Source organism: Anguilla rostrata, chromosome 6, assembly GCF_018555375.3.
Source record: "Anguilla rostrata isolate EN2019 chromosome 6, ASM1855537v3, whole genome shotgun sequence".
Taxonomy (NCBI): Eukaryota; Metazoa; Chordata; class Actinopteri; order Anguilliformes; family Anguillidae; genus Anguilla; species Anguilla rostrata.
Window position 1 is genome coordinate 2,244,345 of NC_057938.1, and position 69,891 is coordinate 2,314,235.

At 42.3% G+C, this 69,891-nt stretch overlaps 6 protein-coding genes and 1 long non-coding RNA gene across 7 annotated transcripts in view; all 7 read left to right on the forward strand.

Moving 5' to 3' along the window:
• The window catches only part of LOC135258171 (E3 ubiquitin-protein ligase TRIM35-like), a 5,809-nt gene extending 2,885 nt beyond the window's left edge, over positions 1-2,924 (forward strand). Inside the window, exons 2-6 of the mRNA XM_064341466.1 lie at positions 1-55; positions 141-371; positions 505-527; positions 1,025-1,143; positions 2,166-2,924. The exon at positions 1-55 is cut by the window's left edge and continues 41 nt beyond it. Of these exons, the coding sequence (XP_064197536.1) occupies positions 1-55; positions 141-371; positions 505-527; positions 1,025-1,143; positions 2,166-2,692 (955 nt within the window). The 3' untranslated portion in view covers positions 2,693-2,924. The remainder of the gene's footprint in view (positions 56-140; positions 372-504; positions 528-1,024; positions 1,144-2,165) is intronic.
• A 5,449-nt stretch (positions 2,925-8,373) lies between these two features.
• LOC135257921 (zinc-binding protein A33-like) lies at positions 8,374-9,976 on the forward strand. The gene is made up of 2 exons (XM_064341138.1): positions 8,374-8,566; positions 8,926-9,976. The coding sequence occupies exons 1-2, from the start codon at positions 8,374-8,376 to the stop codon at positions 9,492-9,494; spliced, it is 762 nt and encodes a 253-aa protein (XP_064197208.1). The 3' UTR covers positions 9,495-9,976.
• Positions 9,977-12,091: 2,115 nt separating this feature from the next.
• Positions 12,092-26,833, forward strand: LOC135257922 (E3 ubiquitin-protein ligase TRIM35-like). Its single transcript, XM_064341139.1, has 12 exons — positions 12,092-13,382; positions 15,266-15,361; positions 15,447-15,677; positions 15,811-15,833; positions 16,619-16,737; positions 18,406-18,920; positions 19,200-19,211; positions 24,037-24,132; positions 24,218-24,448; positions 24,583-24,605; positions 25,341-25,459; positions 25,876-26,833. The coding sequence occupies exons 1-12, from the start codon at positions 12,978-12,980 to the stop codon at positions 26,397-26,399; spliced, it is 2,394 nt and encodes a 797-aa protein (XP_064197209.1). The 5' UTR covers positions 12,092-12,977; the 3' UTR covers positions 26,400-26,833.
• Positions 26,834-28,355: 1,522 nt separating this feature from the next.
• Positions 28,356-35,222, forward strand: LOC135258169 (E3 ubiquitin-protein ligase TRIM35-like). The gene is made up of 6 exons (XM_064341464.1): positions 28,356-29,217; positions 31,121-31,216; positions 31,302-31,532; positions 32,726-32,748; positions 33,226-33,344; positions 33,761-35,222. The coding sequence occupies exons 1-6, from the start codon at positions 28,813-28,815 to the stop codon at positions 34,282-34,284; spliced, it is 1,398 nt and encodes a 465-aa protein (XP_064197534.1). The 5' UTR covers positions 28,356-28,812; the 3' UTR covers positions 34,285-35,222.
• Positions 35,223-35,799: 577 nt separating this feature from the next.
• LOC135258176 (E3 ubiquitin-protein ligase TRIM35-like) lies at positions 35,800-40,461 on the forward strand. Its single transcript, XM_064341470.1, has 6 exons — positions 35,800-37,244; positions 38,030-38,125; positions 38,211-38,441; positions 38,805-38,827; positions 39,154-39,272; positions 39,683-40,461. Exons 1-6 carry the CDS (start codon positions 36,840-36,842, stop codon positions 40,201-40,203), a joined length of 1,395 nt encoding a protein of 464 aa, XP_064197540.1. The 5' UTR covers positions 35,800-36,839; the 3' UTR covers positions 40,204-40,461.
• A 15,658-nt stretch (positions 40,462-56,119) lies between these two features.
• Positions 56,120-62,430, forward strand: LOC135258179 (uncharacterized). The gene is made up of 2 exons (XR_010330892.1): positions 56,120-58,651; positions 59,020-62,430. It is a non-coding gene; the product is annotated as an uncharacterized LOC135258179 (long non-coding RNA).
• A 3,410-nt stretch (positions 62,431-65,840) lies between these two features.
• LOC135258178 (E3 ubiquitin-protein ligase TRIM35-like) overlaps positions 65,841-69,891 on the forward strand; it is a 4,221-nt gene continuing 170 nt past the window's right edge. The window contains exons 1-5 of the mRNA XM_064341472.1: positions 65,841-66,330; positions 67,529-67,624; positions 67,710-67,940; positions 68,740-68,896; positions 69,314-69,891. The exon at positions 69,314-69,891 is cut by the window's right edge and continues 170 nt beyond it. Coding sequence (XP_064197542.1) covers positions 65,932-66,330; positions 67,529-67,624; positions 67,710-67,940; positions 68,740-68,896; positions 69,314-69,834 — 1,404 coding nt within the window. The 5' untranslated portion in view covers positions 65,841-65,931 and the 3' untranslated portion in view covers positions 69,835-69,891. The remainder of the gene's footprint in view (positions 66,331-67,528; positions 67,625-67,709; positions 67,941-68,739; positions 68,897-69,313) is intronic.

The following is a 69,891-nucleotide window of genomic DNA, read 5'->3' on the forward strand; positions in this document are numbered from 1 at the left end:
AAAAGCCTTTAATGCAGTGAAACTTGTTTGTGGTCAAACAGCAGAGCACATCAAGGTACTGTACTGAGGCCTTTAAATCACAGTGTTGAAAATGCAGCACTGGATTGTGCTGAAATGATGGTGAATAATGTTTATTCCAGAGCCAGGCCCAGCACACAGAGAGACAGATAAAGATGGAGTTTGAGAAACTTCAGCAGTTCCTAAAAGATGAAGAGGCAGCCAGGATCACTGCACTGAGGGAGGAAGAGGAGCAGAAGAGTCAGATGATGAAGGAGAAGATTGAGAAGATGACCAAAGAGATATCATCCCTTTCAGGACAAATCAGAGCCATAGAACAGGAGCTGGGGGCTGAAGACATCTCATTCCTGCAGGTAAGTCATGTGTCATAATCACACATAAAACATGTTTATCAATACTCAAATGGGAATATATTACATTGATACAGTTTTAATAATCTGAGTATTGGTTATAGTAATAAAAATCAACTCTTATTCATTATTTCAGAGCTACAAAGACGTGGAGAAACGGTATGTAGACTCCAGCCTTTCTCTCTATTCTATCTTTTAATCTCCTCTTCCTTTCTCTCATCAGTTTAAATGTGAGTGGTAGTTTACTGCAGCATTTCATCAATGATGAGTAAAATAGGACCAGATGGAAACATTCAAAATAGAATGCTACATTCATGCCCAAATGAGTTATCAGATCAGATTACACAATGATTTGTAACATTTGTATTGTTAATTATAATGATTAACATCATTATAAGTAATTTTACATCATTTAAATCATGATACAGATAATAGGTAATCAATGATAGAATACAAATTGCCCCCCGCCTGTGAGTGTGTGTCCCTCAGTGGGGTCAGGCTGCTTCATATCTGGCAGCCAGTGGGGCTGTGTGGCAGAACGCTGGGAGGGATGGAGCCATTTTCTTATAGAATGAAGATCTGATGTTGCTGCTGATGATCTTCTATGGTAATGAAGCCACGCCCACAGCACAAGTGACTCCTGAATATCATTATAGAGCCCAGTGCACACTGGCGGATCCAGAGAAGGTCTCAGGAGCGCTGATTGATGTGGCCAAGCACCTGGGCAATCTGAAGTACAGAGTGTGGGAGAAGATGCTGGGGACTGTTCATTACAGTGAGTACTGGAGGCAGGGAGCTCCACATTGTCACTGTACAGGGGGAATCTTCAGCATCCTTTCCACAAGCTGATAAAGCCAGTCATATTGGTCTTGTCTGTGTAAGAGCCCTGTGCAAGCAGTAAATCTGAAAGAAATATGTCAAGGAAGGAGTTTGGCTTAGGTGTGCAGAGCCAAATAAGCATGTTGTGGCAAGATTATTCCCAGTGAGAAATTGTAAAAAGGCTTAATATATCCAGGTGCAGTGTTCAGCACACACTCAGCAATGTCCAGCTAATGGGCAGTAATTTTAACAGGAGAAGACCAGGAAGATCAGGAGGCAGTAGACAAATATCTTGCGGTCTCTAGCAAAAGAAACGTTCTTGTCACAATGTTTACTTGTCCCCACACATCTAAGCCTAACTCTTTCTTTTCCATATTGCTTGAAACGTTGGTGCGTATTTTACTTGCACTACTACGGCAAAGACAGTTAGGTTTAGATGTGCAGGGCTTACTGGCACTACAGGCTAAGGGTGTTAGGCTCTCCCACCCCTCCACCTGCTTCACAATGTTCAGCAGAGTAAATTCTCCCCTTAGAATAACCAGCATGGCGAGGTATATCCATATAGGAAATAGGATTTATTTCTACAGAAAGAGTTCAGTATCTACACACAACAAGATGTATATGCCTGACCTGAAGAAAACAGGGGTAGTCCCTGCTTTTTATTTAAATAAAATTTTAAAAAGTGGTGTCTAAGATTATTTGTAAGCCAACGTTTTAAGTTATTGTTGGTAGAAATAGCAAGCAATCTTTGTACTTTGGTTTGTTATTTATTAAATGTGCAAATATTAAATACATTCTTCTTTTCCTAGCCGAAAACAATGGTGGCCTGATACTTTTGGCCAGTACTGTGTATTTGAGGCTCTAATGGTTCCGTATACTGGTTTTGTAAAACTCAGTTTATATCATTAGGAGCTCATTGTCTCTGATGGTTTCTCTTTGTGCAGATCAGTGCTGAGGTCTCATTCTCTGTCCCTTCAGCTCCTGTGACTCTGGACCCAAACACAGCACATCCCAACCTCTCACTGTCTGAGGATCTGACTAGTGTGAGACACAGTGTTGAGAGACAGCAGATTCCTGATAATCCAGAGAGATTTGATGCAGGGCGGTGTGTGCTGGGCTCTGAGGGATTCAGCTCAGGGAGACACTGCTGGGATGTAGATGTGGGGGGTGAGGCCTGGGCGGTGGGTGTGGCTAAAGAGTCCATCAGCAGGAAAGGGGCTGTGAGGCTGAGCCCAGCAGCAGGAGTATGGAGTATACTGCGGCACTCTCGGCATTATGAAGCCCTGACCTCCCCACCTACAGTCCTCACTGTGCAGAGGGAACCCCAGAGGGTCAGAGTGCAGCTGGACTGGGACAGGGGGGAGGTGTCATTCTCTGACCCCAGTACCAACACTCCTCTCTACACTTTTAAACACTCCTTCACTGAGAGAGTGTTTCCGTTCTTCCGTCCTGGTTCTCTGCAGATCTGTCCACTGAAGGTGAAGGTGTCTGTACGAGTGGAATAGTGCTGTGGTTTGTGGACATGGATCAGGTGAACAGACTGCTTCTTTCACTTTGACAGGAGTATATTTGCAGATAAAAATGTATTTTGCAATATTTTATTTAATCATTTAAACAATAAAGATCCATGTCTGCAGCAGTTCATGATAAATGTATCTTTGTAACCGCATGATATCAATGTTGCAGTTATGCATTGGCTTCTGTGTAATCAGTTGAATTGTAATAAATGCACCAGTGGAATCACTCCAGAGTGCTGCTCTTTTCCTGACCTGTCACAAGTGTGTCTCTCCAGTGCAGTATAGACACAGACAGAGGCAAACACGCCCCTTATAAGCTGGGTTTGGTTTCAGTTCAAACTCACATGAGCTGATCTGAGATCAGCTAAGACATACTGATTAGCTAAGTATCCTGCTTGTGCTATGAACTCTGAGATTGAGTTTGCGATTTTCACCTGAGCCTGATAAAACTGGACCAGTACCTGAGGGTTTGGGATGGTTCAGGTCCTAATTTTGCCTGTTTCTATTGGTCTGGTTGGGGTTTTGCTCTTTGTAGCTGGGCCTTTATATTTTGAGCACAGAGCACTGTGTGAGCTGGATGGCAGTTGTAGGCCAGCGAGTCTAAGCTGAGCTCTGTGAGTGACAGAATGGACGCCTCAGAGCCGGGGAGAAAGAAGTTATAGTCAGGGGAGCATGAAGTGAGGCAGCAGCCATTGAATGGAGAATCCCAGGTCTGGACAAACTTTTACACGGTTTTTAATCGAGCTGCAGACGAAAGCGTGGGATTCGTAAAATGTGAATTCTCTGATGCCCTGCTTAAATATGGGAGCCGTGAAACAGGAGCATCAGCGTTATGACAGTAATAATGCACAAGCCTGCCGCTGTGCACCATCAACTGATCTGATCCAGACATCAATCACACCTTTTCTGAACAGAACATCAGCGATACCCCAAACCACGGCGTGTCTACTGCACTGATGCACTTATTAAAAGTCAGGGTCAAACCAGGTTCAGCTTCCAAAACACTGCAACATGCAGGCTCAGGTCAGACTCAGGCTGAATAGAATGCGGGCTCATGTAGGGTCAGGCTGAAGTTTTTGGGCCCGTTTCAAGCTCTAGTCTGGGAGTGAGAGAAATATCTGTAGTCATACTCACTCTGTCCACAAGAGGGCGCCAAATGCTGTGCTGAGGTGTTGGTTGAACCCCTGGCTCTACCAGGTGTGTGGAGTGAGAGAGCACTAGGGCTCCTGTCTTACCTGCTACTCTCAGCAGTGGGGCGGTTTGGGTTTATGTAATTAAGAGTACTATTGAGACAGACAACATAATAAACTGAAGTACTTACAAACAGAATTAGGCCTAAACTGTCTGCAAATCATCACCTGAAATGTCCATATACGCAGCTGTATGATGGAGCTAAAATCCTACACCAAACTGCTGCAACTTCTGCGGCAAAATTGTCAAGGTCTGCAAAAGAAATCAGCAGAGTCCATTTGCTGGGGTGCAAGAAATAGGGAAAACCGTTTCAACCCAATCGTGCCATCGTGTGAGGAAGGTGTGATTTGTCTTGATTTAAACCAGTTAGGATGTAGCTTTTTCCACCCCAATGCTGAAATTTACATTGACAAGTGAGCCACTTTAAGAAGTGGCTTTCTGTGTATTGTTTCTGGAAAAGTTAGTATTTTCTTCTTTGTATGATTTGTATGGTATTTGCTCGGCCAAAGATACAAAAGTACAAGAGGTGTCAACTGTCCAACGCAGCAGCAAACGTTTCAGTCACGTGCTTTCATCAGTGCTAGACCACCTGTTCTACAGCACAACTCTCTCTCTGCTTTGAGTCAGGATTTATAAAGAGGAATGGATTGCGGATGCAAACTCTGGATCTTTGTTTGAATCATGTTTCTAAGGGAGGGCATGTGCTTGTCATTAGCTGGAGAATGAGATTCCATTTGGATGAACACATCAGAGAGCTGACTGAACCAGTAAGAACCGGGCTGGTGTAAAACTGCTGGCAGACCAGCCAATCAAACCTCAGTGGTACAATGCTACCCCTGCAGGAAGTGCTGTCTCTGACAATCTGGTGTGTCTAACCGGAAGAAGGAAGTATAGTTTCTCACAGGTGGAAGCTTTAGTTAAATGAGGGACCTTTTACTACAATTTCAATCTATATTTTTCAGAAAGACAATATTTTCTGATAACATAGACAGAGAAAAAATACCAAGACGAAGAGATATTTGAGTCTAATTTTAAAGACAGTCCTTAGCTTCAGTTTCTTGTGACAGCAGTAAGTAAAAGTGAAACTAAACTACAGATTTAACAGAAATCATTACTGAGCTCAGAACAGACAGAATGGCGTCTGGATCTTCTCTCCTGGAAGAGGAGCACTCCTGTCCTGTGTGCACTGAAATCTTCAGGGATCCTGTTTTCCTGAGTTGCAGTCACAGCTTCTGTAAGGCCTGTCTGCAGCAGCACTGGGCACAGAAGGGATCTCGGGAGTGCCCAGTGTGCAGGAGAAGATCTTCCAAGCATGAACCTCCCATTAACCTGTCTCTGAGGAATGCCCGTGAGGCGTTCTTAAAGGAGAGAAGTCAGAGAGCTAAAGCCGGATCTGAAGTGCTCTGCAGTCTGCACAGTGAGAAACTCAAACTCTTCTGTTTGGTGGATCAAATACCCGTCTGTGTTATCTGCCAAACTTCAAAAAAACATGAAAACCACAAAATGCGACCAGTTCAGGAGGCTGCGGAACAGTATAAGGTAATTGTCAGATAACATATTTCACATTTTACCTCATTTTTATGGCTTGCAAGAATTTTCAGTTTACACAGTATCAAATTGTGTGCTTTGTTCTTTTCTTTTGTAAATTCATTGGGATTAAAAATGATTGGGATTTAATAAAAGAACTGTATAAAGTGACCATAGTTCTCAGGCATGACTGCAGTTTGAGCTCCATACTATGTGTCACATGACTAACACAGAGACAAGAGGGCGGGGCAAAGCCAGCATCAGATGTCAATCAGTGGAGGAACTTTTTTTTCACTGGGAGGGCACTCATTCTTAAATGGGTATAGATGGCAGTGTTGCACCTGAAGGTCTAAAATATCAATTATGGATGCCATGTACTATCTATTTCTAGAAGGCTGCTCTGTGTTAATCAATTACTGGAAATTTCTGTGTCTGTCTCAGAGCGTTTCTCTTGTTCCCTCCGAACGGCCTCACATGTCAGATGCTCTTTAGAGCTTGCATGTTTATGAAAGCCTTTGTTATATTCAACAGCATGCTTCCAGCTGCAATGTCCCTTTGTTTTAAAGGCTGAATCAGCATTTGCACACAATTTGAATTTCCCACAAGGGAAACATGAACTGCATCTGCTTTTATTGTGTATTCCAGTCAGTCACTCCTGTGATACCAGTCACTTACAAAAGAGCATTTTTCCCACTAAAAATGAGGCTTAGATACTTGTCCTCTTTCACCTGGTCAGGCTTTTCTCTACTAAAATCCACTGGTGGAGTTTGCAGTGGAGGGTCTGGTCCAAATGTGGTGCTGCTGGAACCTGATGTGCTCCTGCTAGCTAGTGAAGCTGGAGGGGAGCTGATGTCATTAGCTGAATTAGCTGGATTGAGTAGCATAGCAAGACCAGCAGTGTCACTGACTTCATTTGAGGTTGTAGATCCAGACGCTGTAGCTTTGGCACGTATCGGTGGTTCTGAGTGTGAATGAGAAGATCCAGTAAATTCTGAACTCTGTCCTGTTCTGGATGGGGCAGGTAGAGCTTTGAGCCATTTTCTAACATCCATTTTGTAAAGTAAACGCTGCCAATGCCCAAATGAACCCTTAAACTGACATGGCCTGTAAAATCTGAGTAGGGGAGCTGGTTGCCAGATCAGGATTTCATGTTTTTTTTTTCTTTTAACTACTAGTTTTGAATGCACGATTTTATGCATTTTTAACAGAACAATTTCATGCATATTTACAGGAATGATGGTTAATCCATTAATCCTTAATCCATTAAGTATTGTTCATTGCCTTTTTTCTTTTTATAATTTTAATTCCTGGATTAATTCTTATTTTTAATTGTTTATGGCTGTTCTTATACTGCACTGTGGTCCCTGGGTTAATGTATTTTCTTCTTTTTCTTACACCCATCTGTAATGAGATGAATAACAATAAACAAAACTTAAACAATATTTTCATTTTAATTATGTCACTGATCTGAAAATGATAGTTACAGCCCTGTCACAGGTTATGGATAAACTGCATTTATAAACAGCTTTTGACAATTAATGCAATATTTTGCGACTACTTTTTTTTTGGCATAATATTGTCTGTAGTAAATTTAACATCAACACGGAACAAAAATGAAGAAATTATTACTTTTGTGTAAAAAAATAATCATTACACTTTCCTGTATGTATTACTTAATGCCTTCATAATTGAGCATTATAATTTATATTACTTGAAAATTTTATCACTAGCTCAAACACATATTTTGTTGTCCATTGTTGTTCTATGTAACATGATCACATCCATGCAGTGAAACCCATAGTTTTTGGCTTGTATGGTTTATGCCCTTGTGCTGTCTCTGTAGGTGGTGTAGTTTACTGTCAGTCTGTTTCCTCAGTAAAGTGTGGACTCTGTCATTTATTTCCAGGAGAAACTCAGGACTGCACTACAGGAGAAGCTAAAAGCCTTTAATGCAGTGAAACTTGTCTGTGATCAAACAGTAAAGCACATCAAGGTACTGTACTGAGGCCTTTAAATCACAGTGTTGAAAATGCAGCACTGGATTGTATGAAATGATGGTGAATAATGTTTATTCCAGAGTCAGGCCCAGCACACAGAGAGACAGATAAAGATGGAGTTTGAGAAACTTCAGCAGTTCCTAAAAGATGAAGAGGCAGCCATGATCACTGCACTGAGGGAGGAAGAGGAGCAGAAGAGTCAGATGATGAAGGAGAAGATTGAGAAGATGACAGAAGAGATATCATCCCTTTCAGAACAAATCGGAGCCATAGAACAGGAGCTGGGAGCTGAAGGCATCTCATTCCTGCAGGTAAGACCTGTTCACTCAGTGTCTGCAGTACTCTATACAAACTGCTGTTAATGCTCACACACATTCGTGTATAGAATATAATATTCTCTAAACCACCTTTAAATTTAAACTTGCTAATATCATCAAAACATTTCAAAGCTTTATCAAGCAGACGAATTGCAGTCTCCTTTATTCTGGCAAAGTTTGATTTAAAGTTTCTCATCATTCTAGATCCACACACTGTACACATATTTAACTATGATAAAACAGCACATTTATTTTTCTGTGTCATGTTTTATATCTAAACCATGTTCAGCAACATACAGTCAGATATTACTGTGGTTCATCTACAGCATTGGCTAAAGCAATAATAATTCACTCTATTTCAGAGCTGCAAGGACACACAAAACAGGTAAGAAACTCCATTCTCTGTCATCAGGTTAAATATCTAAAGTAATTTATTAGCCCTGTAGTGTTCAGTGAGGTACTGTGGAATGTGTTTACAATGTTTCTCTCTCTATAATAATTACTGCATCATTAATAATGACTATATATAGAGGGAGGTTTTTACAATATTAAAGTAATGAAATGAATATTTACCTCTAATATAAATCCCCAGAACGCTGGGAGGGATGGAGCCATTTTCTTATAGAATGAAGATCTGATGTTGCTGCTGATAATCTTCTATCATAATGAAGCCACGCCCACAGAACAAGTGACTCCTGAATATTATTGCAGAGCCCAGTGCACACTGGTGGATCCAGAGAAGGTCTCAGGAGCGTTGATTGATGTGGCCAAGCACCTGGGCAATCTGAAGTACAGAGTGTGGGAGAAGATGCTGGGGACTGTTCAATACAGTGAGTACTGGGGTTAGGGAGCTCCACATTGTCACTGTACAGGGGGAATCTTCAGCATCCACAAGCTGATGAAGCCAGTCAGAGTCATATTGGTCCTGTCTGTGTAAGAGCCCAAGAGTGAAGAGACTGAACACCAGTCCTTAATCTCACTGATGCTCATAATAAAATACTGATTTAAGAGTGATAACATATTTTAGGGGACAGGCTTTGCACACTCGTACAATGATTATACAACATGGAACATATACAAATGTCCTTAGCTTTTAGTTCTAGTGCTGCTCTCTCATGTATCTGAGACTGTAAAGATTGTTTTTGTAAAACCCAGTTTTTATCATAAGGAGCCCATTGTTTTTGATGGTTTTCCTTTGTGCAGATCAGTGCTGACGTCTCATTCTCTGTCCCTTCAGCTCCTGTGACTCTGGACCCAAACATAGCACATCCCATCCTCTCACTGTCTGAGGATCTGACCAGTGTGAGACGCAGTGATGAGAGTCAGCAGGTTCCTGATAATCCAGAGAGATTTGATACGGGGCAGTGTGTGCTGGGCTCTGAGGGATTCAGCTCAGGGAGACACTGCTGGGATGTAGAAGTGGGGGATGAGCACTGGGTGGTGGGTGTGGCTAAAGAGTCCATCAGCAGGAAAGGGGATGTGAATCCGAGCCCAGCAGGAGGAGTGTGGGGTATATGGCAGCTCAGTGGGAAATGCACAGCCCTGACCTCCCCACCTACAGCCCTCACTGTGCAGAGGAAACCCCAGAGGGTCAGAGTGCAGCTGGACTGGGACAGGGGGGAGGTGTCATTTTCTGACCCCAGTAACAACACTCCTCTCTACACTTTTAAACACTCCTTCACTGGGAGAGTGTTTCCATTCTTCTGGCCTGTTTATATGCGGATCTGTCCTCTGAAGGTGTCTGTAAGAGTGAAATAGTGCTGTGGTTTGTGTGCAAGGATCAGGTGAACAGACTGCTTCTTTCACTTTGACAAGATTAATGAGTATATTTGCAGATAATATCTTTTACAATATTTTATTGAGTCATTTACAAAACATAGATCCATTTCTGCAGCAGTTCATGTTGAATGTAACTTTGAAATCTCATGATGTTGCAGTAAAAATCAGGTTAAAAGAACTGCATTTCATCACATCTGAGCAGCATTATTTAAAATATTTGCCGGTCAAACAGCATCAACAAAAGATTATTTTATTTGAAACGTTCTGTAGTGTTTCCATGAAAAGTGTCTAATTTCTTTTCACATAACTTCCTGATGTTATCACTGAGTAATAACTGTGCTATACGGTGGTAGTGTAAGTATGTGGGTTAGTGTGGAATCAGTTGAGGTGTAATAAATCCACCAGTGGAATCACTCCATAGTGCTGCTCTTTTTCTGACCCGTCACCAGTGTGTCTCCCAGGTGTGTGATGAGGTAAGTCTCTCTCTCTCCAGTGCAGTATGAAGACAGACAGAGGCAAACACGCCACTCATACGCTGGGTTTGGGATCAGTTCAAACTCACATGAGCTGATCTGATATACTGATTAGCTAACTACCCTGCAAGTGCTATGAGCTCTGAGAGTGAGTTTGTAATTTTCATCTGAGCCGATAAAACCGTGACAGTACCCGAAGTTGGGCGGTTCGGGTCCTAATTCTGCCTGTTTACTATTGGGTTGGGGGGGTTTTTCTCTTTGTAGCTGGGCCTATAAATTTTGAGCACAGAGCGGTCTTTTGTGTTTAAGCTGGAGGCAGTTGTAGGCCAGAGATCTAAGCTGAGCTCTGTGAGTGACAGAATGGCGCTCAGTAGCCGGGGAGAAAGAAGTTATAGTCAGAGAGGAGAAGAGTGTGCAGCAGCCATCGACGTGAAGAATCCCAGGTCTGGACAAACCCCTTTTTCCGGTTTTGATCGAGCTGCAAGACAAAGCGTGGGGACGTAAATGTTGAATTCTGTGATGCCCTGCTAGAGTGTGGAGCTGTGAAACAGGAGCATCAGCGTTATGACAGTATAATGCACAAGCCTGCCGCTGTGCACCATCAACTGATCTGATCCAGACATCAATCACACCTTTTCTGAACGGAACATCAGCGATACCCCAAACCACGGCGTGTCTACTGTACTGATGCACTTATTAAAAGTCAGGGTCAAACCAGGTTCAGCTTCCAAAATGCTGCAACACGCGGGCTCAGGTCAGACTCAGGCTGAATAGGATGTGGGCTCATGTAGGTTCAGGCTGAAGTTTTTGGGCCCGTTTCAAGCTCTAGTCTGAGAGTGAGGGAAATGTATGTGGTCATACTCACTCTGTCCACAAGAGGGCGACAGAAGCTGTGCTGAGGTGTTGGGTGAAGACCTGGCTCTAACAGGTCTGCATTCAATCGCTCCTTTTTTCCGTCCTTACCACCTTTCCTAGTATGGAAGACCAAACCGGTCAAAAACACTGTAATTTGATGTCTGGAATCACGCATTGTCAGAGTGTTGTCAACAGGCACATTCCAATCGCGTATCTTTACTTCCTTGAACAGCCAATTACAGTTTACTTATTAATTTGATTATACTGGCAAATGTTTCTCCCTATAATTCTAGATTCCTAAAAGCCATACCTTTGTTTGGCTTTTAGGGGGAAAAAATCATCAAAGAATTGTCATTGCATTTACAATCATTGACGCTTATAAAATAATTAAAGCAGAAAGATTAAAGTGTATATTAGTCCTCAAGAAATTCACAATGACGAAATTAAGAAGAACAATCGTGTGGAAGATTATACGCATACAGTTCATTTTGTTGGCTGAACAGATAGGCATCGTATTGTTTCTGGACACCCTAGTACACAACTTTGATTTTAAGAAAGAAATCTCAGTGGTGTTGAAACAATATTGACATTCAGGATTAGCTAGTTTTAGCTGAACTGGAGAAAGTGTGTTTGTGAACGGGCGTGGGGGTGATTATTGCTTTTCATTTTTAAATAGTTAGTGAAGAACAAATGCTGATTGAATCCTGGTTATATCCTGTAATGAACAGTACTGTAACATTGGAAATGAGAATTGCTCAAATTTCTGTTAGCTTTGTTTCCTCTACAGCAACCAGCGGTGTTTCCTTGAATTTCCGCATCTCCCTCCCAAGGGTGTCACGCTGGCATGTGACCGTTTTGGAGCCAAAACTCGCGAGGGAGCGGTCTCGGTGTTAGCCGAATTAGCCTTCGGTTTAATTCTGGGGTGGGAGGGGTGTGGCATTCAGTACGTCCCAGAAGCAGATTGGTCTCGGCTGCGCTGGCTGGTAGAGAGAGCACACGCACCTGGGTTGCGTTAGCTAATCAGCACAGGAGCTTAAAGGTGTGTTTCTCCCCACAGTTTGGTGCCGAGACAGGGAGCACACACCGAGCCAGAGTTTTTGAGTTTTGTTTTGTTTTGTTTTCGTTGTTGTCCTCAGAAAGGAATGGTTGGCAGTTTTATTAAGAGCTGCCCTGCATTGGAATTTTCTGTTTCTGCTTTTCTCTGTGAGTAACAATCTTAGGAATGTTTTTTTTTGGACTTGCTCTTTTAAAGACAAGTCTTCAAGAGGCGTTCTCCCTCTGTCCAACGCAGCAGCAAATGTTTCAGTCACATGCTGTAGATGAGTTGACCAGAGGAGGATGGGTTCCCCCCTTGAGCCTGGTTCCTTTCCAGGTTTCTTCACATCTGCCACAGGGAGTTTTTCCTTGCCACAGTTGCTTTAGGTTTGCTCCTGAGGGAGTTTACGCCTGGGTCTGTACTCTGGTTGCTACTGTGGCATACTGTAGTACTGAAACATATTGTGACAATTGTTTATGAAATTTGCTATATAAATACATTTTGATTGATTATTGAGCTGTTCTAAAGCCCAGCTCTCTCCATTAGCTTGATAAGTGATGATACTATGATATTACAATGAGTAATGCATTGTGGACTCAAACTCTGGATTTGTGTTTCAATAATGTTTGTAGGGGAGGGTGTGTGCTTGAGATTAGCTGGGGAATGAGATTCCATTTGGATTAACACACATGAGAGAGAACTGACAGAACCTGAGGAACAGGGCTGGTGTAAAACTGCTGGCAGATCAGCCAATCAAACCTCAGTGGTATAATGCTGCTCCCTGCAAGAAGTGCTGTTTGATAATCAGGTGTGTCTAACAGGAAGAGCGAAGTACAATTTCTCACTGGTGGACGCTTAAGTTACAACAGGGACGTATTTAATATGATTCTAACGTATGTTTTCCAGAAATGAATGAATTTCAGAAAAAAATGTATTTGGAGGGAAAAACAAGTGAGAAGTGAAACCAAGAAAAACAGAAATTTGAGAGGAGGTTTAAAGAGGCTTTTTTACCTGCCGTTTGAGTAACAGCAGTGAGTGAAACTTAAGCTACTGGATTTAGCAGAAATCCTTACTGAGCTCAGAACAGACACAGACAGAATGGCGTCTGGATCGTCTCCCCTGGAAGAAGAGCTCTCCTGTCCTGTGTGCTCTGAAATCTTCAGGGATCCTGTTGTCCTGAGTTGCAGTCACACCTTCTGTAAGGCCTGTCTGCAGCAGTACTGGGAACAGAAGGGATCTCAAGATTGCCCAGTGTGCAGGAGAAGATCTTGGTCGGAACATCCTTCCTGTAACTTGTCTCTGAGGAATGCCTGTGAGGCGTTCTTAAAGGAGAGAAGTCAGAGAGCTAAAGCAGGATCTGAAGTGCTCTGCAGTCTGCACAGTGAGAAACTCAAACTCTTCTGTTTGGTGGATCAAATACCCGTCTGTGTTATCTGCCAAACTTCAAAAAACCATGAAAACCACAAAATGCGACCAGTTCAGGAGGCTGCAGAAGAGTACAAGGTAACTGTCAGATAACATATTTCACATTTTACTTTCATTTTATGTTTTATGGCTTGTAAGAATTTTCATTTTACACATAGTATCAAACTGTGTATGCTTTATCCTTTTCTTTTGTAAATTCTTTGGGATAAAAACTATTGGGATTTAATAAAAGAATTGTATAAAGTGACCTTATTTTTCAGGCAAGATTGCAGTTTGAGCTCCATAGTATGTGTCACATGACTAACAGAGGCAAGAGGGCGGGGCAAAGCCAGCGTCAGATGTCAATCAGTGGAATCAGAGGAACTCTTTTTTACTGGGAGGGCACTGATTTTTACATGGGTCTAGATGACAGTGTTACACCTGAAGTTCTAAAATATCAGTTATGGATGCCATGTACTATCTATTTCTAGAAGGCTGCTCTGTGTTAATCAATTTCTGGAAATTTTTGTGTCTGTCTCAGAGCGTTTCTCTTGTTCCCTCCGAACTGCCTCACAGGTCAGATGCTCTTTAGAGCTTGCATGTTTATGAAAGCCTTTGTTATATTCAACATCATTCTTCCAGTTGCAGTATCCCTTCACTTTAAATGTTGAATCAGTTTTGGAACACAATAATCTGAATTTCCCTCAAGGGAAACAGAAACTGCATCTGCTTTTACTGTGTATTCCAGTCAGTCTATCCTGTGACCCCAGTAACTTACAAAAAAGCATTTTCCCACTGAAAATGTGGCTTAGATATTTGTCCTCTTTTACCTGGTCAGGTTTTTCTCTACTAAAATCCTCTGGTGGAGTTTGCAGTGGAGGGTCCGGTCCAAATGTAGTGCTGCTGGAACCTGATGTGCTACTGCTAGCTAGTGAAGCTGGAGGGGAGCTGATGTCATTAGCTGAATTAGATGGATTGAGTAGCATAGCAAGACCAGCAGTGTCACTGACTTCATTTGAGGTTGTAGATCCAGACTCTGTAGCTTTGGCACGTATCGGTGGTTCTGAGTGTGAATGAGTAGATCCAGTAAATTCTGAACTCTGTCCTGTTGTGGATGAGGCAGAAAGAGCTTTGAGCCATTTTATAATATCCATTTTGTAAAGTAAACACTGCCAACACTCAAATTAACCCTTAAACTGACAAGGCCTGTGAAATCTGAGTAGGGGAGCGGGTTGCCAGATCACATGATTTCATACATTTTTTAACCCAGGGATTCCATATTTATAGTACAGGTACAAATTATGAATATGCTGCATTTATAACCATGATTTATGATTACATGTCAATTAATTATTATTCATTGCCTTTTTTATTTTTTTAAATAATTTTCATTCCTGGATTAATTCCTATTTTTAATTGTTTATGGCTGTTATACTGCACTGTGGTCCCTGGGGTAATGCATTTTGTCATTTTTCTTACTCCGTCTGTAATGAGATGAATAGCGACAAACAAAACTTCAACAATCTTTTCAAGTTAATTAAGTGACTGAATTTAAAATGATAGCTACAGTCCTGGCACAAATTATGGATAGACTGCATATATAAATTGATTTTGACAATTAATCCAATATTTTGTAAGAGCTTCACTTATTGAATAATACACGTTGTGTGTAATAAATGTAATATCAACATAGATCAAAAATTAAGAAGTGATTAGCATTTATGTAAAACAAATAATCATTACACCTTCCTCTATGTAATACTTAATGTTGGCATAATTGAGCATTGTAATTAGCTGGAAATTTTATAACCAGCTCAAACACGTGTTTAGTTGCCAGTATTTCTTTACATAAAATTATCATATACATGCAGTGAAACCCATAGTTTTTGGCTTGTATACATTGTGCTCTTGTGCTGTCTGTGTAGGCAGGGAAGTTTACTACCAGTCTGTGTCCTCAGTAAAGTGTGGTCATTTATTTCCAGGAGAAACTCAGGACTGCACTGGCTCCACTGCAGGAGAAGCTAAAAGCCTTTAATGCAGTGAAACTAATCTGTGGTCAAACTGCAGAGCACATCAAGGTACTGTACTGAAGCCTTTAAATCACAATGTTGAAAATGCAGCGCTGGATTGTGCTGAAATGATGGTGAATAATATTTATTCCAGAGCCAGGCCCAGCACACAGAGAGACAGATAAAGATGGAGTTTGAGAAACTTCAGCAGTTCCTAAAAGATGAAGAGGCAGCCAGGATCACTGCACTGAGGGAGGAAGAGATGCAGAAGAGTCTGATGATGAAGGAGAAGATTGAGAAGATGACAGAAGAGATATCATCACTTTCAGAACAAATCAGAGCCATAGAACAGGAGCTGGGAGGTGAAGACGTCTCATTCCTGCAGGTAAGTCATGTGTCATAATCACACATAAATCATGTTTATAAATACTCAAATGTGAATATATTGCATTGATACAGTTTTTATAGTCTGAGTATTGGTTATAGTGATTAAAATAAACTTTTATTAATTATTTCAGAGTTACAAAGATGTGGAGGAACGGTATGTGAACTCCAGCCTTTCTCTCTTTTCAATCTTTTAATCTCCTCTTCCTTTCTCTCTGTTCAGTTTAAATGTGAGGGGTAGTTTACAAGTACTGCAGCATTTCACCAATGATGAGTAAAACGGGACTAGATGGAAAAAAAAGTTACATTCATACCTAAATTAGTTATCATATTAGATTACAAAATGATTACATTTATGTTATGTTAATTATAAATACATCATTATAATTATTATAAGGGCAGCACGGTGGTGCAGCAAGTAGCACTGCCGCCTCACAGCAAGAAGGTCATGGGTTTGAATCTCGGCCTTTCTGTTCTCCCAGTGTCCGTGTGGGTTTTGGACTCTAAATTGCCCATAGGTGTGAGTGTGTGAGTGAATGGTGTGTGTGCCCTGTGATTGATTGGCGGCCTGTCCAGGATGTATTCCTGCCTCTCGGCCAATGCACGCTGGGATAGGCTCTAGTACCCCCCCCGCAACCCGGAACAGGACAAGCAAGTATAGATAATGGTCGGATGGGTAATTCTTATAACATTATAATCATTATGCAGATCATAGGTAATCGATGATAGAATATAAATCTCCCCCACCATGCTCCTGTGAGTGTGTGTCCCTCAGTGGGGTCGGGCTGCTTCATATCTGGCAGCCAGTGGGGCTGTGTGGCAGAACGCTGGGAGGGATGGAGCCATTTTCTTATAGAATAAAGATCTGATGTTGCTGCTGATGATCTTCTATCATAATGAAGCCACGCCCACAGCACAAGTGACTCCTGAATATTATTGCAGAGCCCAGTGCACACTGGCGGATCCAGAGAAGGTCTCAGGAGCGCTGATTGATGTGGCCAAGCACCTGGGCAATCTGAAGTACAGAGTGTGGGAGAAGATGCTGGGGACTGTTCAATACAGTGAGTACTGGGGGCGGGGAGCTCCACATTGTCCACATTGTCACTGTACAGGGGGAATCTTCAGCATCCTTTCCACAAGCTGATAAAGCCAGTCAGAGTCATATTGGTCCTGTCTGTGTAAGAGCCCTGGAGTGAAGAGACTGAGCACCAGTCCTTTATCTCACTGATGCTCATAATAAAATACTACTTTTAGAGTGATAATATATTTTAGGGGAAGGACAGCCTTGGCACCCTCTTACAATGATTATACAACATATACAACATGGTCATTATTTTTGTATAAAATGTTAAAATAAACTTTTAAAATCTTTATCTAAACCTCAATTTGTGATGAAGGACCCAAAATGGTTTGTTTAACAAAAAGTCAAATTTCTTTTTGTGTGTGAAAAATATTTGAACCCCTTCAGTCAATAGCTTTTGTTTTTTTAGCTGTGATAACTTGGAGTAATCATCTCCTATAGCCATTAATCAGTCTCTGACATTTGTTTTGATGGATTTTGCTCACTCCTGCTGACAGAACTCATCCAACTGAGTGAGGTTTGAAGGGTGTCTGGCATGAACTGCCCGCTTCAGGTCCTGCCTCAGCATCTCAGTTGGATTTAGGTCAGGACTTTGATTTGGCCAGTCTAAAACACAAATCTTCTCTCAGCTGAGCCATTCTTTGGTAGAAGTGCTTGAATGCTTTGGGTCATTGTCTTGTTGAAGGACTTATTTTCAGCCCAGCTCTAGCTCCTTGTCTGATGGCATGACGTGTTTGTCCAGGTGGTCTCTGGCAAAGTTAAGATGAGCAGTCTGGTTCTTGTTTGACAGCGAAGGCTTCTTCCTAACAGCCCTCCCATGAATGCGATTTTGATTCAGTGTTCTTATCTCTGAGGCAGGCACAGTTACCTGAGATGCAGCAAGTGAGGTCTGCAAATCACCAGAAATTATGATTGGGTTGGCTTTTACCTGATTTATTGTTTTTCTTGTGGCTCTTGGGGATATTTTGGAATATTGTCCACTTCTAGTCCGAGTTGCTCTCATGTTAAATGCTCTCCGTTTGTAAATTATTTGCCTCACATTGGACTGATGGAGCTCAAGTATATTTGAGATGATTTTATAGCCTTCCCTAGACTGTTATGTTCTCACTGCCCTCTTCCTGTTCTCCTCTGAGATCTCCTTTCCTATTGGCATGGTGTGTTCAGATGTATGGGTTACACCAAACTGACCAAATTTATTATCTCTGGTTATCAGAGGCCCACCCAAACTCTTTCCTACAGATCTCTCCTTTGATTGGATAAATTAGTATCCAGTTATTTGCCCATTTGATTTTACTGACCAACTTGATTTATCCAATGCAACTTGGGGTTCATTTATTTTTGCACCTGCATTAATTCATTTTAATTTTGTTTTTCTACTACGCACATGATTTCCACTAATCCAACATATGGAACTGGTAAATATAAACCTGTTATGTCAGATAAAAAGACCGGTTCTGATTAAATAAAAATTTTGTGGTAAACTAATTAAATCTATAATTGCACAAGAGGTTCACATACTTTCAAGCAGCACTGTATACAAATATTATTAGCTTTTAGTTCTGGTCCTTCTCTCACACTTGTATCTGAGGCTATAATGGTTATTTGTGTGAAATCCAGTTATATCATTAGGAGCCCATTGTGTCCTCAGCTCCTGTGACTCTGGACCCAAACACAGCACATCCCATCCTCTCACTGTCTGAGGATCTGACCAGGGTGAGACGCAGTGGTGAGAGTCAAAAGGTTCCTGATAATCCAGAGAGATTTGATACGGGGTGGTGTGTGCTGGGCTCTGAGGGATTCAGCTCAGGGAGACACTGCTGGGATGTAGAAGTGGGGAATGAAGATTACTGGGTGGTGGGTGTGGCTGAGGATTCCCTAAATAGGGAAGGGGCTGTGTATCTGTGCCCAGGAGGAGGAGTGTGGAGTATAGAGCAGGACAGTGGGAAATACGCTGTCCTGACCTTCCCACCTAAAGTCCTCACTGTGCAGAGGAGACTCCAGAGGGTCAGAGTGCAGCTGGACTGGGACAGGGGGGAGGTGTCATTCTCTGACCCCAGTAACAACACTCCTCTCTACACTTTTAAACACTCCTTCACTGAGAAAGTGTTTCCATTCTTCCGTCCTGATTCTCTGCAGATCTGTCCACTGAAGGTGTCTGTAAGTGTGGAATAATACTGTGATTTGTGGGCAAGGATCAGGTGAACAGGCTGCTTCTTTCACTTTGATTAATGAGAGAAAATACCTATTACAATGTTTTCTTTAATTATTTAAAAAAATATAGATCCATGTCTGCAGCAGTTCATGATGAATGTCCCTTTGTAACCTCATGATGTCAATATTGGAATTGGTTTGTGTGTAATCAGTTGAATTGTAATAAATGTACCAGTGGAATCACTCCAGAGTGCTGCTCTTTTCCTCACCCGTCACCAGTGTGTCTCCCAGGTGTGTGATGAGGTAAGTCTCTCTCTCCAGTGCAGTATGAACACAGACAGAGACAAATTCTCCCCTTATACGCTGGGTTTGAGTTCAGTTCAAACTCACATGAGCTGATCTGAGATCAGCTGAGTTATACTGATTAGCTAAGGTTCCTGCTTGTGCTATGAACTCTGAGAGTGAGTTTGTAATTTTCACCTGAGCCTGATAAAATTGGACCAGTACCCGTGGGTTTGGGACGGTTTGGGTCCTAATTCTGCCTGTTTCTATTGGGCTGGTTGGGGTTTTGCTTTTTGTAGCTGGACCTTTATATTTTGAGCACAGAGCGCTGTGTGAGCTGGATGGCAGTTGTAGGCCAGCGAGTCTAAGCTGAGCTCTGTGAGTGACAGAATGGACACCTCAGAGCCGGGGAGAAAGAAGTTATAGTAAGGGGAGAATGAAGTGAGGCAGCAGCCATCGAATGGAGAATCCCAGGTCTGGACAAACTTTTACACAGTTTTTGATCGAGCTGCAGACAAAAGCGTGGGGTTCGTAAAATGTGAATTCTGTGATGCCCTGCTTAAGTATGGGAGCCGTGAAACAGGAGCATCAGCGTTATGACAGTATAATGCACAAGTCTGCCACTGTGCACCATCAACTGATCTGATCCAGACATCAATCACACCTTTTCTGAACGGAACTTCAGCGATACCCCAAACCACGGCGTGTCTACTGTACTGATGCACTTATTAAAAGTCAGGGTCAAACCAGGTTCAGCTTCCAAAATGCTGCAACACGCGGGCTCTGGTCAGACTCAGGCTGAATAGAATGTGGGCTCATGTAGGGTCAGGCTGAAGTTTTTGGGCCCGTTTCAAGCTCTAGTCTGAGAGTGATGGAAATGACTGTGGTCATACTCACTCTGTCCACAAGAGGGCGACTGAGGCTGTGCTGAGGTGTTGGGTGAATCCCTGGCTCTACCAGGTCTGCATTCAATCGCTGCTTTTTTCCGTCCAGACCACCTTTCCTAGTATGGAAAACCAAACCGGTCAAAAATACACTAAATTGACGTCTGGAATCACGTCATTGTCAGAGTGTTGTCAACAGGCACATTCCAATCGTGTGTCTTTAGCTCCTTGAACAGCCAATTTCAGTTTACTTATTAATTTGATTATATTGGCAAATGTTTCTCCCTATAATTGTAGATTCCTAAAAGCCATACCTTTGTTTTTGGTTTTTGAGAGAATTGTCATTGCATTTACAATCATTGACGCTTATAAAATAATAAAAGCAGAAATATTAAAGTGTATATTAGTCCTCAAGAAATTCACAATGACTAAATTAAGAAGAACAATCGTGTGAAAGATTATACGCATACAGTTAATTTTGTTGGTTGAACAGATAGGCATAGTATTGTCTCTGGACACCCTAGTACAGACCTTTGATTTTAAGAAAGAGATCTCAGTGGTGTTGATACAATATTGACATTCAGGATTAGCTAGTTTTAGCTGAACTGGAGAAAGTGTGTTTGTGAACGGGCGTGGGGGTGATTATTGCTTTTCATTTTTAAATAGTTAGTGAAGAACAAATGCTGATTGAATCCTGGCTATATCCTGTAATGAACAGTACTGTAACATTGGAAATGAGAATTGCTCAAATTTCTGTTAGCTTTGTTTCCGCTACAGCAACCAGCGGTGTTTCCTTAAATTTCCGCATCTCCCTCCGAAGGGTGTCACGCTGGCATGTGACCGTTTTGGAGCCAAAACTCGCGAGGGAGCGGTCTCGGTGTTAGCCGAATTAGCCTTCGGTTTAATTCTGGGGGGGGGGTGTGGCATTCAGTACACCCAGAAGCAGATTGGTCTCGGCTGCGCTGGCTGCTAGAGAGAGCACATGCACCTGGGTTGCGTTAGCTAATCAGCACAGGTGCTTAAAAGTGTGTTTCTCCCCACAGTTTGGTGCTGAGACAGGGAGCACACACTGATACAGAGTTTTTGAATTTTGCTTCGTTTTCGTCGTTGTCCTCAGAAAGGAATGTTGCAATTGTTTTGGAGCTGCCCTGCATTGGAATTTTCTGCTTCTGCTCTTCTCCGTGAGGAACAAAGTGTGCATAACCTCTGACTTTTGGTGCCTGTGTCTGTGTTTCTGTAGAGTAAGCGCTGCATGAGCAGTTCTCCAGTCACACTCCGAGCACTGTGCTGCGTTCCTAAATAAGAGGTCTGTCATTTACAGAAGTCCTGCAGACCCTTCGGTCTGCATGGCACGCACATTCTGAACCTATTCTAAACCACAGCTCTCTCCATCATCTTGCTAACAGAGGGTATTTTGACCTCGCGCGGCGAACCGTTTTTAAGAAGTGGCTACACGTATTGGAAAAATTTTTTTTTTTTTGGACTTGCTCTTTTAAAGACACAAAATACAAGAGGCGTTCTCCCTCTGTCCAGCGCAGCAGCAAACGTTTCAGTCACACGCTGTAGATGAGTTGACCAGAGGAGGATGGGTTTCCCCCTTGAGCCTGGTTCCTTTCCAGGTTTCTTCCCATCTGCCACAGGGAGTTTTTCCTTGCCACAGTTGCTTTAGGTTTGCTCCTGAGGGAGTTTACGCCTGGGTCTGTACTCTGGTTGCTACTGTGGCATACTGTAGTACTGAAGCATATTGTAACCATTGTTTATGAAATTTGCTATATAAATACATTTTGATTGATTATTGAGCTGTTCTAAAGCCCAGCTCTCTCATTAGCTTGATAAGTGATGATACTATGATACTACAATGAGTAATGCATTGTGGACTCAAACTCTGGATTTGTGTTTCAATGATGTTTGTAGGAGAGGGTGTGTGCTTGTGATTAGCTGGGGAATGAGATTCCATTTGGATTAACACACATGAGAGAGAACTGACAGAACATGAAGAACAGGGCTGGTGTAGAACTGCTGGCAGATCAGCCAATCAAACCTCAGTGTTATAATGCTGCCCCCTCCAGGAAGTGCTGTTTGATAATCGGGTGTGTCTAACAGGAAGAGCGAAGTAAAGTTTCTCACAGGTAAAGCTTTAGTTACATCGTGGACTTTTTAAAAAGATTCTAATGTATGTTTTCCAGAAAGTAATGAATTTCAGAAAAAAATGTATTGGAGGGAAAAACAATGCGAGACTGAGAAGAAGAACAGAGATTTGAGAGGAGGTTAAAGAGACTTTTTTACCTGCCGTTTGAGTAACCGCAGTGAGTGAAACTTAAGCTACTGGATTTAGCAGGAATCATTACTGAGCTCAGAACAGACTGAGACAGAATGGCGTCTGGATCTTCTCTCCTGGAAGAGGAGCTCTCCTGTCCTGTGTGCACTGAAATCTTCAGGGATCCTGTTGTCCTGAGTTGCAGTCATAGCTTCTGTGAAGCCTGTCTGCAGCAGTGCTGGGAACAGAGGGGATCTCGGGAGTGCCCAGTGTGCAGGAGAAGATCTTCTATGGATAATCCTCCCCTTAGCCTGTCTCTGAGGAATGCCTGTGAGGCGTTCTTAAAGGAGAGAAGTCAGAGAGAAAAAGCAAAATCTGAACTCTGCAGTCTGCACAGTGAGAAACTCAAACTCTTCTGTTTGGATGATGATGAACCCATTTGTGTTGACTGTTTAAGAGAAAAACACAGAAATCACAACTTCTGTCCAATAGAGGAGGCTGCTCTGAAATATAAGGCAAGTAAATCCTTCTCTTTTTAAAAACTGCAAAGTACAGAACAATATATTCATAAAAAATTAACTGACAACCTAAAATTTAAAAGCAAATTAAGTCTGTCAGCAAGCTGAGGATTAATTGAAATATTTTTAATTTTCTGAACCCAGCAGTTTTCACTGTTAACATACTTGTTTGACGTCTGGCTTTCTGAATACCGAACACAGTGCATCAACAGCTAAAACACCTCACTTACCCAACATGTAAAATACATTCATTTGATTCAATTTGGTAATTATTATCATAGAAAATAATTATCAAATTGCCGAATTCATTGATAGCCAAAGCAATCTGTTTGGATTAACCTTTATCCAAATGTACAACTCACACCCAGATGAAAATTAAGAAATGTATTAAATTACAACAAATATTCACGTCCCAATCTATAGACGAAGTTCAACTACCTTAAAACAATTAACAAAGGCTACAGACATGGATATCACACAAGAAATGAATGAGAGAAGATACCAAACCAGAGCTTTTGTCCAAAAGTAATCCAAAATGCTGAAACCAAAAGACAGCAGAATAGTCCAAAGGAACCAGAAATGAAATTTAGAATGGCAGACCTAGATACAGGACTTAGATGCCCACTTCCAACTGTTACCAACTACTTCCTTCCAAGTTTCCCAAACCTAACTCAAAGAAAGCCAGAATATTTTTAACCAGTGAAAAAGAGGAGGGGGCAGGGGCATGGACTCACAGATTCACACCTCAGATAATAACCCCCCAGGTCCTGCTCTGTCTTATCTCCAGGCTATGCTGGCTGAGCACTTTGAAGCTTCCTATGGCTGAGAACGACCAAATGGTGAATTACATGTCTGACAGGTCTATATGTAATTAAATGATAATTTACTTTTGGAAGAACACAATATAATGTTTATGAATTGACTGACAATAAGGCGTATTAAAAATTAATAGTTTGTAACTATAATATCCTAGTAATACCTGTTTACCTGGCATATCGTGTCACAGAGAATTGTCAACGCACTGATGCGTGTCTCAGTGAACACATTGATTTTACACAAGCTGTGCCCTAAGTCTCCATTCTGGCTCCTCTCTCTGATCAGACGCTCTTGTGCTGTCTGTGTGGGCAATGAAGTTTACTCTTAGTCTGTGTTTTCAGTAAAGTGTGGACTCTGTCATTTCTTTCTAGGAGAAACTCAGGACTGCACTGGCTCCACTGCAGGAGAAGCTAAAAGCCTTTAATGCAGTGAAACTAATCTGTGATCAAACAGCAGAGCACATCAAGGTACTGTACTGATGCCTTTAAATCACAGTGTTGAAAATGCAGCTTGTGATTGTGCTGAAATGATGGTGAATAATGTTTATTCCAGAGCCAGGCCCAGCACACAGAGAGACAGATAAAGATGGAGTTTGAGAAACTTCAGCAGTTCCTAAAAGATGAAGAGGCAGCCAGGATCACTGCACTGAGGGAGGAGGAGGAGCGGAAGAGTCAGATGATGAAGGAGAAGATTGAGAAGATGACAGAAGAGATATCATCCCTTTCAGAACAAATCAGAGCCATAGAACAGGAGCTGGGAGCTGAAGACGTCTCATTCCTGCAGGTAAATCATGTGTCATAATCACACATAAATCATGTTTATCAATAATAAAATGGGAATATATTATATTGATGCAGTTTTAAGAGTCTGAGTATTGGTTATAGTGATTAAAATCAACTCTTATTCACTAATTTCAGAGCTACAAAGATGTGGAGAAACGGTATGTAAACTCCAGCCTTTCTCTCTATTCAATCTTTTAATCTCCTGTTCCTTCAGTTTAAATGTGGGGGGTAGTTTACAAGTACTGCAGCATTTAACCAATGATGAGTAAAATGGGACCAGATGGAAATATTCAAAAAAGAATGCTGCATTCATACCCAAATGAGTTATCAGATCAGATTACACAATGATTACATTTATATTGTTAGTTATAATGATTAACGTAGGACGGAGTGTGGCACAGTGGGTAAGGAACTGCGCTTGTAACCAAAAGGTCGCAGGTTCGATTCCCGGGTAAGGACACTGCCGTTGTACCCTTGAGCAAGGTACTTAACCTGCATTGCTTCAGTATATATATCCAGCTGTATAAATGGATACAATGTAAAGTGCTATGTAAAAAGTTGTGTAAGTCGCTCTGGATAAGAGCGTCTGCTAAATGCCTGTAATGTAATGTAATGTAATGTAACATCATTATAAGCTATTTAACATAATTATAATTATGATACAGATGATAGGTGATCAATGATAGAATACAAATTGCCCCCCTCCTGTGAGTGTGTGTCCCTCAGTGGGGTCGGACTGCTTCATATCTGGCAGCCAGTGGGGCTGTGTGGCAGAACGCTGGGAGGGATGGAGCCATTTTCTTATAGAATGAAGATCTGATGTTGCTGCTGATAATCTTCTATGGTAATGAAGCCACGCCCACAGCACAAGTGACTCCTGAATATTATTGCAGAGCCCAGTGCACACTGGCGGATCCAGAGAAGGTCTCAGGAGCGCTGATTGATGTGGCCAAGCACCTGGGCAATCTGAAGTACAGAGTGTGGGAGAAGATTTTGGGGACTGTTCAATACAGTGAGTACTGGGGGCAGTGAGCTCTGCGTTGTCACTGTACAGGGGGAATCTTCAGCATCCTTTCCACTAGCTGATAAAGCCAGTCAGAGTCATATTGGTCCTGTCTGTGTAAGAGCCCTGGAGTGAAGAGACTGAGCACCAGTCCTTGATCTCACTGATTCTCATAATAAAATGCTGCTTAAGAGTGATAATGTATTTTAGGCGAAGAACAGGCTTGGCACCCTCTTACAATGATTATGCAACATGGAAGTTATTAATATATTATTAGCTTGTAGTTCTGGTGCTTCTCTCCCACATGTGTCTCAGACTATAATGGTAGTTTTTTAAGACCCAGTTTATGTCATTATGAGCACATTGTTTTTGATGGTTTTCCTTTGTGCAGATCAGTGCTGACGTCTCATTCTCTGTCCCTTCAGCTCCTGTGACTCTGGACCCAAACACAGCACATCCCCTCCTCTCACTGTCTGAGGATCTGACCTGTGTGAGACGCTGTGGTGAGAGTCAGCAGGTTCCTGATAATCCAGAGAGATTTGATTGGTGGCGGTCTGTGCTGGGCTCTGAGGGATTCAGCTCAGGGAGACACTGCTGGGATGTAGAAGTGGGAAATGGAGGTAGCTGGGAGGTAGGTGTGGCTAAAGAGTCCATCAGCAGGAAAGGGGCTGTGGGTCTGTACCCAGCAGGAGGAGTGTGGGGTTTACGGCAGCACTTTGGGGAATACGCAGCCCGGACCTCCCCACCTACAGCCCTCACTGTGCGGAGGAAACCCCAGAGGGTCAGAGTGCAGCTGGACTGGGACAGGGGGGAGGTGTCATTCTCTGACCCCAGTGACAACACTCCTCTCTACACTTTTAAACACTCCTTCACTGAGAGAGTGTTTCCATTCTTCTGGCCTGGTTCTCTGCAGATCTGTCCACTGAAGGTGTCTGTAAGAGTGGAATAGTGCTGTGGTTTGTGGGCAAGGATCAGGTGAACAGACTGCTTCTTTCACTTTGACAAGATTAATGAGTATATTTGCAGATAATATCTTTTACAATATTTTATTGAATCATTTACAAAACATAGATCCAGTTCTGCAGCAGTTCATGATGAATGTAACTTTGAAATCTCATGATGTTGCAGTAAAAATCAGGTTAAAAGAACTGCATTCCATCACATCTGAGCAGGATTCATTAAAATATTTGCTGGTCAAACAGCATCAACAAAATATTATTTTATTTGAAACGTTCTGTAGTGTTTCCATGAGAAGTGTCTAATTTCTTTTCACATAACTTCCTGATGTTATCACTGAGTAATAACTGTGCTATACGGTGGTAGTGTAAGTATCTGGGTTTGTGTGTAATCAGTTGTGGTGTAATAAATATATCAGTGGAATCACTCCAGAGTGCTGCTCTTTTTCTGACCCATCACCAGTGTGTCTCCCAGGTGTGTGATGAGGTAAGTCTCCTCCTCTAGGGCAGTATGAACACAGACAGAGGTAAACACGCCCCTCATATGCTGGGTTTGTGTTCAGTTCAAACTCACATGAGCTGATCTGATATACTGATTAGCTAACTACCCTGCAAGTGCAATGAGTTCTGAGAGTGAGTTTGACATTTTCACCTGAGCCCAATATAACCAGACCAGTACCCAAGGCTTTGGGACGGTTTGAGTCCTAATTCTGCCTGTTTCTATTGGTCTGGTTGGGGTTTTGTTCTTTGTAGCTGGGCCTTTATATTTTGAGCACAGAGCGCTGTGTGAGCTGTATGGCAGTTGTAGGCCAGCGAGTCTAAGCTGAGCTCTGTGAGTGACAGAATGGATGCCTCAGAGCCGGGGAGATAGAAGTTATAGTCAGGGGAGGAGGAAGTGAGGCAGCAGCCATCGAATGGAGAATCCCAGGTCTGGGCGAACTTTCACACGGTTTTTGATCGAGCTGCAGACGAAAGCGTGGGGTTCGTAAAATGTGAATTCTGTGATGCCCTGCTTAAGTATGGGAGCTGTGAAACAGGAGCATCAGCATTATGACAGTATAATGCACAACCTGCCGCTGTGCACCATCAACTGATCTGATCCAGACATCAATCACACCTTTTCTGAACAGAACTTCAGCGATACCCCAAACCACGGCGTGTCTACTGTACTGATGCACTTATTAAAAGTCAGGGTCAAACCAGGTTCAGCTTCCAAAACACTGCAACACGCGGGCTCAGGTCAGACTCAGGCTGAATAGGATGCGGGCGCATGCAGGGTCAGGCTGAAGTTTTTGGGCCCGTTTCAAGCTCTTGCCTGAGAGTGAGGGAAACGTCTGTGGTCATACTCACTCTGTCCACTAGAGGGCGAATGAAGCTGTGCTGAGGTGTTGTCACCGTATTTGTTATCGATGCCGGTCTCCCTCAGTTTTGGACAAGTGTGTTCAGGTGGTCAACTAACGGCTGTTTTCAGAATTTCTCTGGAAGCCACTGAGGAGGACTACAAACTATTAATCCGATAATTTACATGTCTCAATTTAATTAATGTTCACTTATTTAAAGATATTAGACATATTAATTTGATAAGTGATAATCATGGCGTGAAATAAAAAATGAATTAAAAATTTCAAACAACAAACCAATGTCAAAATATTAAAACATTTCTGACACGACTGCCAGTTATAATGGAGAAATAAGAATACAATTTCTTACTCCCTTCACAGCCACAATCAAATTTAGAAAATATGTTGCTCATTTTGCTTGTCAGCACATGCTAAAAACACAGCATTTCCCCCTGCCAATACACATCCTTTCATCAGTACATCTTCTTATTCTTTGTGTATGTCATGCTTTCATGATGTATGTGCTTATTCCATTCTGTTTATTTGCATCATAGTTTGTGACTCAAACTCTGGATTTGTGTTTCAATAATGTTTGTAGGAGAGGGTGTGTGCTTGAGATTAGCTGGGGAATGAGATTCTATTTGAATTAACACACATGAGAGAGGACTGACAGAACCTGAAGAACAGGGCTGGTGTAAAACTGCTGGCAGATCAGCCAATCAAACCTCAGTGTTATAATGCTGCCCCCTGCAGGAAGTGCTGTTTGATAATCAGGTGTGTCTAACAGGAAGAGTGAAGTAAAGCTCCTCACAGGGTAAAGCTTTGTGTTACACAATGGACCTTTTAAAAAGATTCTAATGTATGTTTTCCGGATTTTAATGAATTTCAGAAAAAAAATGTATTGGAGGGAAAAACAATGCGAGACTGAGAAGAAGAACAGAGATTTGAGAGGAGGTTAAAGAGGCTTTTTTACCTGCCGTTTGAGTAACAGCAATAAGTGAAACTGAAACTTAAGCTACTGGATTTAGCAGAAATCATTACTGAGCTCAGAACAGACTGAGACAGAATGGCGTCTGGATCTTCTCTCATGGAAGAGGAGCTCTCCTGTCCTGTGTGCTCTGAAATCTTCAGGGATCCTGTTGTCCTGAGTTGCAGTCACAGCTTCTGTAAGGCCTGTCTGCAGCAGTACTGGGTACAGAAGGGATCTCGGGAGTGTCCAGTTTGCAGGAGAAGATCTTCTAAGGATGAACCTCCCCTTAGCCTGTCTCTGAGGAATACCTGTGAGGTGTTCTTAAAGGAAAGAAGTCAGAGAGCTAAAGCAGGATCTGAAGTGCTCTGCAGTCTGCACAGTGAGAAACTCAAACTCTTCTGTTTGGTGGATCAAATACCCGTCTGTGTTATCTGCCAAACTTCAAAAAAACATGAAAACCACAAAATGCGACCAGTTCAGGAGGCTGCAGAAGAGTATAAGGTAATTGTCAGATAACATATTTCACATTTTACCTAATTTTTTATGGCTTGTAAGAATTTTCAGTTTACACATAGCATCACATTGTTTGTGCTTTGTTCTTTTCTTTTGTAAATTCATTGGGATTAAAAATGATTGGGATCTAATGAAAGAATTGTATAAACTGACCATAGTTATCAGGCATAACTGCAGTTTGAGCTCCATACTGTGTGTCACATGACTAACAGAGAGCGACAAGAGGGCGGGGCAAAGCCAGTGTCAGACGTCAATCAGTGGAGGAACTTTTTTTTTTTCACTGGGAGGGCACTGATTTTTATGGGTCTAGATGGCAGTTGTATATTTGAAGTTCTAAAATATCAGTTATGGATGCCATGTATTATCTATTTCTAGAAGGCTGCTCTGTGTTAATCAATTTCTGGAAATTTCTGTGTCTGTCTCAGAGCGTTTCTCTTGTTCCCTCCGAACGGCCTCACATGTCAGATGCTCTTTAGAGCTTGCATGTTTATGAAAGCCTTTGTTATATTCAACAGCATGCTTCCAGCTGCAATGTCCCTTCATTATAAAGGTTGAATCAGCATTTGCACACAATTTGAATTTCCCACAAGGGAAACACAAACTGCATCTGCTTTTACTGTGTATTCCAGTCAGTCTCTCCTGTGCCACTAGTCACTTACAAAAGAGCATTTTCCCACTAAAAATGTGGCTTACATACTTGTCCTCTGTCACCTGGTCAGGTTTTTCTCTACTAAAATCCTCTGGTGGAGTTTGCAGTGGAGGGTCCGGTCCAAATGTAGTGCTGCTGGAACCTGATGTGCTCCTGCTAGCTAGTGAAGCTGGAGGGGAGCTGATGTCATTAGCTGAATTAGCTGGATTTAGTAGCATAGCAAGACCAGCAGTGTCACTGACTTCATTTGAGGTTGTAGATCCAGACGCTGTAGCTTTGGCACGTATCGGTGGTTCTGAGTGTGAATGAGTAGATCCAGTAAATTCTGAACTCTGTCCTGTTCTGGATGGGGCAGGTAGAGCTTTGAGCCATTTTCTAACATCCATTTTGTAACGTAAACACTGCCAACTCCCGAATGAACCCTTAAACTGACAAGTCCTGTAAAATCTGAGTAGGGGAGCGGGTTGCCAGATCAGGATTTCATGGATTTTTAACTACTAGTTTTGAATGCACGTTTTTATGCATTTTTAACCGAATGATTTCATGCATATTTACAGGAATGATGATTAATTGTCCATTAAGTATTGTTCATTGCCTTCTATCTTTTTTTATAATTTTCATTCCTGTATTCATTCTTATTTTTAATTGTTTATGGCTGTTCTTACACTGCACTGTGGTCCCTGGGTTAATGTATTTTGCTCTTTGTCTTACACCCATCTGTATAGAGATGAATAACAATAGACAAAACAATTTTTAAACAATTTTTTCATTTTAATTATGTGACTGATCATATAATGATAGCTACAGCCCTGGCACAGATTATGGAACCTGCATTTATAAACTGCATTTATAAACAGCTTTTGACAATTAATGCAATATTTTGCGACTACTTCTCTTTTTGGCATAATAAATATTGTCTGTAATAAATGTAACATCAACACAGAACAAAAATGAAGAAACGATTAATGTTCGTGTAAAAAAAATAATCATTACACTTTCATGTATGTATTACTTAATGCTTTCATAATTGAGCATTATAATTTATATTACTTGAAAATTTTATCATCAGCTCAATCACATATATTGTTTTCCAGTGTTGTTCTACATAACATGATCACATCCATGCAGTGAAAAACATTTTTGGCTTGTATGCTTTATGCCCTTGTGCTGTCTCTGTAGTCGGTGAAGTTTACAGTCAGTCTATTTCCTCAGTGAAGTGTGGACTCTGTCATTTTTTTCCAGGAGAAACTCAGGACTGCACTGGCTCCACTGCAGGAGAAGCTAAAAGCCTTTAATGCAGTGAAACTAATCTGTGATCAAACAGCAGAGCACATCAAGGTACTGTACTGAGGCCTTTAAATCACAGTGTTGATAATGCAGCTTGTAATTGTGCTGAAATGATGGTGAGTAATGTTTATTCCAGAGCCAGGCCCAGCGCACTGAGAGACAGATAAAGATGGAGTTTGAGAAACTTCAGCAGTTCCTAAAAGATGAAGAGGCAGCCAGGATCACTGCACTGACGGAGGAAGAGGAGCAGAAGAGTCAGATGATGAAGGAGAAAATTGAGAAGATGACAGAAGTGATATCATCCCTTTCAGAACAAATCAGAGCCATAGAACAGGAGCTGGGAGCTGAAGACATCTCATTCCTGCAGGTAAGTCATGTGTCAAAATCACACATAAAACATGTTTGTCAATATACACTCCTTGCACAAAACATGGGCCAAGCACAAAATAGCAAAATATTAAACTTTTAATGGTCCGAACAACTAATCATTGGTCAGGATATTAGCAAGAATTAAACAAATAGATAAAGTAACTTAGTATGGGATAGCTTTTACCTTTGATTTCTTTAAATGTTTCAGCCTTGTGGGTAAACCTACGGACAGCTTTTTACAAAAAAGAAGAGTCAATGTTGTTTCATTCAATGTTGATGGCTTCAAACAGTTGATTAGTAGTTGGAAAATGTTTCCCGGTTAGTTTGTTTTCTGAGGTCTTGAATTCTGCTGTCAGTTTTTGTAAGCTTTTTTCCTGTCTTTGAGAACTGTAAATTTCAGCAGGTGGTCGTCCCTGCATGATGAGGCTTTGGGCCTTCCAGGTTCTTTCTTTCTGGCAACATTACCTGTTGTTTCAAAGCGTTGACCTATTCTCTTAATAGCTGATAGAGAAATAGGGATTACATCTGCATTTGGGGTCTTGTAAATTTCAGAATAGCTACAGTTGGCCTGACGAAGACCAGCTATGCGGTTTCTGACAGCAGCCTCTGCATGATATTTTGCTTTTGTTGGAGCAGATTTACTCGCTCCATTAATGTGGGTCTCACAACACTGCATACTGTAGATCTCTCTCTGCTCTATTAATCCTGGTTCCATGTAAGAGCTTGTTATCAGGCCCTTGATGGGCTGCATCAGGTGTGGCAGATAACCAAGTAATGACTAATCTTTTAAGAAAAAAAACTTCCCAGTAGATATTTTTTGAACATTTTGTACACCCAGACATGTGTTAGTTTGAATTTTACATCAAACATTTTAATCATTATCATGATTTTACCTTTGCGTACAAGAAGACTATATAAGTGAATTTCCCTGTTTCTAGCTTTTCCCCAAACAGTTTACTGCAGCAAAAGTTAACGAGCAAATGGTGGCACAGGAGGTCTCAGGAGTGCATTTGTTTAATTCTTAATAATTTCCTGACCAATGATTTGCATTAAAAGCTTAATATTTTGCCATTTTGGGCTTGGCCAATTTTTTTGCCCAGGTGTGTACTCATATTGGAACATATTGCATTGATACAGTTTTAATAGTCTGCGTATTGATTATAGTGATAAACTCTTATTCACTTATTTCAGAGCTACAAAGACGTGGAGAAACGGTATGTAAACTCCTGCCTTATTCTCGATTCAATCTTTTAATCCTCTCTTCCTTCCTCTCTTCAGTATAAATATGAGGGGTAGATCACAAGTACTGTAGCATTTCATGAATAATGAGTGAAATGGGACCAGATGGAAAAATTATAAAAAGAATGTTACATTCATACCTAAATGAGTTATCTGATTTAATTATACATTGATTGTCTGTGTATCATGTTAATTATAATGATAAACATCATTATAATCATCGTACAAATAATGGGTAAAAAATGTACTTTTCCCCGCATGCTCCTGTGTGTGTGTGTCCCTCAGTGGGGTCGGGCTGCTTCATATCTGGCAGCCAGTGGGGCTGTGTGGCAGAACGCTGGGAGGGATGGAGCCATTTTCTTATAGAATAAAGATCTGATGTTGCTACTGATAATCTTCTATCATATTGAAGCCACGCCCACAGCACAAGTGACTCCTGAATATTGTTGCAGAGCCCAGTGCACACTGGCGGATCCAGAGATGGTCTCAGGAGCACTGATTGATGTGGCCAAGCACCTGGGCAATCTGAAGTACAGAGTGTGGGAGAAGATGCTGGGGACTGTTCAATACAGTGAGTACTGGGGGGAGCTCTGCATTGTCACTGTACAGGGGGAATCTTCAGCATCCTTTCCACAAGCTGATAAAGCCAGTCAGCCAGTCATACTGGTCCTGTCTGTGTAAGAGCCCTGGAGTGAAGAGACTGAGCACCAGTCCTTAATCTCACTGATGCTCATTATTAAAATGCTGCTTTAAGAGTGATAATGTATTTTAGGCGAAAAACAGGCTTGGCACCCTCTTACAATGATTATGCAACATGGAAGTTATTAATATATTATTATCTTTTAGTTCTGGTGCTTCTCTCCCACATGTGTCTCAGACTATAATGGTAGTTTTTTAATACCAAGTTTATATCATTATGAGCCCATTGTGTCTGACGGTTTCTCTTTGTGCAGATCAGTGCTGACGTCTCATTCTCTGTCCCTTCAGCTCCTGTGACTCTGGACCCAAACACAGCACATCCCAGACTCTCACTGTCTGAGGATCTGACCAGTGTGAGACTCAGTGTTGAGAGACAGCAGGTTCCTGATAATCCAGAGAGATTTGATGAGTGGTCGTTTGTGCTGGGCTCTGAGGGATTCAGCTCAGGGAGACACTGCTGGGATGTAGAAGTGAGGGGTGAAGGTTTCTGGGTGGTGGGTGTGGCTAAAGAGTCCATCAGCAGGAATGTGGCTGTGAGTCTGAGCCCAGCAGGAGGAGTGTGGGGTATACAGCAGCTCTCTGGGACATACATAGCCTGGACCTCCCCACCTACAGTCCTCACTGTGCGGAGGAAACTCCAGAGGGTCAGAGTGCAGCTGGACTGGGACAGGGGGGAGGTGTCATTCTCTGACCCCAGTGACAACACTCCTCTCTACACTTTTAAACACTCCTTCACAGAGAGAGTGTTTCCATTCTTCTGGCCTGGTCCTCTGCAGATTTGTCCACTGAAGGTGACTGTAAGAGTGGAATAGTGCTGTGGTTTGTGGGCAAGGATCAGGTGAACAGACTGCTTCTTTCACTTTGACAAGATCAATGAGTATATTTGCAGATAATATCTTTTACAATATTTTATTGAATCATTTACAAAATATAGATCCATTTCTGCAGCAGTTCATGATGAATGTAACTTTGAAATCTCATGATGTTGGAGTATAAATCAGGTTAAAAGAACTGCATTCTATCACATCTGACCAGGATTAATTAAAATCAGCATCAACAAAATATTATTTTATTTGAAACGTTCTGTAGTGTTTCCATGAAAAGCGTCTAATTTCTTTTCACATAACTTCCCAATGTTATCACTTAGTAATAACTGTGCTATATGGTGGTAGTGTAAGTATGTGGGTTTGTGTGTAATCAGTTGAGGTGTAATAAATCCACCAATGGAATCACTCCAGAGTGCTGCTCATTTTTTGACCCGTCACCAGTGTGTCTCCCAGGTGTGTGATGAGGTAAGTCTCCTCCTCTAGGGCAGTATGAACACAGACAGAGGTAAACACGCCACTCATACGCTGGGTTTGGGTTCAGTTCAAACTCACATGAGCTGATCTGATATACTGATTAGCTAACTACGCTGCAAGTGCTATGAGCTCTGAGAGTGAGTTTGCGATTTTCACCTGAGCCTGATAAAACCGGACCAGAGCCTGAGGGTTTGGGTCGGTTCGGATCCTAATTCTGCCTGTTTCTATTGGGCTGGGTGGGGTTTTGCTCTTTGTAGCTGGGCCTTTATATTTTGAGCACAGAGCGCTGTGTGAGCTGGATGGCAGTTGTAGGCCAGCGAGTCTAAGCTGAGCTCTGTGAGTGACAGAATGGACGCCTCAGAGCCGGGGAGAAAGAAGTTATAGTCAGGGGAGAATGAAGTGAGGCAGCAGCCATCGAATGGAGAATCCCAGGTCTGGACAAACTTTTACACGGTTTTTAATCGAGCTGCAGACGAAAGCGTGGGGTTCGTAAAATGTGAATTCTGTGATGCCCTGCTTAAGTATGGGAGCCGTGAAACAGGAGCATCAGCGTTATGACAGTATAATGCACAAGCCTGCCGCTGTGCTCCATCAACTGATCTGATCCAGACATCAATCACACCTTTTCTGAACAGAACTTCAGCGATACCCCAAACCACGGCGTGTCTACTGTACTGATGCACTTATTAAAAGTCAGGGTCAAACCAGGTTCAGCTTCCAAAACACTGCAACACGCGGGCTCAGGTCAGACTCAGGCTGAATAGAATGCGGGCTCATGCAGTGTCAGGCTGAAGTTTTTGGGCCCGTTTCAAGCTCTAGTCTGGGAGTCAGAGAAATATCTGTGGTCATACTCACTCTGTCCACAAGAGGGCGACTGAGGCTGCGCTGAGGTGTTGGTTGAAGCCCTGGCTCTACCAGGTGTGTGGAACAAGAGAGCACTAGGGCTCCTGTCTCACCTGCTACTCTCAGCAGTGGGGCGGATTGAGTTTATGTAATTATGTATTATTATGTAAAGAGTACTGTAGAGACAGACAACATAATAAACTGAAGTACTTACAAACAGAATTAGGCCTAAACTGTCTGCAAATCATCACCTGAAATGTCCATATACGCAGCTGTATGATGGAGCTAAAATCCTACACCAAACTGCTGCAACTTCTCCTGCAAAACTGTCAAGGTCTGCGAAAGAAATCAGCAGAGTCCATTTGCTGGGGTGCAAGAAATAGGGAAAACCGTTTCAACCCAATCGTGCCATCGTGCGAGGAAGGCGTGATTTGTCTTGATTTAAACCAGTTAGGACGTAGCTTTTTCCACCCCAATGCTGAAATTTACATTGACAAGTGAGCCGCTTTAAGAAGTGGCTTTCTGTGTATTGTTTCTGTGAAAGTTAGTATTTTCTTCTTTGTATGATTTGTCTGGGATTTGCTCGTCCAAAGATACAAAAGTACAAGAGGCATTGACGGTCCAGCGCAGCAGAAAACGTTTCAGTCACGTGCTTTCATCAGTGCTCTAGACTACCTGTTCTACAGCACAAATCTCTCTTTGCTTTGAGTCAGGATATTATAAAGAGGAATGGACTGTGTACGCAAACTCTGGATCTTTGTTTGAATCATGTACGGGAGGGCGTGTGCTTTCCATTAGCTGGAGAATTAGATTCCATTTGGATTAACCCGTCAGAGAGCTGACTGAACCAGTTAGAACCGGGCTGGTGTAAAACTGCTGGCAGATCAGCCAATCAAACCTCAGTGGTACAATGCTGCCCCCTGCAGGAAGTGCTGTCTCTGACAATCTGGTGTGTCTAACAGGAAGAGGGAAGTACAGTTTCTCACAGGTGGAAGCTTTAGTTAAATCAGGGACCTTTTAATACGATTTCAATCTATATTTTTCAGAAATACAGGATTTTCTGATAACATAGACAGAGAAAAAATACCAAGATGAAGAGATATTTGAGTTTAATTTTAAAGACGGTCCTTAGCTTCAGTTTCAGTGACAGCAGTAAGTAAAAGTGAAACTAAACTACAGATTTAACAGAAATCATTACTAAGCTCAGAACAGACCGAGACAGAATGGCATCTGGATTTTCTCTCATGGAAGAGGAGCTCTCCTGTCCTGTGTGCTCTGAAATCTTCAGGCATCCTGTTCTCCTGAGTTGCAGTCACAGCTTCTGTAAGGCCTGTTTGCAGACGTACTGGGAACAGAAGGGATCTCGGGAGTGCCCAGTTTGCAGGAGAAGATCTTCTAAGGATACACCTCCCTATAACCTGTCTCTGAGGAACACCTGTGAGGCGTTCTTAAAGGAGAGAAGTCAGAGAGCTAAAGCAGGATCTGAAGTGCTCTGCAGTCTGCACAGTGAGAAACTCAAACTCTTCTGTTTGGTGGATCAAATACCGGTCTGCCTTGTCTGTCAAACTTCAAGAAAACATGAAAACCACAAACTGCTACCAGTTCAGGAGGCTGCAGAAGAGTATAAGGTGACTGATATTCTTAAGAGAATTTAGACTTTTATTTTAACATTTGATTTTTCTTTGCTTGTAAACAGAATTAATTCACTTGTAAATAATTGGTGATTTAAAAGTTTGGCTTGTTGTGCTGTCGTCTACTGAAATCTTGGTGAAGCTTATCAAACAGCTGAAATGAACACATAATAAACGTTTTGTGTCAGAAATATAATTAATACTGAATTAATAATTATTTTGAACTACTAATGAAGAAGTTATGTATTTCTAAAGGGTTATAATGATCCAAAAAGCAGCCATTTTAGGTATCAGGCCGTGTCACATGACCGACAGAGAGACAGGAGGGAGGGGCAGGAGTGTGGAGACATTCTCAGAGCTGTGCCAGGGAGCAGTGCTCAGCATGGGACAGTAGGGGTCAAAGTTCATGGCTCAGATATGTGTATCTGGCACAATGTGGCCTTAGAGGGCAGATGACTGTTAATGTGTCAAATGTAACTCTAAAGATACAGCACATTAAACTTATTCATTTTAAAACTATTGCTATTAAATTTTGCCAATAAGAACAGAACATGAGTGTTTCAATTCTCTACTGTCATGCCCGTTTATATGGCATGACCTGTCACAGAGGCAATGCACTGAAATGTGTCTCAGTGAACACATTACATTTACACAAGCTATGACCTCTATCAGTCTCTATTCTGGCTCCCCTCTGTCTGAACAGGGGCTCTTGTGCTGTCTGTGTAGGCAGTGAAGTTTACTGTTTGACTCTTTCTTTTGTAAAGAGTGCAATTCCTTTCCAGGAGAAACTCAGGACTGCACTGGCTCCACTGCAGGAGAAGCTAAAAGCCTTTAATGCTGTGAAACTAATCTGTGATCAAACAGCAGAGCACATCAAGGTACTGTACTGAGGCCTTTAAATCACAGTGTTGAAAATGCAGCGCTGGACTGTGCTGAAATGATGGTGAATAATATTTATTCCAGAGCCAGGCCCAACACACGGAGAGACAGATAAAGATGGAGTTTGAGAAACTTCAGCAGTTCCTAAAAGATGAAGAGGCAGCCAGGATCACTGCACTGAGGGAGGAAGAGGAGCAGAAGAGTCAGATGATGAAGGAGAATATTGAGAAGATGACAGAAGAGATATCATCCCTTTCAGAACAAATCAGAGCCATAGAACAGGAGCTGGGAGCTGAAGATGTCTCATTCCTGCAGGTAAGACCTGTTCACTCTGTGTGTGCAGTACTCTATACAAACTGCTGTTAATGCTAATACACATTCATGTGTAGAATATAATATTCTCTAAACCACTTTTAAATTTAAACTTGCTAATATCATGAAAACATTTCATTATCAAGCAGAAGAATTGCAGTCTCCTTTTTGCAGGCAAAGTTTGATTTAAAGTTTCTCATCATTCTAGATCCACACACTGTACACATATTTAACTATGATAAAACAGCACATTTATTTTTCTGTGTCATGTGTTATATCTAAACCATGTTCAGCAACATACAGTCAGATATTACTGTGGTTAATCTTCAGCATTGGCTAAAGCAATAATAATTCACTCTATTTCAGAGTTACAAGGACACACAAAACAGGTAAGAAACTCCATTCTCTGTCATCAGATTAAATATCTAAAGTAGTTTATTAGCCCTGTAGTGTTCAGTGAGGTACTGTGGAATGTGTTTGCAATGTTTCTCTCTCTATAATAATTACTGCATCATTCATAATGACTATATATAGAGGGAGGTTTTTACAATATTAAAGTAATGAAATGAATATTTACCTCTAATATAAATCCCCAGAACGCTGGGAGGGATGGATCCATTTTCTTATTGAATGATGATCTGATGTTGCTGCTGATAATCTTCTATGGTAATGAAGCCACGCCCACAGCACAAGTGACTCCTGAATATTATTGCAGAGCCCAGTGCACACTGGCGGATCCAGAGAAGGTCTCCGGAGCGCTGATTGATGTGGCCAAGCACCTGGGCAATCTGAAGTACAGAGTGTGGGAGAAGATGCTGGGGACTGTTCAATACAGTGAGTACTGGGGGCAGGGAGCTCCACATTGTCACTGTACAGGGGAATGTTCAGCATCCTTTCCACAAGCTGATAAAGCCAGTCAGAGTCATACTGGTCCTGTCTGTGTAAGAGCCCAAGAGTGAAGAGACTGAACACCAGTCCTTAATCTCACTGATGCTCATAATAAAATACTGATTTAAGAGTGATAACATATTTTAGGGGACAGGCTTTGCACACTCATGCAATGATTATACAACATGGAACATATACAAATGTTCTTAGCTTTTAGTTCTAGTGCTGCTCTCTCACGTATCTGAGACTATAATGGTAGTTTATTAAAACCCAGTTTATATCATTAGGAGCCCATTGTGTCTGATGGTTTTCCTTTGTGCAGATCAGTGCTGACGTCTCATTCTCTGTCCCTTCAGCTCCTGTGACTCTGGACCCAAACACAGCACATCCCAACCTCTCACTGTCTGAGGATCTGACCAGTGTGAGACGCAGTGATGAGAGACAGCAGGTTCCTGATAATCCAGAGAGATTTGATGGGCGGTGGTGTGTGCTGGGCTCTGAGGGATTCAGCTCAGGGAGACACTGCTGGGATGTAGAAGTGGGGGATGATGACTGGGTGGTGGGTGTGGCTAAAGAGTCCATCAGCAGGAAAGGGCCTGTGTATCTGTGCCCAGCAGCAGGAGTGTGGAGTATAGAGCTGCTCAATGGGACATACAAAGCCCTGACCTTCCCACGTACAACCCTCACTGTGCAGAGGGAACCCCAGAGGGTCAGAGTGCAGCTGGACTGGGACAGGGGGGAGGTGTCATTCTCTGACCCCAGTGAAAACACTCCTCTCTACACTTTTAAACACTCCTTCACTGGGAGAATCTTTCCATTCTTCAATCCTGAATCTCTGCAGATCTGTCCACTGAAGGTGTCTGTAAGAGTGGAATAGTGCTGTGGGATTGTGGGTACAATCAGGTGAAAAGAACTGAATTCCATCACCTCTGAGCAGGTTTCGGTAAAATATTTTCCAGTCAAACAATATAAACAAAATATGATTTTTTAAAAACATTCTGTAGTTTTTCCATGAGAATTGTCTAATTTCTATGATATAACCTCACAATGTTATTACTGTGCTATATGGTGGTAATGTAAGCATGTTGGTTTTTGTGTAATCAGTTGAAGTGTAATAAATGCACCAGTGGAATCACTCCAGAGTGCTGCTCTTTTTCTGACCCGTCACCAGTGTGTCTCCCAGGTGTGTGATGAGGTAAGTCTCTCTCTCCTGTGCAGTATGAGCACAGACAGAGACAAATTCTCCCCTCATATGCTGGGTTTGGGATCAGTTCAAACTGAATTCAGCAGATCAAGTGAGAGAAGTGGATAAGCCCAGTGCCCCCTGGATGGTGCTGTGAACTGAGAGTGAGGGAAATGTCTGTGGTCATACTCACTCTGTCCACAAGAGGGCTTCTGAAATTGTTGTGTTGGGTGAAGCCGTCGCTCTACAAAGTGTATCGAGTGTCAGCTAGGTGAGGATTAATTCAACTATGTTTAATTTTCTGAACCCAGCAGTTTTTGCCGTTAACACCCTCATTTACGTCCGGCACTCTGAATACTGAACACAGTTAAAACAGCTCACTTACCCAACTGTAAAATATATTTATCTGATTCAATTTGGTAATCGCAGAATTTGTTGATAGGCAGAGCAAATTGTTTGGATCAACATTTATCAAAATGCACAACTCATAAAACATTAAGTTACAACAAATATTCACATCTAATCTAACGACGAGGTTCAACTACCATAAAACAATTAACAATGGTTACAAACATGAATAGCCACACAAGAAATGAATGAAAGAAGATACCAAACCACAGCTTTTGTCCCAAGGTAAGCCAAAATGAAGAAACCAAAAGACAGCAGAATATTCCAAAAGAATCAGAGATGAAATTTAGAACGGCAGACCTAGATGGAGGACTCAGATGCCCACTTCCAACTGTTACAAACTTCTTCCTTCCAAGGACTGACTAAAAACTAAAAGAAAGCTATATATTTTAACTGGTGAAAAAGAGGAGGGGGCAGGTGCATTGACTCCCCCTCTGACACACACACGTACATGCAGGCACACACACATACACACACACACACACACACCTCAGATAGTAACCCCCCAGGTCCTGCTCTGTCTTATCTCCAGGCTATGCTGGCTGAGCACTTTGAAGCTTCCTATGGCTGATAATGGCTAAATGGTGAATTACATGTCTGACAGGGCTGAGAGAGCACTGGGGCTCCTGCCTCACCTGCTACTCTCAGCAGTGGGGCAGTTTGTCCGTTTGTGTGATTTTGTGGCTTGCTTGTGGCTAGAGGTTCAGTTACAGAATAATATCACATGTTAGGGTGTGTGTGTGTGTGTGTGTGTGTGTTTATGTGTGTGTGTGTGTGCTCTGTTCTTCAGACTATGACAGGTGTGTGAAACCCATCGACTAGCAGAGGAGCTTCAGCTCACCACAGTACCCTGAGTACAGAGGAGAGACTGAGTCTCAGAGCACTGCAGGGAGATCAGAGCTTTTCACTGCTTTCCTGCATCATGGACCAGCACTGCATGGTTACTGATGGTACACATTACAGACAGAAAACAGCTCAAATTCATCTTCATTAACTTAACATAATTAGCCATTTTAATATCATCAGTTTTTAATGAAGATTCTTTTCATTTTAAGGGTGGAAAATTTCTTCATTAAAACTGTGTACTGCACTGAATTCTCAGGCCTTCCATCAGGGCCTCTGGCTCCAGGCACCAACTTCCCAGGGACAAGAGGAAGTTAGAGTGTGTGTCTGTGTCCGTCTGTCTGTTTGTCTGACTGTCCGTCCATTCGTCTGTGTCGGTGCCATTATGTATTCTTTGTTTGTTTTATTTTATCCTTAACTAAAAACACTATGTGACTGTAATGTATACACCTGCAGTTCTGATATTGAACACAGGGTGAAGCACTAATGCAGGAAGTGCATTTAACCAAGCTTCTGGTGATGAGAATCAGGTGTGTAGAACAGGAAGCAAACAGTTTTTGACCGTGTCTTTGTGGCAGTTGTTAGCTTCGCTGGCGTGCTTATATCTGAATTTGCTGAATGGAAACAGCAACGCTGCTATCTACCGGTGTTATGGTGAGCATGGTTATGCCGAAATGTAAATAAATGGATCGCCGAATCCAAAGACAAACAGCGCACTGGACATTGGTTTATTTTTAGCCCAGAACACGCGTCCGAAACAAGTTCGTCCGTTCAGTGGCTTATTTAGGTTTAATAGTTTTATTGAAAGTCATTACAGTCTGTCTGTCTGTCCTCCTCCCCCCCCCCCCCCCCCTGCCACCCCCCCGCCCCCCCCCCTGCCCCGCGCCATAACTCCCCCTCCCTCCCCCCTGCCATGCACCATACCTCCTCCTCCCTCCACTCCCTGCCCTGCGCCATACCTCAGTTGAACCGCGCCAGGCGCCATTTTGCCCTGGACACTCCAGACGTACTCTAGATAAAGACTAAATGATTACTTATGATTCAGAGGCTGTTTCTGTAATGCTGAAGGTTAAAGGTCGACGTGATCCTATTCAGTATTCGTGATATATAATTGGACATAACTACTCATTTAGTTTGTTAAATTTTACTATATGCTCATGCATGAAGTATTCACCAATAAGATGTAGAATTAGGTATATTGTTAGTAAAACACTTTTTGATGATAAAAAATCAGGGCTGCTCCTACTTTCTTCAGCTCACAGCCACTCCTCAACAGCACGGTGGCCCATAATCCAGCAGGATAGTGAGTATTTCTTTTCTTTACCCCATCCTTAGCATGTGCTGTGACACTAACTCCACACAGGAACGTTTGGGGCCTCTGGCTTCCTGACCACGGGACTGATCCTCTGCTGAGTCACGCTCACCATTAACTTCTCCTGCTCACCCACGGCATAATGAAGAGCCTGTCCCCTTCCTCTGGTGACTCTGCAGTAAAGCCTAGCTGACTGGGAACCCATGTGGGGTTCCATCGCATCAGTGACTTAAATAAAAATATAAAAATGAGAATAAAAACTCACCAAAAACGTAACGGCTTTGCTCTGAGGGTGAAGTCATTGGGCCTCATTAACGAAATGTGTGTACGATCACATTTGACTGTTAACTGTGTGTAAAAATGTTTCCAAGAACATTTTGGCATTCCTCATTTTTTCTTATCTGTATTTGTTCATGGCTGTTTCCTTATACAAATCATATGAACAGGATTATGCGTAAAATATACAAACAGCCAGCATTCATCATCTCATACACCTGGGACATGCACAAAAAAAAAAGGTCTGCACATGTGTCATAAATCCCTTTTTTTTTTCATTGGAACATTTTGAACAACAAAAGTAAGAATAATTTAAGAAGAGTTTTGTGAATGAGGCCCATTGTTTAACCGATCAGACGCATCTCCTGAAGGACGTTGATGGACTCTGCTGTGCGTCCCAACTCACACCTCACTTGGTCACTGAGATTATCTTGAGTGAGGCTGCCCGTGTTGTCAGCACCCCCCCCCCCACCCCCCCACCCCACCCCCACCCGGCTGGTTACTGTTCCTAAGTGCTGATGACTCACCTCTTCTGCTCTTGTCATATAAATTAGAGTAAGGCTGTGTCTCCGTCTCTCAGCAATGTGTCACGTGCTGACTGATATCAGAACGCTTGCCCCGTATTTCCCTTTATATTCCCCTCACCTGTGGACTCACCTGTCCCCGGAAATACGCCACTGAAGTCTGTGAGTCCACAGTCCAGGAGTCCAGAGGGCTGTTTGGGACTGGGCGAGCTTCTCACACTTGGAAGGTTTAGTTACAAACAGGATCTTATAATATTATTTCAAAATACATTTTTCAGAAAACTAGACATTTCTGAAAATATACTGTAGATGGAAGCAAAATAGCCAAGATTGAGAGGATGAACAGAGATATTAAAGTGATCTTTATAAACAGTCCTTAGCTGCAGTTTGTGTGAGAGCAGGAGGTAAAAGTGAAACTAAACTACAGATTCAGCAGAAGCCATTACTGAGCTCAGAACAGACCAAGACAGAATGGCGTCTGGATCTTCTCTCCTGGAAGAGGAACTCTCCTGTCCTGTGTGCTCTGAAATCTTCAGGGATCCTGTTGTCCTGAGTTGCAGTCACAGCTTCTGTAAGGCCTGTCTGCGGCAGAACTGGGAACAGAAGGGATCTCAGGAGTGCCCAGTTTGCAGGAGAAGATCTTCTAAAGAGGTTCCTCTCCCTAACCTGTCTCTGAGGAATACCTGTGAGGCGTTCTTAAAGGAGAGAAGTCAGAGAGCTAAAGCAGGATCTGAAGTGCTCTGCAGTCTGCACAGTCAGAAACTCAAACTCTTCTGTTTAGTGGATCAAATTCCCGTCTGCCTTGTCTGCCAAACTTCAAGAAAACATGAAAACCACAAAATGCTACCAGTTCAGGAGGCTGCAGAAGAGTATAAGGTAATTCTCAAATAAAATAAGTCACATTTTACCCATTTTATTCTGCTTGTAATAATTTTTAGTTTACACATCCTATCATATTATCTATTCTTTTATCATTTTCTTTTGTAAATTCTTCTAGCCTTTCACATATCTTCTGAGTGGCATTTGAAGCAAATGATTTTTAATGTTCATGAGTCTGTTCGATGTAAAAATAAATACTTTGTGATTTTAGTGAGAAATCCCACTTAAATTTGATGGTAGCTGGGAGTCAACACTTGTTTAATGTTTGACAGACAGAACTGTATAAAGTGACCTTTGTTCTCAGACTGCAGTTTGAGCTCCTAGCAATGCGTCACATGACTGAAAGAGAGAGACAGGATGGAGGGGCAGGTGTGTGGAGACATTCTCAGAGCTGTGTTAGGGAGCAGTGCTCAGCATGGGACAGTAGGGGTCAAAGTTCATGGCTCAGCTATATGTGTCTGACACAATGGGTGCGTCCCAATACTTTTCACTCGTCCTCTCCTCCGCTCCCCCACTACCACTCCTCTCCTCCTTTCCTCCACTCCCCCACTACCACTCCTCTCCTCCCCTCCCCCACTACCACTCGTCTCCTCCCCTCCTCTCCTCCACTCCCCCACTACCACTCCTCTCCTCCCCTCCCCCACTACCACTCCTCTCCTCCCCTCCTCTCCTCCACTCCCCCACTACCACTCCTCTCCTCCCCTCCTCTCCTCCACTCCCCCACTACCACTCCTCTCCTCCCCTCCTCTCCTCCACTCCCCCACTACCACTCCTCTCCTCCCCTCCTCTCCTCCACTCCCCCACTACCACTCCTCTCCTCCTCTCCTCCACTCCCCCACTACCACTCCTCTCCTCCCTCCCTCCCTCCACTCCCCCACTACCACTCCTGTCCTCCCCTCCTCTCCTCCACTCCCCCACTACCACTCCTTCCTCCCCCTCCCCCACTACCCTCCTCTCCTCCTCCTCTCCTCCACTCCCCCACTACCACTCCTCTCCTCCCCTCCTGTCCTCCACTCCCCCACTACCACTCCTCTCCTCCCCTCCTCTCCTCCACTCCCCCACTACCACTCCTCTCCTCCCCTCCTCTCCTCCACTCCCCCACTACCACTCTCCTCCTCCTCTCCTCCACTCCCCCACTACCACTCCTCTCCTCCCCTCCTCTCCTCCACTCCCCCACTACCACTCCTGTCCTCCCCTCCTCTCCTCCACTCCCCCACTACCACTCCTCTCCTCCCCTCCTGTCCTCCACTCCCCCACTACCACTCCTCTCCTCCCCTCCTGTCCTCCACTCCCCCACTACCACTCCTCTCCTCCCCTCCTGTCCTCCACTCCCCCACTACCACTCCTCTCCTCCCCTCCCTCACTACCACTCCTCTCCTCCCCTCCTCTCCTCCACTCCCCCACTACCACTCCTCTCCTCCTCTCCTCCACTCCCCCACTACCACTCCTCTCCTCCCCTCCTCTCCTCCACTCCCCCACTATCACTCCTCTCCTCCCCTCCCTCACTACCACTCCTCTCCTCCCCTCCTCTCCTCCACTCCCCCACTACCACTCGTCTTCTACCCAGAAGTACGTGGAGGAAAGGAGAGAACGGAATATTTTGCTGAGTCCACAAATAGTCCCACAGCCAATCACAGCTCTTACACATGGTCAGCTCATTTAAAGCAGCATAATAGCTTGTAAGTTTCTAATACGAGTAATTTCTACAGTAGCGTACATACGTGATCCTGACATTGTGGTTTGTGTCGAGGCACCAGTTCATATGTAATCGACAATTTAGATCAAATAAAACATGTAACATAGTATACAAACATAACAATTTACTGTAATTCCAGAATCCTTATGTACCCGATGTCTGAACAGACAGAACGCTAATTCACCTGACTGTACTGTGACAGCCTGGTTCATTCCATCTCACACGGTTTCATTCAGAAATATTTCCGTAAATTAGTTAAAAACAATTATTTTCCACTGAAAAATATGGAAATCTAATTTGGAAACAAATGGTTCAGTAAATTAATTTGTGCATATTCACACACTGAAATAATGGTAGCTGCCATGCTTATGTTCAGAGTTATGCTTATTACATTACATTACAGGCATTTGGCAGACGCTCTTATCCAGAGCGACGTACAACAAAGTGTATAACCATAACCAGAAACAAGTATGACGAAACCCCTAGAGAGAAGTACCGGTCCAAGTGCAGGGAACAACCGCATAGTTCAACTTGGACCCTGAAGGTTAAACTGATTAACACTAACACAACGAGAACGGCAACAACGCAGTCTATGGAAAAAATACAAGCAGTAGTTAAGACAGTTAATGCACCTAAGTCACCTACGAAACAGCTGCCTAGTTACAACCCTAAGCTTACAGTCATTTACAGGGGGTTAGGGAGGGAGGGGGAGAGGTGCAGCCTGAAGAGGTGAGTCTTCAGTCGTCGTTTGAAATGGGTCAGTGTCTCAGCTGTTCTGACCTCCACAGGGAGGTCATTCCACCATCGTGGGGCCATGCTCGTTTATCTAACATTCATGTAGGCCTACAAGTAAATAAATAAATCTGTTTGCCTGTCTTAAATTATTGAATTTGTCTGTAGGGTATGAGCCACAAAAACAAACTGACATTTTCTTATCCGTTGTAGGCATAGCTTTTGGGTAGGACACTATAACTTATTGAACCACACACAAATTTGGCTAAATATCTTGCATAATTGGGGAAAATGCAATTGCTCTACCATCTTCACTTTCTTAAATTTGGATTATGTCAGATTCTGTGAGATGGTCTTTCAATCCCTGTGGGCCTGAGCAAGATGATGTCAAGCAGAAATGTGAAAAGACTTCTGTGGTAGCATACTTTGATGTATCCTCTGCCAGAGGAGGGGGTGAGGAGCTGAGTTTTAAGCTGCTTCACGCGTCTCCTCCAATACTGGGACACTGGAGGGAGGGAGGGAGGGAGGACACAAAGACCGGTTTCCGAGGCACGGAGGAGGGGGTGGTGGTAGGGGAGGAAGAGGATACATTGTTTGAGTACTGGGATGCACCCCTTCTGGCGGATCTCTATCATTGTTTCACTAGAGATTAAAGATGCTGCACATTAAACTTCAGACAATTCTATTTTAGAACCACTTTTTAAATAAATTTTAGTGAATTTTGTAAAAATGTAGAATTTTTGTACATTAAAGACAAAATATCAAGGGAGTATTTTGCCACATTCATACCTGTTTATCAGGCATGACCTGTCATAGAAGCAATGTACTGATATGTGTCTCAGTGAACACATTGTTTTTACACAAGCAGTGACCTGAGTCTCCATTCTGGCTCCTCTCTGTCTGATCAGGCGCTCTTGTGCTGTCTGTGCGGGCAGTGACGTTTACTGTTGGTCTATTTCTGCAGTAAATTGTGTCATTTATTTCCAGGAGAAACTCAGGATTGCACTGGCTCCACTGCAGGAGAAGCTAAAAGCCTCTAATGAAGTTAAACTAATCTGTGATCAAACAGCAGAGCACATCAAGGTACTGTACTGAGGCCTTTAAATCACAGTGTTGAAAATGCAGCACTGGATTGTGCTGAAATGATGGTGAATAATGTTTATTCCAGAGTCAGGCCCAGCACACAGAGAGACAGATAAAGATGGAGTTTGAGAAACTTCAGCAGTTCCTAAAAGATGAAGAGGCAGCCAGGATCACTGCACTGAGGGAGGAAGAGAAGCAGAAGAGTTGGATGATGAAGGAGAAGATTGACAAGATGACCAAAGAGATATCATCCCTTTCAGAACAAATCAGAGCCATAGAACAGGATCTGGGAGCTGAAGACATCTCATTCCTGCAGGTAAGTCATGTGTCATAATCACACATGAAACGTAATTTATCAATATACTCAAATGGGAATATATTACACTGATACAGTTTTAATAGTCTGAGTATTGGTTATAGTAATAAAAATCAACCCTTATTCACTTATTTCAGAGCTACAAAGATGTGGAGAAACGGTATGTAAACTCCAGCCTTTCTCTCTATTTAATCTTTTAATCTCCTCTTCCTTTCTCTCTGCAGTTTAAATGTGGGGGGTAGTTTACAAGTACTGCAACATTTCACCAATGATGAGTAAAATGGGAACAAAAATGGAAAAAAGTCATTCTTACCTAAATTTTAAAAAAGGTACATTCATATGAAATTAAACAATGATTATTTTGATATTATGTAAATCATAGTGATTAACATAATTTCTGTCAGGACCACTGTCATCAAAGTAGAACTTTATTGACAATAAAGGCAATAGAGTTATGTTTGGCGGTATGGCTCTGTTCTGGAGCTCTCCCGCCAACCACGCAGCCCGCGTGGATAAGGCTGAGAGGCCAGCAGCCAAACCCCCCTAGAGGGGTACACACAGAACAGATCCAGCAGCAAAGCAAGTTCTTAACACATAGGAATGGAGAAATGCAATTTCTTAACACATAGGGATGGAGCTGGGGTGGTGGAGGGGATTTACAAAGCAACGTGCAGCAGCTTGCATGCAGGAGGAGCAGCCGAATGAGTAGAGGGAGGCTGTTTAAGTAGACCGCCCTGTTAGTGAAATGTACTGTGATAGGCGAACATCACTCAGCTGAGCCATCAGCTGATTCGGCCGGAGCGCTTGACTCTCGTGGCCTGCCAGAACTACGCGATGCTTCATTATTATTATCATACAGATAATAGGTAATTCATGATCGACTATAAATCCCCCGCCCCCCCATGGTCCTGTGAGTATGTGTCCCTCAGTGGGGTCAGGCTGCTTCATATCTGGCAGCCAGTGGGGCTGTGTGGCAGAATGCTGGGAGGAATGGAGCCATTTTCTTATAGAATGAAGATCTGATGTTGCCGCTGATAATCTTCTATGGTAATGAAGCCACGCCCACAGCACAAGTGACTCCTGAATATTATTGCAGAGCCCAGTGCACACTGGCGGATCCAGAGAAGGTCTCAGGAGCGCTGATTGATGTGGCCAAGCACCTGGGCAATCTGAAGGACAGAGTGTGTGAGAAGATGCTGGGGACTGTTCAATACAGTGAGTACTGGGGGCAGGGAGCTCCACATTGTCACTGTACAGGGAGAATCTTTTCCACAAGCTGATAAAGCCAGTCAGAGTCATATTGGTCCTGTCTGTGTAAGAGCCCTAAAGTGAAGGAACTCAGTGATGCTCACAATAAAATTCTGCTTTAGAGTGATACTGTATTCAAGGAGATTATATTATTGGGTACTTCTCTGTCTCTTCCTTATACACATACTGTATATCTGAGGCTATAATGGTTGTTTTTGTGAAACCCAGTTTATATCTTACATGTGAATACTCAAAGTGATACCTTTATTTTGGAAATTCCTGTATGTAGTTACATGCTGTGTAGTAGTTTATAATTGGGATATGCTTAAATATGTGTATTATACTGTAGCTCATCAATAACAATAGTCACCAAAAAGGGGAGGAGGTGGTGGGGAAAATCTCTAAGAAAAATGTACCAAAAAACAGTAGTGGCAGCAGTCTGATATTAGCCTCCTGACCATATCTCCAAAACTGAGCAAGTGTGAAAAATTTAGGGGAAATTATTGAGTCAATAATATTATTGAAGCAACACATGCTTATACAGTTAGTTTCTCATTAAGGAAAATACATACAATAATACATTGTGCAGCCCCTAAGTATTTTGACAGATCATTTTAGTTGTTTTGGCTCGGTACTCCAGCACATTGGATATTGTAATTAGACAATGAATGTGAGGTTAAAGTCCAGACAGTCAGCTATAATGTGAAGGTATACTTCCATACTTGGCGATCTGTGTAGTAATTACAGCCATTTTTATACAGTACATGATCTCCCTGTTGTGGGGGACCGAAAGTAATTAGAGAGTTGGCTGCTCTGCTGTTTCCTCTTCTGTTTGTTGCATTATTAGTTCATGTACAGGAGGCATTTGCATTTGGAGTCTGTTGCTGTTGTCTCTCAACAGGAGAACCAAAGGAGTGTCAATGCCAGTAAAACAGGCCATAGTGAGGCCGAAAAATTAGAATAAATCAGGCATTCCCAAAATACTGAGTGTGTCAAAATCAACTGTTTGATACATTGTTAAGAAGCAAGAATGCGCTGGTGAGCTTACACTAGCAAACAACCTGGTTATCCACAGAAGAAGTGGATGACAGAAGAATACTCTCAGTTGTGAAGAAATTTTTTTTTTCTGCACCCCCCCCCCCCAATTGTTTTTAAATTTCAATGCCATAAGGCAGCACAAAAAGTATAATGGAAGGCAATTCACCAAAGACAACATTTCTGTTCTGTCTTATAACCTGTGATTTCAAGACATGCTAACAGGTTAATATGTTCGTAGTGTGTAAATTACAAATATGCAAGCCTATATTTTTAAATAAAAGTCTAGTAAAGGTCCATAAAGGGCAATGATAACTAAAACTGGTTTCAGAAGCTAGCTGTGTAGCACAAATGTGTAGTTCTGATTTCAGAAGTTTTGGGGAGTTTTCTGTCAGTGTGAAAGCCTTCTTTAAATTGGGCATACACGTCAGCCACCAGCATGTTATTCAATGCACCTGGTGTATGTTCTTCTGTGTATTTTATAATTTTTTTTTTTTTTAATTTTCTATAGGGTCAGCTGATCTGAGGATTGTCCTGTTGGGAAAGACAGGAGCAGGGAAGGGCAGCACAGGCAAAACCATTCTGGGAAAGGAGCTGTTCGATGCTTCATATTTGTCAGGCTATGATCCCTTCGGATGTGCGACTGGAACAGCGACTGTTGATGGGAGGAAAATCACAGTGATCAACACACCGAGCTGTTTTTTTATTGGTGAACGGCTACGATCTCACATAACCAGGTACATCACAATGTATTCGCCTGGACTTCATGCCTTTGTCTTAGTGCTGCCTGTGTGGAGGCATACACGGATAGAAAAGGGAGTGGTGGAAGACCTTCTGGAAGCATTTGGGGAGGAGGCCCTGAAGTACGCTGTTGTCCTGTTTACCTACGGAGCCCGGCTTGAGGACGACGAGACCATCCAGCAGTTTGTGGATAAACATGACCACCTGAAAACACTTGTCCAAAAGTGTGGAAACCGGTTTCATGTCATCGATAACAGACACTGGAATAACCCCACTGAAGGCCCCGATGAAGTCAGAAGCAACGTCATTCAAATCAAAGAGCTGCTGAACACGATTGATCAGATGATGGAACAGAACGGAGGGAAGCACTACACCAACGAGCCGCTCCCAGCTGTGGAACAAGCTGGAAAAGAACAACTGACCATGCAGTAAAAGATGTAGAAGCAGAAAACGTAGCAGAGAGAGAAGCCTCAGAGACCCTGTGGTGGATCTCAGATTGCTGAGTAATCCACCTCCCGGGGGAACTGTGAAGGGGGGGCATAGCCTCGGGAACAACCGAGATGCTGTCGAAACTTCGGTCGACAGCTCGCCCCCCTTTCCGCGATCTCCCCCGAAGTTAAGATCCCCTCCTGCGGTCGAATGACCCCTCGCCCCAGCTCACCGTTTCGCCTGCGCGTGTGTGTCACACTCACAGTCCTCCAGGAACTCCTTAGGATCGACGAAGATGAAGATGAAGGTCGCACACTGGAGCCGCACGCCGTAGCTTTCCTGTCCTCTCGGCCGGCAGGAGCAGGCCCAGCCACGACAGGCCCAGTCCCTGATAATGCTGCAAATCTGAGTCTGTCCGGAGCAAAGTAAGATTCACTGGTGAATACAATGCCAGAATAAAAATAAAAAATAAAAATAACACTGTCTATACAAATATATATAAGAACCCCACAATCTGAGTAAATTTACAAAATTTAAAATAAAAAAAACGTACCTCATTGTGTTACAGACCAAAAGCACAAATGAGGCTAACTACTGCAAAAATAGATTAATGAATAAATGAATTAATTAGAATTATTAATTGTATTAAAAAGAAAATTCTAAATTAAAAAACCTGTAAGATAATTCTGGTAATTATTTTGGTCAATGAACCGTTGCATTTTTGTTTTGTTTGTAAATAATCACACTAGTGTGCAAGAAAAAAAATGTCTTAATCTTCCAAATTCCCAACAACTTTCTACACACACTTTAGGCCTAATGTTCAAGATTAATGCATTTAAAATGCATGGTTTAAGTAATTTTAATGTAAGCCAAAACAATCAACTTATACGTGATGCATATGTATAAATCAAACATGAATGAAACAAATAACTAGATTTCCGCAATTATTATAAATAAATCCAATGTGTTTTAAATCAATAATATTAGAATACATAATAATAACATAATTGTTTCATAATCTAGAATTAGCCATATATAAACCATCCTGATTGAATCTAGTTTGAGAATTAGCAGATCTATATTCATTGTAATTACTCTGAATGAATACCTCTTCAGTTTCTGTTTATTTAAATATAACCAAGTTGATGTGCTTGCCTAATTTCAATTTATGTCTGGAATCGTTTTTCTGAGTGCATATTGTACATGATCTTTTTATTCATCTGGCATGGAGGAAACTCCTATTTTTGTGCATCGTAGTGAATGTACTTATGTACTTTTTCACAAAGATCCTGTTATATTTAATCCTACATACTGCATAATATATTTTTTAAACACAAGAGTTCAGTTATCCTCTCCCAACCACTGAATAACTCATAATGCAGCAAGTGAGCATAAGCTGCAACAGAAGCAAATGTAATAATTTCTGCAAACTCCTTTAAATAATGTAAATACTTGTAAATACAAATGACAAATTCATGTTCGGGGAAGAAATTGCTTTACTGAATTTCTGTGTCCGTGCTGCAGGCTTTCAGTGAGTGAGATGCACAAAGTCCCGTTTAATTCTGAAGACTGCATAGACAGCACCTTTCCTGTCTTCTGCAGCAAACTGCTAGCTTAACTTTTTTTAAAACAGATTTGTCTTTTTTCTTATAGCTGAACAATGAAACAGGGTGAACATAAAAATATCGTTTTCAAATTGAGCTGTATGTTCTGTAAATATACGCAAAGGTGCATGTTTTATAACTGCCGAGATTTGTGTTCAATGGAATTTATTGAAGTACAATAAAAGCAATTTGATTGTTTTTCAGTGGTTTCCAAAATATGCACAATACCTCATACACTGCAAGAAGGTTATGGTGCATTAATTTATATTTGAACATTACAGATTGTTAAAGGTAAGAATCATATGCGTATTGGCAGTCATCACTGTTTAAAAGAATGAAGTGTTCTCACATGTTATTGTCATAACTTGCTGAAATAGGTGCTCATCCTGAAAAAAAATGTTTTTTTTTTCATTTTTGGACAATATTGTTTTTTTAGAATTGACATTGACCCTAACTGTCATCATTTGACCCTGATCCAGGATATGAAATAAAGGAAAACAGTACCAAGAACCCTCCAGAAACAAATATAATGAACCGAAGTGCATTTAATCCAGAATTCCTTGCTCACCCTCGGAATTGCCTTTTCCGGCTGTTATTTCAACCTGGGATGCTGGGGAATTCTTTAGGAATGCGTGCAGCATTGTTCTTACCCCAGGCCTAGTGTCAGTGAAAAGGGGCTTATTTTGTTTATTTATTTAGGGGCGACACAGCTCAGGAGGTAAGAGGGGTTGTCTGGCGGTTGGAGGGTTGCCGGTTCAATCCCACGCCCTGAGCAGGACACCTTAACCCCTAATTGCCCTCAATGAGTTGATTGGTACCTTGCATGGCAGCCTTTCATCGTTGGTGTGTGTGAGTGTGTGTGAATGGATGAATGAGAGGCATCAATTGTAAAGCGCTTTGGATAAAAGCGCTATATAAATGCAGTCCATTTACCACCTGTATATGAGCGAGAGAGAGTTGACACTGTACTTCATGTAATTTGGAAAGCTTTGGCAACACATACACTGAAATATGTCATGCCAATAAAGCAGGTTGAATTAAATTGAGAGGGGAGAGAGACGGAGAAAGAGTACAGAAGATGAGAGATTGCTGACTGGTGGAGAGAGAGCACACACCTGGGCTGTGTTAGCTAATCAGCCCAGGTGCTTAAAGGTGTGTTCTTCTTCACGGTACAGGGCCGAGACTGGGAGCACACACCGAGAGAGCAAGTTTTTGAGTTTTGTTTTTCTGCACACTAAAGGAAAAAATAATGTAAAACCCAGTGACAGCTTCTCAGCTCACCGTTGGTCTCAGCTGGCAAACTTTTCAGCCCACCAGTTTCTACAAGCCAAACTCAAATTTGAGAACCCTCCTCTAGGGTGTTTGACAAACATATTTGTCAACACATATTGGTCAAATTTTAGACCTGGACAAAATGCAAGATGCAAGGAAAATGACCAGGAACTCCACTCAAAAACCAGCTGTAGCTTTGATGAAGAAGAACCCATTGTGGAGACACGTGGTTATAACAGAACTACTGATGCGCTACTGTAAGTGAGCTTCAGCCTTTTCATTTGACCCCTTACACATCCCAGGAAGCCGTGTTTTAAGCCATCAGGGCACCACTGCATGCTGGGATACTGTAGGACCTCGGTGAAACAGTGGCACCTAGACCAAGCTGGTCGATGCTACACCTACTCCCCAGTGGTTCAGTTCATATTTCTGTTGAATAAATGGCCAAATGCTCAGCCAATCACAACCAACCAAACATGAGCCAGGAGCAGGAGAGTTTTAACCCGCACACCTGCAAAAACAAGAAGTGAAAATGGAAGACGTCAGGGCCGTTTCTATTCATTGTGGGCGAACAGGAGGCAGCTGAAGTCAGGGTTAGTGAAAGCTCACCCTGATGTCGCAGGTACAGGGACACACCACCCTACGCAGATGGGGTCTTACCCGTGGGCCGATTTCGACTGGAACGGCCCCGTTCCTCTTCACACAACAAGGCGCGCTTTCCACGGCATCCGATGTGTTCACAAACCACTCGTTTTTTTACATTTTTAAAAAATATTTCCTGAAATGCTTTTACCATCCAACACCACAAAAATAAATAATTCTGTGCTTGTTTTGAGATATTTCAAGGCATTTTAAAGGTAGGAATCAACTTTATTTATATTACAACAACACATAATCAAATTTTCGAATGGTCCCATCTTGACAAATGCGCCATTCAGAGTTTATGGTTGCGATACCCGTCTGCCTTGTCTGTCAGTCTTCAAAAAAACATGAAAACCACAAAATGCGATCAGTTCAGGAGGCTGCAGAAGAGTATAAGGTAATTGTCAGATAACATATTTCACATTTTACCTCATTTTTATTGCATGTAAGAATTTTCAGTTTACACATAGTATCAAGTTGTGTATGCAGTTTGAGCTCCATACTGTGTGTCACATGACTAACGTAGAGCGACAAGAGGGCGGGGCAAAGCCAGCATCAGATGTCAATCAGTGGAGGAACTTTTTTTTTTCCACTAGGAGGGCACTGATTTTTGCTTGGGTCTATATGGCAGTGTCATATTTGAAGTTGTAAAATATCAATTATGGATGCCATGTACTATCAAGGCTGCCCTCGAGGCACATGACCAAATATCTAAATCTTCAAGCCGGTGCTTTAGGAACCCTTCTGAGATGGCACCGTAGTTCTTCACCAACAAAATGGTTTAACATTTAAGTTTATTGAAGATTACATTTTAGCTGTACGTTGTACTTATGCATTTTAGCTTAGGGGACGACAAAGGCTGTTAGGCCCAATGCAAGAAGCCTGGTCCTGTATCAGTCATCACTCAAACAGATTTACATTTATGAACCGCAACTCTGACTGGTGTTGTCCCGCAGGCGACGTGATCGTGAGTGTGAATGAGACGTGCGTGCTGGGTCACACGCAGGCCCAGGTGGTGAAGATCTTCCAGTCCATCCGCACTGGATCCACGGTGGACCTGGAGCTGTGCAGGGGTTACCCCTTACCCTTTGACCCCAACGACCCCAACACCAGCCTGATGACCTTGGTGGCCGTCACAGCGCCGTCCGTCGTCGCCCGGCCCGAGCCAGATACTGTTAATGGCCACTTCTGTCACAGCCCATATAAAGTCTCCATCGATCCTGTGTTTATACAGTAAGCTTTTGCAGACTGTCTGTAGTTTCGTTTTGCTCACTGGTTTTTATTTGAAAACGGTGCATCATTTCTAAATAAATTAAATACCAGCTAAACTTTCGGATTCTGGGTTTGATATCTGCAATGGATTAGGTTTCAGTTTCCATACTAAATAGTACAACTGATTTCTAGACACGTTCAGGAGGCCAATGTCTCCTCAAGACTTTGTCTGTATTCATGTAATTCTGAAAACACTAGAATGCCATCCGTTGTGATATCACGTTGGTAAACTGCGCCGTCTGGTTCTGGCGTTTTCTGTTGTATTTTGCATATGGACTGGCCTGATTATGAAGACCTGCTGTAACAGTAGATTTTCAAACGGATGTGAATGCCTGTAGCCTACCTTAAGCCATCGTGCACTGTAAATTAGCTAACGAATTATTTCAAAGCTGGTGTTCGATTTATTGTGAAAGTATTTAAGACATATTAATACATTTATTTTAAATTAGGAGATTTTAACGCTTCGTAATTTCATATTTTATTGACTTTAAATCTTCACTATCAGTTTGCTGGAATTGTACCCTCAACTGGATGTTTACACAGTACATATCTGCCATCTGGTTTGATGAAATACGGGTGGGTAGGCAGCGTTTCGAAATAAACTCTGCGCCAAACTATAGTGACCAAAACCATTTCCGGAGCCTCTAAGACGTTTGCGCGATGCCTGTGCAGATTCTGCTGCAAAACTGTCCACGTTGGTTTGAAATAAGCAGCACCCATTTTCTAGGGTACAAGGAATAGAAAAAACTGTTTCGACCAACTCAATCGTGCCATCGTCCGAGGAAGGCGTGATTTGTCTTCGATTTAAACCAGTTAGGACATAGCTTTTTCCACCCCAATGCTGAAATTTACATTGACAAGTGAGCCGCTTTAAGAAGTGGCTTTCTGTGTATTGTTTTTGTAAGCGTTAATATTTTCTTCTTGGTATGATTTGTCTGGGATTTGCTCGGCCAAAGATAAAAAGTACAAGAGGTGTCAACTGTTCAGCGCAGCAGCAAACATTTCAGTCACATGCTTTCATCAGCGCTAGACCACCTGTTCTAAAGCACAACCTTTGAGTTCAACAAGCTTTGAGTCAGGATATTATAAAGAGGAATGGACTGTGTACGCAAACTCTGGATCTTTGTTTGAATCATGTTTCTAAGGGAGGGCGTGTGCTTGCCATTAGCTGGCGAATAAGATTCCATTTGGACTAATACGTCAGAGAGCTGACTGAACCAGGAAGAATCGGGCTGGTGTAGAACTGCTGGCAGATCAGCAAATCAAACCTCAGTGGTACAATGCTGCCCCCTGCAGGAAGTGCTGTCTCTGATAATCAGGCGTACATAACAGGAAGAGGGAAGTACAGTTTCTCACAGATGGAAGCTTTTGTTACATCGGGGGCCTTTTAATACGATTTCAATCTGTATTTTCCAGAAATACAGGATTTTCTGATAACATAGACAGAGAAAAAATGCCAAGACGAAGAGAGATTTGAGTCTAATTTTAAAGACAGTCCTTAGCTTCAGTTTGTTGTGACAGCTGAAAGTAAAAGTGAAACTAAACTACAAATTTAGCAGAAGCCATTACTGAGCTCAGAACAGACTGAGACAGAATGGGCGCTGAAAATTCTGCCCCGGTAGCAGCGGGACCGATACCCATATGTTATGTGTGCTCGAAATTATCCAAGGATCCTGTTCTCCTGAGTTGTAATCACAGCTTCTGTAAGGTCTGTCTGTGGCAGTACTGGGACCAGAAGGGATCTCGGGAGTGCCCAGTCTGCAGGAGAAAATCTTCTTTGGATGTACCTCGCTCTAACTTCTGAGGAATACCTGTGAGGCATTGTATAAGGTAATTGTCAGATAACATATTACACATTTTACCTCATTTTTATGGCATGTAAGAATTTTCAGTTTACACATAATATCAAATTGTGTATGCTTTATCTTTTCCTTTTGTAAATTAATTGCTGATGATTTTAAAGTCTGGGGTTGTCATTTCCGGTTTTTCAAGGGTGATGGTTCCAGCGGCTACGGAGCACTCCAGTGGTCAAATATAGAGAAATATTGATCTGGAAATCTCTGGTGAGATGGTAACTCACTCACAGAGTAATTAATCGGTTAATGTCGGTATAAATCACAGCCATCTTGCCCATGTTCATATTAGTGTTGTTACGTGCCAGGTTTTTTTTTTTATTCCGGTCTCATTATTCCGTCAAGTCTGCTACGGGTCACTCCGCAATTGGTGAAGAAGAGGAAGAGTGCGTTGTTTTCCCCCCAATCCTCTTCTGCGGACCTGCCTGGCGGCCAATGAGGGACAGACCCACACCTATTTATAGCGAATATGTCAGTTGCACCCCAGTGACTTGGATTTGAATTTTAGTTCACTCCTGTATTACTATTGTGACTTCGTGCTATTTTGACTTCTGTGTATCGATCGTAATTTCTGAAAAGACTTCGAGTTTGAGTTTGCGTCTCTGGTTTGGTTGCTGGTTTTGTGTATATATATATTAGGAGTGGGATTTAGGTAGGTGTTTGTTTTCTTAACTGTCACTGTTAGTTTCACTTGTGTATATGTATATAGATACGGGCGTGTACCACCCTTGTATGTTTTTGTTCAGTTTAGAATAGTCAGTGTAGTTAGTTAGGTTCGGAAGATTTTCGGGTTTCAGTTAGTTAGTTTCTTTCATTTCTAGAATTGTTAGTAGCTTATTCATTGTATAGTAAATCTCATAAAAAACACGTTTTCAACGTACAAAAATGCCAAGTTACTCAAAAGTATTGATATCAAAATGACGCCAAGTTACGGTATTACAAACAATATAGGCTATCTTGCCTCACCGAAATGACATAAGATGTATTTCAAAGCAATGCTCCCCAATATTTCCTCAGTTCTTTCAAGTCACTTGGCCCTTATGCAGTGGCGTAAGCGGAAACGCATCAGAAACGCAGATGAAATATGGTATGTACTCACTGATTTGACGTCCATCCAACGAGCCTTGACTGTCAAAAGAATCAACAAGCCCGTAGAATTATAACTCCCTAGGTCGCAACTTGTGTAGCCTTCTGTCCTGCTCCGTTGTCTGTTATTTCGTGGAGATGCACTTTTAGTGTTTGTAAGGTTTATCCTTCTGTCCTGCTCCGTTGTCTGTTATTTCGTGGAGATGCACTTTTAGTGTTTGTAAGGTTTATAAGGCATTTTGATAGGCTTATCTGCAGGTAGGAATCCTCTTCGCTGTTTTGCTAAACTAGAACCGGAAAACATGATAGTGGATAATAGGAGCAGACGCATATGTCCCAGCAGGCTTTGCATATGAGAGAATAACAACAGTGTGAGAGAAATTAAGATGAAATTACGAAATTCCGTAGTTGAAACAATATGTTTTTAGCAGAATGGGCATGTAGGTGAAGGTTGACATGATCACGGAGTATAGTGCGAAGTAAATGGAGTGACCATGAGCGAGCTTCTTATCAAATGGTATATATAACAGTCTGTATTGAACGTTAGTTGTTGAAGTGGAGGGTTAAATAACATTACGTAACATTACAGGCAAATGTAACCTGTTTTGTTTCCTCTGTCTCCCAAAACAGGTTGCTGCCGATGTCCTCCCTGACGTCTGAGAGAGTCCTCTACGGTCCCCGAGAGGGACTAAAGACAATGGAGCTCCAGCGTCAGTGGGGGATCATTAACACCGTCCGGCAGGTCCTGTGGGAGACAAGAAACATCAGTGGACCTGGTCACTCTCCGGAGGAGGATTCAAAACCTCCTCCAGGACGGCGTTTTGGTGGACTTTTGAAAAAACAAGGACCTGGCGAGAGAGAAATGGGGGGTGGACCACTGGAAAGAACTGATCATATAGTCCACCCCCCCAGGAGGGGCACTCGCTCTGCACACCAACCCGAGCGCACGTATTTTTGATTACTTTTTTAAAGTGTATAGTATTGTAAATTATTGTAAATATTCTTAAAATAATTTTGTGCTGTGTTTATTAGTTAAAGTATAGGTAGGCTGTTTTGTATTAGGTTTCCTTTTTCTGAGTGTCTTGATTTTTTTTTTGAAAATTTAGGGAATGTCTATGTTTAAATGTATTTTGAGTTCCTTTTTGACTTCTTAAAAGGAATACGTTTTAAAAAATGTAAAATGTCTGTTAAAAACCATTAAAGATACATTACAGGCAAATAACGTGTGCAAGCTATTGCATTAATGTGTTTTTCTCATGTTCAGTGCTAGTAGTTATACTTATGAGTGAATCGTGATTTTAAATGTAATGTTTTAATGCGGAGTTGCAGAACGTACATGCGTAGTAATTGTGTGTAGCCTATGTGGCTAGATAGAGAACAGGGCGAGGTAACATGAATGTAGAAACGTGGCGTTTGCTGATATGAAGGTTTTGTACGGTAGCCAAGTGAAGACATATAGTTAGTAGAAATGGCACAGTGGTGAACTGGTGTAACTTTTTAATAAAAGGAATACATTTGCCGACATGAAATGCATATGGGTGGCCGTGAGTGAGTTTTGGTAAAGCAAATATAAGCGTAAGAAAACGTTAGTGTAAAAGAGGAAATGATCTGCCTGAGGGCGAGTCGGGATTCAAGCCTCAAACCGGAGGTTTACCAGTCTGTGCATTGCTATGGCATGTCAGCACCATGCCATAGCAATGCAATGCGTGAAATATCATTAGCGAACCTGCCGGTGGTTTTAAAGAACACAGGCCAGTAAGCACAGAAGAGCTCCCGTTGAATCCATATGGCTTAGCAATATTGTAGCCGGTTAATAACTGAACGTACAGACGGTAAGTCATAATGCATATGGCTTAGCAATATTGTAGCCGGTTAATAACTGAACGGTGAACGGCGGGTAGATATGGTGCAAAAGCAATAATTGATAAGTAGGCTAATAAACAATTATTAATGAGGGTTGAAGCAGGTTAACGAAACGTGTTCCTAGCTGGGCTTGAACCTACGACCCCGTGTTCCAAAGACTGTAACCTTGCACACTAGGCCACAGGCAGACTAGCTGTTGAAACTGGGAATGTTTCAGAGTAAAAATGTATGGGTATTTTGCGTGTGTCTGCGCGTTTTTGATTGGGTCGTGTAGGTGCAGATTTGGCTGGTGTCAGTGAAATGTCCAATGGGGAGACGTTGTTAGTGGGATAAGCGGCAGGAAAAATAAGAATGAGAAGAAGAAGAAGAAAGAGAAGAAGAAGAAGGAGAAAACGCAAAATCCCCTTAGTTTGGGGCTTTATTGTGTGGACATGTGAAGTTGTTTATGAATTCTGTCTGTTGAAATGGGGTCAGAATGTACAGAATTTAATGTTTTTAAGGGCTGAGTGTCTGTGGCTGTTGTGGTTATTTCTGTGGGGAACCCTGAAAAGTGCCAAACTCTCGGTGCTGTATAGGTATGGGGCATGCCCCCGCCAAGGCGTAACTTGGCGGGATGGCATACCTGCCATCCCGATCCCAATTAATTGTAAATAAAATTAATCTTTAATAATCATTCATTTTGTTACTCCCCTGTACCCCTAGACCACAATGGGGACGTAACAGTGTATGTTACTATGTTGTAGAACTGCGACTGAGTTTTTATTCTGCTTTTTATGCGCAATAAACAGAGTCGTTTGCTTTCTTGAATTCCTAAAAGTTGTGGTCTTGCTGTCTACCACATGGGCTCGGAGTATTAGCCTAAACTGTATCAGAGACGGTTTGTTCATTATCAAACTGACTGCCCATGAATTACACTCGCTAGCGGCCATCGACATCGAGCATAGCAGTTACATTAGGACAAAAGTTTGAGCTTCATCGCCATAGAAGGGAAACGTGGTCACGTGACTCAATTCAGTGCTAGTCAATTCGATACTTACGCCTGATTTATACTTCTGCGTTGAATCTGAATGAATAGCCTGACGTGCACCTCCCCTGAAATGTAACTACATGTCGCGGCGATGTAGACCGCAACAACTGTGATTGGTCCGCTTGGCAGCATTGCATTTCCTCCTACGCATTTTTGTGCAGCGTTTTGGCGGTGTGTTGCAGAGCGACGCAGACAGACCAGCGCTCAAGTATAAAGTTTGATTTATACTTCTCTGTTGAATCTACGTAGAGCCTACGCCATAGCCTATGCAAGTGGCCTACGCCGTTGTGAGCCTTTATACTTGTGCGCTGGTCTGTCTGCCTACCTACGGCGTAGATTCAACGCAGAAGTATAAATCAGGCTTTAATGCTCACAACGGCGTAGGCCACTTGCATAGGCTACGGCGTAGGCTCTATGTAGATTCAACGCAGAAGTAGATGGCTGCTGCAGCCCGGAAATAGAATTATTTGGTGGGCCTGCCATGTATTTCCTATGACAGATGGAGTGTCATGCCCCCGTGTTTCGGTTGTCGTATGGTTTTCCTTGTGTTCCGGTCATTTCTGTTTCGTGTGCTGTGTTCCTCACCATGTCTTTGCTTTTCCCCACAGGGTGGGCGTGATCCTTCCCCCTGCACTCCCTAATCACTTCCAGCCCTCAGCCATTTTCACACTCGTTCAGGTCACATTCCTCACACCCTCCCTGATTAATTCCAATTAGCACCAGACCATAAAGCCACACTCTTTGTTTCTGTCTTTGCCAGATCGTTGATTTGTTGCCCAGCGTCACACCCTGCTATCGTGTTTAAACCCTAGCCTAGCACTAATTTCTATACCCTGTTTTCTCTGCACCTTCCTTGGTTTCCTCACCTCGCACTGTTTCCTTGGCCACAGATTGTTTGTTCATGTACCTTGTTCAGTGTTCCCCTGTCTGTCGTGCCTATGTGTTGTCTGCATTGCGTCTTGTTCCGTGTTCCCCTGTTCTCCCCAGTTACCTCCCCAGCTCCAACCTCCCGATCCAGCCCGTCCTTCACCGGCCTTCCAGTCTCCAGCCCAGCTCCGCCACCGACACCGGAGGTAATCCATTCAGTGCCAAGCCGGATTCCGGATCTCCCCACAAAACCCCACAGCCCTGCTCCAAGCCTGCCTGGGTTCCTACCACAGCCTGTTCAGCGCCACGCCAAGCTGGATCCCGGACCTCCGCACCTACCCTCACGGTCCCTGTCCGAAGTCTGCCCTGGTCCCTACCGCCCTCTGTCTGTACTCAAATAAACCCCTTTTGTATTCAGTGAACAATTAGATGAATGCCTGGCATCAGTAGATAGTCTTGCTCTCCGGGGTACAAGTCTTGCCACCCACCATTTCAGCACACCCCAGTCAATACACTTATACACAAACCCGTATTCACACAAGCATCCACATTACAGGTTAATGGAGTCAGAAACTTGGTTTCCTCCCTGTGACTAATTTTAAATCCTTACAGTACGTTTAACAAATGATTTTATTAAACCGGTGTCTGTTTTGATGTTGCCAGAATGTAAGAATCTTAGTCAAAATAGCCAATCCCATGCCTAGTAATTATAATCAATATTATTAGGTTCCAAAATTATGATCGGATAGTCTAGATAACTAGGCCTAATTTTATAAGACTGGTTTTTAATTGTGCAGTTATGCCGCTACGCCTACATAAGTACACAGATAAGAAATATAAAAACGGAGATGAGTGGGCAGGGTTGAGGATGGAGGAGGACACTTTTAAAACCAAAAGTGGTTTTAAATGCCAAAATCCCAGATCTTTACCATTAAAATCACTGGCACTGCTTTTGTTAAAGTCATGCTTGCTCAGGGACACTTCGACACACCCAGGGCGGGGGATTGAACCGGCAACCCTCCGACTGCCAGACAACCGCTCTTACCTCCTGAGCAATGTCGCCCCTAATTTGTCCCCCAGGTAATTTGCTTTTTAAAGCTGTAATTAACATTCACCCATTTGCCCTTTTATAACACAAAACAAACAGTAAACAAACAGTCAAATCAAGTCTCAAACATAGGCAAAATATTTTTATCAATCAAAACATAATTACTCATCCTTAATCTGAACTGAGTATGAGGTGCTGTAGCAGCCAAAATCTGGCTTCTGAGGGAGACAAAGTGGAAGTTTCGTGAACAATTTATCCTGTACACTCCTACCTGATAAATAAAGCAAATGAAGCTAAATTTAACAAAACTATAACTTTATCTGGGTTCAAAGTACGTGTTCTAGGGTTTAATATATTGCTATCTGCTGAATACGAGGGAATTTCACACTTTAAAAAGCCCCATTTTTTGTTTTTCGATTACATTACATTTATTTATAGATCACTGAGATCTCGCATAATGCTTTCCCTTTCCTATTGAAGGAATTTCCTCTATTGGCCCATTCTAATGCCACTGGCATGGGTGTCTATAATGATAATGAATACTTGTGCAATTTAAAAATCTCAATTTAATGATGGCAGTTGGTGAGCTGGGAAAACTTCTCCTTCAACTGATTATTGGTCTCAACCTGGTTTCAGTCATTTTCCTTGGCTACACACTATCTGAAAGAGCTAATCTTTTCTCCTTTACATTTTTTAAAATAGGACTTTCTCAGGCAAAGGCAAAAAGTACAAGAGATATCCACCCTCTGCCCAGTGCAGCAGCAAACGTTGCAGTCACATGCTTTCATTAGCGCTGTAAGGACCTACTCTAAAGCACAACTCTCTCCATTATCTGGATCAGTGAGGATATTATAAAGAGGAATGGACTGTGGAGTCAAACTCTGAATCTGAACTTGTATCATGTTTCTAAGGGAGGGGGTGCGCTTTAGATTCACTGAGGAATGAGATTCCATTTGGATTAACACGTCAGAGGGCTGACAGAACCAGTAAGAACAGGGCTGGTGTAAAACTGATGGCAGCTCAGCCACTCAAACCTCAGTGTTACAATGCTGCCCCCTACAGGACATGTTGTCACTGATTATCATCTGTGTCTAACAGGAAGAGGGAAGTTCCGTTTCCAACATGTGAAAGCTTTATTTACATCAGGGAGCTTTTAATATGATTTCAATGCATATTTTTCAGAAATATGGGACTTTCTGATAATATAGACAGAGAAAAGACACATGAAGAGAGATTTGAGTCTAAGTCTAATCTAAGTCTAAGATGGTTCTTAGCTGCAGTTTGTTTTGACAGCAGTAAGTAAAAGTGAAACTAAACTACAGATTTAAAAGAAATCATTACTGAGCTCAGAACATACCAAGACAGAATGGCGTCTGGATCTTCTCTCCTGGAAGAGGAGCTCTCCTGTCCTGTGTGCTCTGAAATCTTCAGGGATCCTGTTCTCCTGAGTTGCAGTCACAGCTTCTGTGAAGCCTGTCTGCAGCAGTGCTGGGAACAGAAGGGATCTCAGGAGTGTCCAGTTTGCAGGAGAAGATCTTCCAAGCATGAACCTCCCCTTAACCTGTCTCTAAGGAATACCTGTGAGGCGTTCTTAAAGGAGAGAAGTCAGAGAGAAAAAGCTAAATTCGAACTCTGCAGACTGCACAGTGAGAAACTCAAACTCTTCTGTTTGGATGATGATGAACCCATTTGTGTGGACTGTTTAAGAGAAAAACACAGAAATCACAGCTTCTGTCCAATAGAGGAGGCTGCTCTGAAATATAAGGTAAGTAAATCTCTTTTTAAAAACTGCAAAGTACAGAACAATATATTCACTAATAATTAACTGACAACCTAAAATTTTAAAGCAAATTAAGTCTGTCAGTAAGGTGAGGATTAATTGAAATATTTTTAATTTTCTGAACCCAGCAGTTTTCACCGTTAACATACTTGTTTGACGTCTGGCTTTCTGAATACCGAACACAGTGCATCAACAGCTAAAACACCTCACTTACCCAACATGTAAAATATATTCATTTTATTCAATTTGGCAATTATTATCAAAGAAAATAATTATCAAATTGCCGAATTCATTGATAGGCAAAGCAAACTGTTTGGATTAACCTTTATCAAAATGTACAACTCACACCCAGATGAAAATTAAGAAATGTATTAAATTACAACAAATATTCACGTCCCAATCTATAGACGAAGTTCAACTACCTTAAGACAATTAACAAAGGCTACAGACATGGATATCACACAAGAAATGAATGAGAGAAGATACCAAACCAGAGCATTTGTCCAGAAGTAATCCAAAATGCTGAAACCAAAAGACAGCAGAGTAGTCCAAAGGAACCAGAGATGAAGTTTAGAACGGCAGACCTAGATGCAGTACTTAGATGCCCACTTCCAACTGTTACCAACTACTTCCTTCCAAGTTTCCCAATCCTAACTGACTTAACTCAAAGAAAGCCAGAATATTTTTAACCAGTGAAAAAGAGGAGGTGCAGGGGCATGGACTCACAGATTCACCCTCAGAAGGCAACCCCCCAGGTTCTGCTCTGTCTTATCTCCAGGCTATGCTGGCTGAGCACTTTGAAGCTTCCTATGGCTGAGAACGGCCAAATGGTGAATTACATGTCTGACAGGTCTACAAGTAATTAAATGATAATAATTTACTTTTGGAAAAACACAATATAATGTCTATGAACTGACTGACAATAAGGCGGATAAAAAAATAATAGTTTGTAACTATAATATCCTAGTAATACCTGTTTACCTGGCATATCGTGTCATAGAGAATTGTTAACGCACTGATACGTGTCTCAGTGAACACATTGATTTTACACAAGCTATGACCGAAGTCTCTGTTCTGGCTCCCCTCTGTCTGAACAGGTGCTCTTGTGCTGTCTGTGTGGGCAGTGAAGTTTACTGTCAGTCTGTTTCCTCAGCAAAGTGAGGACTCTGTCATTTCTTTCCAGGAGAAACTTAGGACTGCACTGGCTCCACTGCAAGAGAAGCTTAAAGCCTTTAATGCAGTGAAACTAATCTGTGATCAAACAGCAGAGCACATCAAGGTACTGTACTGAGGCCTTTAAATCACAGTGTTGATAATGCAGCTTGTAATTGTGCTGAAATGATGGTGAGTAATGTTTATTCCAGAGCCAGGCCCAGCACACAGAGAGACAGATAAAGATGGAGTTTGAGAAACTTCAGCTGTTCCTAAAAGATGAAGAGGCAGCCAGGATCACTGCATTGAGGGAGGAAGAGGAGCAGAAGAGTCAGATGATGAAGGAGAAGATTGAGAAGATGACAGAAGAGATATCATCCCTTTCAGAACAAATCAGAGCCATAGAACAGGAGCTGGGAGCTGAAGACGTCTCATTCCTGCAGGTAAGTCATGTGTCATAATCACACGTAAAACATGTTTATCAATATACTCAAATGGGAATATATTATATTGACCAATATATTTATATTGAGCTGGGAGCTGAAGACATCTCATTCCTGCAGGTAAGACCTGTTCACTCTGTGTGTGCAGTACTCTATACAAACTGCTGTTGATGCTCACACACACTCATGTATAGAATATAATATTCTCTAAACCACCTTTAAAGTTAAACTTGCTAATATCATCAAAACATTTCAAAGCTTTATCAAGCAGAAGAATTGCAGTCTCCTTTTTTCTGGCAAATTTGATTGAAAGTTTCTCATCATTCTAGATCCACACACTGTACATATATTTAACTATGACAAAACAGCACATTTATTTTTCTGTGTCGCGTTATATCTAAACCATGTTCAGCAACATACAGTCAGATATTACTGTGGTTTATCTACAGCATTGGCTAAAGCAATAATAATTCACTCTATTTCAGAGCTACAATGACACACAAAACAGGTAAGAAACTCCATTCTCTGTCATCAGGTTAAATATCTAAAGTAGTTTATTAGCCCTGTAGTGTTCAGTGAGGTACTGTGGAATGTGTTTGCAATGTTTCTCTCTCTATAATAATTACTGCATCATTAATAATGACTATATATAGAGGGAGGTTTTTACTATATTAAAGTTTTGAAATGAATATTTACCTATAATATAATATAAATCCCCAGAACGCTGGGAGGGATGGAGCCATTATTTTATTGAATGAAGATCTTATGTTGCTGCTGATAATCATCTATGGTAATGAAGCCACGCCCACAGCACGTGACTCCTGAATATTATTGCAGAGCCCAGTGCACACTTGCGGATCCAGAGATGGTCTCAGGAGCACTGATTAATGTGGCCAAGCACCTGGGCAATCTGAAGTACAGAGTGTGGGAGAAGATGCTGGGGACTGTTCAATACAGTGAGTACTGGGGTCAGGGAGCTCCACATTGTCACTGTACAGGGGGAATCTTCAGCATCCTTTCCACCAGCTGATAAAGCCAGTCAGAGTCATATTGGTCCTGTCTGTGTAAGGGCCCTGGAGTGAAGAGACTGAGCACCAGTCCTTCATCTCACTGATTCTCATAATAAAATGCTGCTTTAAGAGTGATACTGTATTTTAGGCAAAGAACAGGCTTGGCACCCTCTTACAATGATTATGCAACATGGAAGTTATTAATATATTATTAGCTTTTAGTTCTGGTGCATCTCTCCCACATGTGTCTCAGACTATAATGGTAGTTTTTTAAAACCCAGTTTATATCATTAGTAGCCCATTGTTTTTGATGGTTTTCCTTTGTGCAGATCAGTGCTGACGTCTCATTCTCTGTCCCTTCAGCTCCTGTGACTCTGGACCCAAACACAGCACATCCCAGCCTCTCACTGTCTGAGGATCTGACCAGTGTGAGATGGAGAGGTGGGAGACAGCAGGTTCCGGATAATCCAGAGAGATTTGATGAGTTGCCGTTTGTGCTGGGCTCTGAGGGATTCAGCTCAGGGAGACACTGCTGGGATGTAGATGTGGGGGATGATGAATGGGTATTGGGTGTGGCTAAAGAGTCTGTCATCAGGAAAGGGGCTGTGGATTGGAGCCCAGCAGGAGGAGTGTGGTGTATATGGCAGCACGATGGGGAATACAAAGCCCTGGCCTCCCCACGTACAGTCCTCACTGTGCAGAGGAAACTCCAGAGGGTCAGAGTGCAGCTGGACTGGGACAGCGGGGAGGTGTCATTCTCTGAACCCAGTGACAACACTCCTCTCTACACTTTTAAACACTCCTTCACTGAGAGAATGTTTCCATTCTTCTATCTTGGTCTTCAGCAGATCTGTCCACTGAAGGTGTCTGTAAGAGTGGAATAGTGCTGTGGTTTGTGGGCAAGGATCAGGTGAACAGACTGCTTCTATCACTTTGATTAA

Excerpts from the sequence above, each read along its gene's own strand:
- LOC135257921 (XM_064341138.1), top strand. The coding sequence starts at position 8,374 with ATGTTGCTGCTGATAATCTTCTATCATAATGAAGCCACGCCCACAGAA. Across the intron at positions 8,567-8,925 it reads GCTGGGGACTGTTCAATACA|TTTCCTTTGTGCAGATCAGT; the intron begins GTGAGTACTGGG and ends GTTTTTGATGGT.
- LOC135257922 (XM_064341139.1), top strand. The coding sequence starts at position 12,978 with ATGGCGTCTGGATCGTCTCCCCTGGAAGAAGAGCTCTCCTGTCCTGTG. Across the intron at positions 16,738-18,405 it reads GCTGGGGACTGTTCAATACA|CTCCTGTGACTCTGGACCCA; the intron begins GTGAGTACTGGG and ends TTGTGTCCTCAG. Across the intron at positions 24,606-25,340 it reads TACAAAGATGTGGAGAAACG|AGCCCAGTGCACACTGGCGG; the intron begins GTATGTAAACTC and ends ATATTATTGCAG.
- LOC135258169 (XM_064341464.1), top strand. The coding sequence starts at position 28,813 with ATGGCGTCTGGATCTTCTCTCATGGAAGAGGAGCTCTCCTGTCCTGTG. Across the intron at positions 31,217-31,301 it reads AAACAGCAGAGCACATCAAG|AGCCAGGCCCAGCGCACTGA; the intron begins GTACTGTACTGA and ends TGTTTATTCCAG. Across the intron at positions 32,749-33,225 it reads TACAAAGACGTGGAGAAACG|AGCCCAGTGCACACTGGCGG; the intron begins GTATGTAAACTC and ends ATATTGTTGCAG.
- LOC135258176 (XM_064341470.1), top strand. The coding sequence starts at position 36,840 with ATGGCATCTGGATTTTCTCTCATGGAAGAGGAGCTCTCCTGTCCTGTG. Across the intron at positions 38,126-38,210 it reads AAACAGCAGAGCACATCAAG|AGCCAGGCCCAACACACGGA; the intron begins GTACTGTACTGA and ends TATTTATTCCAG. Across the intron at positions 39,273-39,682 it reads GCTGGGGACTGTTCAATACA|CTCCTGTGACTCTGGACCCA; the intron begins GTGAGTACTGGG and ends CTGTCCCTTCAG.